The sequence below is a fragment of the Crocuta crocuta genome, unplaced genomic scaffold, assembly GCF_008692635.1.
Source record: "Crocuta crocuta isolate KB4526 unplaced genomic scaffold, BGI_CrCroc_1.0 scaffold48, whole genome shotgun sequence".
In the NCBI taxonomy this organism is placed as follows: Eukaryota; Metazoa; Chordata; class Mammalia; order Carnivora; family Hyaenidae; genus Crocuta; species Crocuta crocuta.
Window position 1 is genome coordinate 3,661,256 of NW_027533089.1, and position 53,263 is coordinate 3,714,518.

The following is a 53,263-nucleotide window of genomic DNA, read 5'->3' on the forward strand; positions in this document are numbered from 1 at the left end:
ATTCGGTTTCTGCCCTGAGAGGAAACAGACTATTCACTGAAGGGCTTGCAGGACCCGGGTAATATGCACTGGTATGATCCAGGGGAAGATGTGTGAGGATGGATTTTGAGAATATTAGATGGAGGGCAGTACAATAATGTAGAGTAGGAGAGAATTGGCTTAGGAGTATTCTTCAAATTAGGATTTAACATCTTGGCAAGAATACTTAGAAATGACATACTGTACACATTCTTATCAAGTTTTAATATTAGGATTCTAACATGTTTACAAGGATTGGTCAAACATTAGACTAGATTTGTATTCTTTGAGAATATGGGAAGTCCTCCATCCAGTAGTCATAGGTCATAATCAGTCATTGCACCATGGAGTTCACACTGAACTAAATGAAAGAAAAGGGAATATTTCAAGAAAAATGAACGTGTCAGTTATCATGTACAAAGTCATGAGCACTATCAAGATGCTACAAATCTAGTCCCAAAATATGAGGATAATTATTGCATGCACCTTTGGGATGGATGCAAAGAGTTTGAAGTCTCTACCAAATCAACAGGTCCTTAGAAGGATGCAGTTGTCTTAATGCCTTGTTGATTTGGGATATCATGTTTACTTGTTAGAGTTGAAGATGAATATTTCTGTGATGAGGTGCAATGGCTTCCTTTCAATTTTTGTATTAGCAGAATTACCATGTCAGTTAAAAGAATATAGTCAGGCTATTTTAAATAACTTTATTCTTAAATTTAACACACTCTTATTAGAAATGCTTTGGTATCAATACAATAAAAATATGCTGGTTTCTCCCCCCCTGCACTGAATTGTGTCAAGTAACTGGAAACGTTAAGCATTTGTTCTCCCTAGCTGTTTTGGAATTTTTCACAAATAATGATTACTGCTTATCCATCCACATGGTTTAATATGGCTATAATTATACTTTTTTTGAGTCTTAGGAAAAAGAAACAAAATATCCAGACAAGAAGTTGGCATATGTTTCATAGGTTCTTCTTCAAAGGATGTTTGGGTAGAGGGTACGCCTTTCAGATAACTTTTTTCCCCAGTTTTGCCATTCTCATCCTTAAAGCTGAAAATGGAAAAAAAAAGAGAGTCATAAAAAAAAAAGCTTTAGTTTTTACTCTAAATGACCATTTCATAGAATGCAGGAAAGTTTGAAACATACCTCAGATGATTTTATCCAATAATGTGAGCATTGTTTTAGTAGCACAAAAAGATAGTAGAAATAATAAGCTATGGTTAACTTAGGACTGAAGCAGGTTCAGAACTAGAAGGAACCTATTTCTATAAAGATTAGAAAAATTAGTAGGGCAAACACAGCATAAATTGAGTAAATATAGGATTAGTGCACAGTTTCACTATTAGCCTTAGATAAATTTCTATATGTCAATGACTATGTTTTGTGCATATTTCTGAGCTATGCACTACTAAAAATAAAAATTCTTTAAAAATAAAAGATAATTCATGGTTGAATTATCTTTTAAGCCATCAAACTTGGTTTTCCCAGGGGGCTCCATCCTTGGATATAGAATGACAAAAACAAATTTCTTGTGAGTGAAAAAATGTGAACCACTAATTAAGAGTTGGAGTAGTTATAAAATTACATCTTTGTCAAGATACGTTATAAGCATGTGTTTGGGGCACCCAGGTGGCTCAGTTGGTTAAGTGTCTGACTTTGGCTTGGTTCATCATCTCACGGTTCATGAGTTGGAGCCCTGCATTGGGTTCTGAGCTGACAGTGCAGAGCCCTCTTGGGATTCTCTCTCTTCCACTCTCTCTGCCCCTCCCCCACTTGCACTCTCTCTCTCTCTCTCTCTCTCTCAAACTAAAAAAAAAGATCTACTTTCAAATGACAATATACTTTTTGAACATATTCTACTGCTAATAAATATGAAGTAGAAAGCATTTTTAAATATAGATTTAGAATTCATAACACTGCTCTCATGTTCTGGGATCATGTCCTTAATATTTAGGACTTTAGAGTATACTGCCTCAGTCATGTTCCAAAAATTGAAAGATGCTTTCAAGGCACTGATCATTATATTCGTGTGTAATATGTCCCATGGGCCAGCTATTTAACTTATTGCAAGATTTCATTTAATGAAAAAACTATAACAGGGAAGACATTCTCTCGTTTTCCGGCCATATATTAGTTGTCTATTAACAAATGAAATGACCCCATCTCTAAGGAGATATTTTTCACAAATATGAAAAGTGATGGGGGATCCATTACTGTAAAAAGACTGATCATTTTTATTGCTATTCTACTTATGTGAAATGTTTTCATTTAAATGAAGTCAAGGAGCATTATTTCCCATGGAACCATAAGGAGAATGACCATTTCTAGTGTCAAGGTCAAGAATATTTCCTTGAATTTAGGACTAGCTGAGAGAACTCCCTTTGCTCTGTAGCCAGGAAGATGGTCTCTATTGCTAGGAGATGTTGAATGGTGAAGCCTAAGGAGAGGCTGTACTTCGACAGCAGGAAGTGAAATGAAGGCAGAAGGCAAGGCTTTATGTTTTCTGCTCTTGGGTTTTATGGCTCTCTACCTTGGCCATACGAAAAAAAGAGAGCAGGAAAAAGTCCATTTTAAGGGAATTTTTAAAGGTATCTTTTCAGGCAGGGACAAAGTCTTTCTTTTTATAATTACTCTTCAACTTGAGATTCAGTAAATCAGGCACAGCCTTTGTGCCATGGACATTCAGTGAAGCTCTTGAAAGATATCCTGGATGTGGACATCCTCAGGAGTGAGGTAATCCAGTAGTTCGCTGTCCCATTTCTTGAGGGAAAAAAATAATTCTAGATTGTTACCATCTGCTATTTTCCCTGTGGCCTATGGCAAGTAGATGGTGTGAGTTTCAAGTGGATGTGTGGGGCCAGAGCATGTTGACAATAGGAAGGTGTAGCAGGTAAAAAAATCTGGATCATCAGCTCTCCTTTTTATTTCTCCTTTCTGCTCTTTTCTGATCTTTACTTCCTCTCCCCACAGCAATTCAGACATGTAGTTTTGACTGGTTGAACTTGGTGGAAGAGAGCTTGCCTCCTTACTCACAGTATTCTTTGGCTCCTAGTGATTCCCGCAGGTTGGCAATTTTGACACCAATAGCATGTGAATCCCTTGAGGCTGAGATCCCCCACCTCTGTCATCCTAAAGTGCTGCTGAGATATCTAAGAGGGGACTAGGCCTAGGAGTACAAGAATAGGTTGGCAAGGACTCTCAAAGAAAGCCAGCTGCCTATTGGGTGGGAATAGTAGGGGAGTCCCATTAAAAGTGTACTGGGGCCACTCATTGGTGGATGTGTCTGGCATTAAGCTCTACTTTAGAGCATGACCGTTTCATATTTACATTAGCCAATGGCCTTTGCTGAATTTTCTTGTCATGACTTCACCTGTTCAAAAGTTTTGACTAAGACATCTGGATCTCCACTTTATGCTCTTTTCCAAATTCAAAATTGCTCTTAGATAAAGCTCTCATAACAACATTTACACTAAAAGAGGCTAATAATTCTTAACTATTATGCCTTCTAAGAATATTTATATTTAGTAGGTGACCTATACCATGAGTAAAGGAATTGACTGAAATGATGGATTTTCAAGTATTTCAGTAAGCATTTTTGCAGTTTTAGGGGAGAAGCTCAATCGATGTGGTGCTTGTGAAATGGAACTGCATAGGTTGCTATATATCCTATGTATAGGGATGCCCCCTGGGGGTGAGAGCATATGTCAATATGATGTGCATCTTTAAAAAAAACCCATTAAGGGGCACCTGGGTGGCTCAGTCAGTTAAGCATCCGACTTTGGCTCAGGTCATGATTTCACGGTTCGTGGGTTCGAGCCATGTGTTGGGCTCTGTCCTGACAGCTAGCTCAGAGCCTGGAGCCTGCTTTGGATTCTGTATCTCCCTCTCTCTCTGACCCTCCCTGCTCACGCTGCCTCTCTCTGTCTCTCAGAAATAAATAAAAAACATTAAAAAAAGTTAAAAAAACTTATTAAAAAGTATATCAGCTCTATAATCCATGCACCGAATTGGAAAACAGGGATGTAAAAACAATATCATGATGGAAGGCAAGGAATTTGGAGCATTCTGTCTGTCGTATGATTTGATTGATGGTACGGAACTTTGTATTGTTACTTTGTCTGGAAAAGGTCTTCCTGTTTTCATTATTTTAGCTCAGTGGCATGATTAGTGTTGTCTGGAAATATTAGTCACTTCCTGTCTTTTTCTATGGGGTAAATGTGTTGACATGGGTAGGGGAGAAGGAATAAGAGCATTCAGGAGAAGGTGGCTAACATCCAAGTGCAAAAATGGAAGGTTTTATAGTGGTGAATGTCACTGCTCTTGACCATAATCAATGTGTTCCTCTTTTCTAAGTCTACTGTGTTAGTGTTTTAAAAATGAATTTAAGATGAAAAATATGGTCAGCAAACAAAACTTACTCTCAAAATGGAAAGAAACTTTTAGTTTTAGCAGGTTTTCACTGTGGGGACATATCACACAACTCTGATTTAGAAAGATAAGCGTACAATTACCAAGAGGTTAGAAATTCTTCAGATAATTAAAATTTCAGTTGGCATGCCTAATTTAACTACTTAAAAGAATGGAAGAGGCCCATTTGCTTGTGTTATTGGCAACCCCAAACTGGGCTTATGGGTTGCAAAAGAACACTTCCTGAATTGTGCAAGTCCTACCACACTTCTATAGAATTATCAAGTTCTGCTTGCTGAATTAGCTGAGGCTTAACATTATTGCTTTTTAATGATAATCCTTCCACTAGAAATATTTAAAATTATCATCTCACTAACACATTCAGAACCTATATGTCTGTGTAATTTGACTTGGGTCTTTTGCCAAGGTTAAGTAGAGCTATTATAATTGATTTTGTCAGATTCTTATTTATTTTTTTTATAAATGAGAAGAATATGATATTCAAATGATAACAAGGAATTTAAAATTGATGAGCTATCACTTTTGTAGAAAAAGTGTAATTTTCCATTTAATGCTAAAAAAGCTATATAGCTATAAAACTTTATAGAGATTGAGAAATGTAAATTATAGAAAATAGAAAAAAAATTTGCTAAGTTAGGGAAGTCTATGGAAAGTTAGATGTTATAGATACTGTAAGGGAAATTGGCATTCTGTTTTAAAATGTAGAAAAATTAAGGAAATAAAGTTAATCTATATAAGTATAGAGAAACAAGATATAGCAAAGTAATAAAATATCACTGAATAAAATTTGTTTCTTATTTTTTCTTGCAAAATTAAGGCAACTTGTTAACTTAAGTAGAAAGTTTAAATAACAGGCACAAACAAGTAGCTGGCATCAGATTCTGGTGGGAAAAGATATGATATAGGCGATCCAATATACTAGTAATCCAAATATATTCACAAGCAGTACCGTACTATGACAGAAGACAGATTTCAAGTTTCTAAAGTCAATCATGCAATATCCAAATAAGGCAACAACTGTTTTTTCATTTTATCTTTTGAAGTGACTTAATCAGATCAGCATTAATTAAAAAACAAAAACAAACAAAAACCAAAAAACCGTAGCGTGTATTCAATGGGGTGGTCAAAAAAGCTGAAAGCAGGAGGGTATGTTAACAACATGAAAGGAAGATTGTCACATGATTAAACAGCAGTGGCAAGCCTTGTTATTTTCATTACCTGTTAAGGACGGGTCCTCAGTCCCATCTCCAGCTATCTGAACGTCAAGTGGAGAATGTTGAACCGGGTTGCCTAAGCTTTCTTCTTGCTCTTTCCGGGATATGGAATTTTTGTGGGGAGATTTGTGGTTTGTGTTCTCATAGGGATTAACTTCTGGTCTCTTTCTAGGAAGTGGTGTTGGTTTGGCAGGCTGGTAAACCTGACTGTAGGGAGCTACTGGATGGTAGGATGGTTTCTCAGCTTCTCCTTCACCTTCCTCTTCCTCATCATCAATCACAACCAGCTCAGCATGGATGATCCCGTCATACCCCGTCAGAAGCTTCTTTTCTTCTTCATTATCTTCTGCCTGCTGATAGCCCATGAAAATCATCGTCACGGGTTCTGTATCAACCATGTCAGAGGGCAGGGAATGAACGATATTATATCTGATATCTTCCTCATCCTCCTGGCAAGGAGAAGAATCCTGGTATTTTGACTTCCCAGCTGGTGCTTCACTGGGACTCAGTCTTGCCTTTGGAGAGGATGCGTATTTGTCCTGCATCGTATTCGATTCTTCCCAAGGAGTCATCAGACTCTTTTGTAGGGTGTTGGGTATCTCCTCAGCTCGTTGAGTCATTGATCGGGGTTGAGGTATTGGCCGAACAGGACTGATATGATTGAAGCTGTTGCCCCTCTCCTCTGAAAGCCCATTGTCCATATTGTGTATGGATTCATTCATCTCATTACCTAGTCCGTTAGCTTTCATCTTTATCCTTTCTTGAAAGTTTGGTCCAGGGGTTACCTTCTCCCTCTGTGGAGTTGTAGGCCTGCAAAATGGATTGGCATATACAGGCTCATGATACTCTGTTGGAGATTTAGAGTTTCTCTCTGAGGCTTGTCTTAAAAGTTCTTCTACCTCAACTGGTGCCAGACCATCAGTGCCATTGTATGCTGCATCATGATTAGAGCTTACTGCATATACTGACTTTTGCCCGTCATCATAAACTTTTATTCCTGTACCTTTAAAGTCATCTGATGGGAGAGGTATAGAAGACAGGACTGTACTTTCTCCAGTTTTCAAGTCTTTTTCAACTTTAATTTCCATGGCATACAAAGCTGTCGAGAGAGAGAAATTTGATCTTCGATTTAGTTAACTTTTTCTCTAATAAAGTAGCCTGCTTTCACAATGTATTTTTATGTTGTGTGCCCTTTGATATTCTTTTATGTGATATTCTTTTATGTTGTCTATTGCTTAAATTTTTGATTTTATTCATTGATTATATAATGGCCAACACTGTAATGACCTAGGTTTTTATGTAAGGATGTATGGAATTACTGAAAAAATGGGACTGAAAAGCTGGTTGGAGGAGAGAGGGCCATGATTTCATTGGGAAACCAAAAAATGTCCTCTTTGTAACTAATCTAACAAGACAGATTACACACTTACATTATTCAGTGGGAGGAGTCAGACCTCTTTTTTAGCTAGAAAGAATAGGTTGCACCAGGCATTACAGCAGGTAGAAGGTCTAGCATAGTGTATTTTATTAAGTCACATCCTTGCTGTGTGGGCCAGCAGGCTTCTGAAATCATAGAGGAGTGTTCTAAAGTTTTCACAGCAGGGACGTTGTTTAAATGTAGAACTGGTATTGAAGAGGGAGGAGGAAGGCAAGATTCACGTGCTTCTCCTTCTACCTTCCTTTTTGGTTTCTTTCACTCCAATTTTCAAGTAGGGAGAAAAATAGACCAATATCAGCTGAACTGTAACAACTGAACTGGAAAGCGCTGTGTAGTTGAGCCCTGCTTCATGGCGCAGGAAAATTCCTCATGGCTGGAGTTTTAAGCGCTAATAGGAATTTGGGCAAAATTACAGTGTGGCAGTGCTTTGGCTTCGGCTCTGACCTCTCACTTTCCTTTTTGGACCCATCTTGATTTCGTACTTCCTCAGTAGCCTGGGGGTTCCTGGCTCTCCCCGGCTCCCCAACTAAAGCTGCAACCCTTCCCACTCCCAGTCTCTGTGTCCCCTGTCTCTGCTCTATTCTTTAGTGTTTTCACAGCCTAATCTGATATTTTTAATTTATTTACTTAATTTTAGGTCTGTTTTCTCCTTTAGAATGTCAGCTTCAAGAAGGCAGAGATTTTTGCCGTTTTAGTCACTACTATATTCCTAGTGCAAGAACTGAGCTTGTCATATAGTATGTGGTCACTAAATATTCGTTGAATATTTAAATGAATGGCTGCTACCTGCATATAGAGTGTAGCTTCCTTTTCTAGTCTGAAATTCAAAGGTTCCCTCTCAGGATCCGTACAAGCCTTCATTTTTTTCTGGAGGCTTTGAAGTATTAATTTTATGAAAATCACTTCACATGGTAACTAATAATACACATAGGTAACTAATGCCTAACCTTCCCAAGAGGCTATTTCTACTTTCATTAAGGATCTTAGTAATCCAAGAGAATGCCTACTAGTTAGAATAATTGGGGAGTGATATTTTTGAGCAGGGGAGCTTTGCTTTTAAGAGTTTGTCTCTTTCAAGCCTTTATCTTCTCTGTCCCTACCTTGTTTGCATAAGTACTATAAACTCCATTATCCCTACCTATGCAAGTGACTCAGATACCTCATGGGACTTTGTAAAATGGACCATTGCTTAACGTGAAGCATCGGATGCCATAGCAAGTTGCTAATCTCTGACATTATAAAATCTGATTTTGAGAACCTGCCTTTGGATACAGAGTTTTCATATACCTTTTCTATTCTGTTCATCGTCTTCTATTCCTTCATTTCTTTCCCTCCTTAATCTGGAAGGCACATAGGATTTTGGAAGATCAGGGATATTAGCATAGATGTCTTCAATTGACTCTGTAAAATTAATATTAATTCAAAATACATTTAGAATATATTTATAATAATGGGAAACATTTCTGTGGGTTTATTAAAAAACATCATAGTTAAACATAGAATAGACTGCTCAAAAACATACCTTCTGCTGTTTCTTCCTTTTCCACCTTCACAGACTATAAGAAAAAAGAGTTCTCCATGATTAATACAGTTTAAAACATGAATTCTAAATGTGGATATAGTTTGAAGAATTATATACTACTTGTAGACTCATTCTGGAAGGGACTCATATGTTAAATGTTAATGCTTACCCTTATTATGTCTTCTGTTGTCCTCTCAATTGATTTTAGTTTCTTTAAAATTGCCTCTTCATTGATCGAGATTTGCAGCTCAGCCTTTTCAAGATCTTGTATCTCTTTCTCAAGTCTGACAACAGAAAGATGCACTTTTCACTGTTTAAGACACTACAGATGTAGAGTTCCCAAATATGTCTTCTCCATACATAAACTTCCCTTGGAATATTGCATGTAAATATCCAGAGACCTTTTAAGAACATAGCATCACACTAACCATCACATTGAGTACATAGAAGGTACCTAACACCTGACTTTGATTTAACAATTTTCAGTTCATGTTAAAACATTTTTTTTTGACAAAGGAAATTCTTAGGTAAACTATTTTAACCTTGTCTCATTTTCTTCATTGCAATTACCAATGTTATTTCCAAATGAAATAGAGAAATTTCTTTTATAAAAGAGACTTAAGTTTGAAGTTGAACCAAAAAGTATGGTTCATCTGTAGTCGTTACGTAGCCCAACAATTTTCTTACCCGAGTCTCCATATTATTTGGTGAAAACATATAATAATTTTTTGTAGCCAGTTAGCACTTTATAATATTATAATAATTAGGCTTAATTTAATAATCAAAACTATCACTTCAAAACCCTGCATATCCTAACATTGAAAATGACACTTCGTTTTAATTTCACAGTTTCCTAATAATTGTGCCATATTATAGTGAGTAGGAGAGATGAGAAACGGACAGAACTTAGTATAATGGCCTCAGACGCTGCTATTTATAGAGACTACATTTTCTGGGGGGAAAAAACGGCACACATGGCCTGATGAAGTGTAAGGGAACTTATAGGGGCAAAGAGAGAGACATTTGAAATCGGACTGTTACAAACATTCTGAGCTGGAATCTTGACCAGAGTGCAGTTGCATGTCAGATTCAAGTTAACATCAGGGTATGATGTCGTGACCTCTTCCTATATAAAAACATACAGCTGCCAGCATTCATGCAGTTTGTAAAGTTGACCCTTGGCTGCCATGGATCACATGTAGTTTCTCAGCCAAATACTCTACACGCTAAAGTCAGCTGCCTCAGAGGATGGCTGATTAGATAGAGCAGCTAGTCCAGGAGGTGACAGCCGTGAATATTAACATCTGCTATGATAATTGTCAGTTTTTGGCTTCCTTCTTTAAGATGGTTATGGATTTGGCAGCTTAAAAATATTGTACTATTGGGGCACCTGGGTGGCTCAGTCAGTTACGCGTCTGACTACAGCTCAGGTCACCATCTCGTGGTTCATGAGTTAGAGCCCTGCATTGAGCTCTGTGCTGACAGCTCAGAGCCTGGAGCCTGCTTGGGATTCTGTGTCTCCCACTCTCTCTTCCCCTCCCACGGTCATGCACATGCTCTGTTTCTCAAAAAATAAATAAGCATTAAAAAATATTGTGTTATTGTCACACCAATAAAAGCCCAAGATATGGTCTGCCTGACCATTCTCCTACTCATTGCTGCAGTTTCAAAGTTCTGACTCTTCTGCTGCTGCTGGCCCTGGGTAGTTGGCCATTTGTAGCTAAAGAAGTCTTCTCACCTATCATAGAATTCCAAGTAAAATATTGTACTTCTGGTTTCTTAGAAGTTCCTGAGGTGTGACTGACATTCTGTTAAGACCAATCTCCATCCATGGTAGCACATCAGCCTATCAGTAGAGTTGGGATATATGTTGGCTGGCAGAATGGAAAGGTCCATACCAAAGCATGATAGATCTGGATTATTCTGTTTCTGCTATTCACTGCTTGTGACAACCAATCCTTTAACCTCCCTGAAACTTGGTTTTGTAACATGTACAATGAGAAAATAGTACCTGCCTTAAATTTTACACAGAAATTTGGTGAAGCTAAGAAGAGATGATGTATATGAGCGCATCGAATATGGTTGATATCAGATATAAGTGTTATTATGGTATAGTTTTAAAGGTCTTCTGCAATACACGATGTCTTTCTCCTTCCACGCCCTGTCTCACGGGATCCTTTACCCAAAAGCATGTTAGAGACAGTCTAATGAGGATCTTTTGAGTAGAAAACAAGGATGATTAGATCATTGCTGCAAGCAGCTCTTGGACTGCAGGATTCAGCTGTGGATCCAGATGGATCTGGGTTTGAATACTGGTTCATCTTCCAACTTCCTGTGTGACTCTAGACAAGTCACCAAACCTTGCTAAGCCGCATTATCTTCATTTACTCATTCATACATCCATTGAAAAATATTTGTTTAGCATCTGTTTTGTACCAGGCACAATTCTATGTGCTAGGTATATGACAGTAAGCCAAACAAATTCCTGGCCCCCAAGAAGTTTGTAACTAGTGGGAGGACACAGACACTATACTAACTGGGGAGTTTGTAACTGTTTTGTATAAAGAGCCAGGTAGTTAATACTTTAGGCTTTGCAGGCTGCACATACAGTTTCTGTTGCTTATTCATCTTTTTTCCCCTTTTATATCCCTTAAATAATAAAAAAACATTCCTAGCTTGTGGCTATATAGAAATAGGCAAGGGCTAAATTTTGTCCTGGATCATAGTTTGCCAACTCCTGCAAATGTATATATGTACATATTTACATACATATATGTAAATACATACACACATTTATTTATGAAGAAAAATACTTCCACAAAAATGTAAGATAAAGTAGGATAAGGGCTATAAAGAGAAGGATAATGGGGTGAAGAGTGCTTGGAGACGGGGCCCTATTTGCACAGTGGGGTCAGGGATGGGCTACTTGACAAAGCATCATTTGAGCAGATATGAAGGAAGCGAGAGAAGGGTACATGAGGGTTTTAGGGGAAGCATTCTTCCAAGAGAGGTAAGAGTGAGCACAAAACTCAGGGTAAGAGCACAGGGAATAAGAAGAGTGGTGAGAAAGTCAGAGAGGTGGCAGGTGACTACATCATTTGGAGCCTAATGCATTGTAAGGCCTTTGGGGAACCACAGGGAGTACTGAGCAGGGGACAAACATGTCATGACCTGAAATTTAAACAATCTCATTAGCTGCTGTGTGGACAATAGGCTGGAGTGGAAAACCACGGAGGTCAGTGGTTGTAATAGTTGACATGAAGACGGCTTAATTCAGCGTGGTTGCCTGTAGAAGGGTGAGAGGCGATTAGAATCTGGAAATATTTTGAAGGAAGTGTTGCCAGGATTTGTTGATAATTACATGTGGGATATGAGAAAAAGAGAGACATCAAGGGTGAGTCATATGTTTGTGAATAATTGGAAAGATGTGAATGCAATTGGTTGGACAGATATCTGGGAGGGAGAAGAAAGAGATTGATGCTGGATGTGGTAACTTCAAGATAGTCAATGGAGACATGGAGAAAACAGACACAAATGTTGGGAGCTCAGAGAAGTCTGGGTTTGAATGTGAATTTGGGAGTTGGTATTTGTAGCCGTAGGTGTGGATAAGATTTCCTAGAAAGTCAGGGCTTCTAAGGACCAAATCCTGGAACAATTTAACATTTAGAGATCCAGGCACTGTTACTACTTCACAGGGTTTAATAAAGAATAAAAGAAATAGCATGCACTCAGCAAATGCTAGTTTCCTCCAGTTTCTTCCCCTTTCTATAGCTGGGGCAGAGAGATAGATTCTTGATCTGTTTGGCCAATTACATCTCAGAGATTTAGAAATGCACTGGTATTTATAGTTGTTTTCCTCTGTAGAGAGGCTCATGGGTAATGTAATGCCATGTGATTCTCATGGATGCCTTTAGACTAATATGGTAAGAATATGAGGTTGAAAGTCTGCTAACCCCATCAAAGTATCTGCTAATGAATGTCTTTGAAGGTTTTCAAGTCACTGGGTGAAAGATGCCTTAATACAAGGTTGCAGTCAAATGATATATCAGGCATGTTTATGAAAACCAAACAGAAACAAACACCCCCTTTCTCTTCTTTATCATTTAGTTACAGCCAACTCTCAGTTACGCAGGATAAGAAGGAAGCCTCTTGGTGCTAATTACTTAGAATCACAAACCTCTATAGGAGATGCTTAGTGATATAGAGCATTTCCTAAAATTCACACTCCAGTGTAAAACTGTATATCCTATTTTCTTATGTTGATTTGATACTTCTATATATTACTTATGGACAATATAAATAAGATCAAAAGATAAATGTTACACATTTGTTGCTCTAGAAAAGCATTCTGACAGATCAGAATGCTAGTGGAAGTGATGATGGGAAGCCCAGGAAAGAGTAACAGTATGGAACTGGCTTTGGCCAGCTTCTCTCACGGAACTCTGAGGGGAAAACACTGTGGAAGAAGAGGAGGCCTGACAACCTCCACACCAGAAAATGTGCCAAATTTTTGAGGATTGCCTGCTCTTAAGGAACATAAAAGAAAAATTGCAAGTGGTATGCAGGCACTATTTTTGTATCTATCGCACCGTGGGTCTTAGCTGGCAGTGATTTCCCCCTGAGGAAATCTGGCAATGCTGGAGATGGTTTCTTTGTCACAACTTGAGGATTGCTACTGGCACCTAGTGGGTGGAGGCTAAACATCCTACAAGGCACAGAACACTTGCCCGCAACAAAGACTTATCTGGTCCAAACTGTGGATTGTGCTGAGGTTGGGAAGCCTAAAACAATGCCCGGTGGGCATAGTAGGTGCTTGATACATGCTTCCTAAGGGATTTTTAAAATATCCACCTCTCTAATATGTTAACTTTTTCTTCATTGTTTTTCTTTTCCATTTAGCTATAATATGGAATCTAAACTATTATTTGTTGAATAGAATTTGATCATCCTTATTTTTATTTAAAATTACCATTTGGGTTAACTTCCTTTTCAAATTTCTCTGTATCTATATTTATGAATTTATTTATTTATTTTTTCTGGCACAGTGACCATTCATAGTTAGGAGGATACTCAGCCCTGCTTTAAAGCTCAAAAAAATTCAGGGCTTAAATTAGGAATTCATATGTAATCCTTTTCCAAAAACTTTGAGTAGAGAGAAAAATTTAGCAAGTATAAATGAAATATTGGGGAACATGTACGTGTGTGTGTGTGTGTATATATATAGGTATATGTATGTATATATATACATATTTGTGCATGTGTATGTATATGTGTATTCATCCATACACACACACACATAAACATACATATGTGTGTTTATATAAAACTTTAGTTTTGTATATATAAAATTCAAAATTTATATATATGTAAAACTTTTTTTTACATGGAAAGCTTTTGGGGAGGTCACTAGGGAATAACTTTCTAACCTTCACCTGCTTATCTTTCAGCTGATGGGTTAGAATTTCCATAAGTGCTGCCATGCCCATCTTTAGAAGGTATTACCTTTCTGAATGGGAATTGAGCTCCCAGAAATGCTGATTCAGTTTGACGAGAAACAGGCAGCAGAGAAAGAGAAATATCCTTGGTGCCTCCTGGGCTGTTAGGCGGGGCCTGGTGGGTGAGTTAGCACCTCTCATGATTTCTGAGAGACGGTGGGCAGGCATCATGTGCCAATTTAGATAAGCAGAGTACATGAAAAAGGATTTGTAATGCTATCCATTATTGGAATCTTTCTTCTCCTTGCCTATTTGCTGGGGAAAAATAGGGTTATTTTCAAGAGCTCCCTAGGTGAAAGCAGGTAGCTTTCATTTCATGCACTGTTCTAGTAATAACCTCCCTTAATCATCACAAGATAATGTCCCCAATCCAATTCCAACATGCAATTTTTTGTCTTAGAAAAAGGATAGCACATAAATGCTGGATGCACCAAGAAGAGGTTATTTCAGAAGGCAATTTTTCCTTTGCTAAGTGTCCATTTATCTCTTTCAGTTTTTGGTGGAGTTAACAAGGACTAACAGTCTAATGGAGTTTACCACTGGGGCCAAAAAGGCCAGGACTCAGAAGAGTTATGTGCTACCTTCCATCATTTTACTTGCTAGCAATTATAGCAACATTTAAAATGTGTTGAGTATCTACACCTTATGAGGCATTGGCCTAATTAGTCCTTCCAACAACCCGCATGAGTACCATTATTAGTTCCATTTGACAGATGAGCAAGCTGGGAACCTTGATAGGCCCCTGGCCTGGAGGCTTACAGGTAGCTTGTGGCAGGACAGAATTTGAAATCAAATCTCTGCTGACAGAGCCTGAGCTTTTAACAACTTCCTAATTAACCACTACGGGAACAAAACTTTAAAAAAATGGATTCTTATGAACCTAGACACATTCATTTTGCTCATCAGTATAAAAGGATTTCTTACTTCCTATCATAATAAAGAAACAGAAGATTGAAATCCTAGCTGGAGTCCACCCACGTGTAAACGTGCTGACCCATTACATATGGAGGTAGTATATCTGTCCTGGTCTTCATGAGGGTCATTTTGTCATACTAGGCGTTTTTCTGCTTAGTGAACAAGTCAGTCTGACCAGGATTAAAGTCAAGGCTTTGTCACTTTTGTTGTGGTTGTTGTTGTTGCTTGAGTTGTTTGGATTTTGGTAGAGGTTCTTAGAACAGTCTTTTTCAGAGTCTGGAATTTCTGTAAGCTATAGCCGCTTTACAGCTATCTTTTCTTTGGGCACAAGCCTGTCGTTCAAATTAATAGAAGTTTTAGATCTTAAATAAAAGCTGGCTGATGTAATTTGATTATAATACTGTAGTTTGAAGGTAATCACCGATGCTATGTTTGAAATTAAGTTTATGACTGGCTTTAGCTGAACACTCTCAAAGAACCGATGAGGTGTTTGCCTCTTGGGAGTCCATGCTCTCTTATTAAAGGCTAGGACTGTGCCCAAGGAGGGCCCGGTGATCCCTTCTCTGGGATGGCCTGTATCAGCAGGACTTGATCTAGGCTGTGCCACCACTGATACACCTCTGAAATCAGCTGATGGAATTTCTAGGACCACCTCACCAACCCCATCCAAGCTAGACAAAGAAGAGTCCAGTTTCTTTTGGGACTCGCAGGCTCTCAGAATGTGTTTGCCTCTAACAGATGTTGAATTTGGTCAGGAGTGGTGAGCAGTTGTAATCTTTGGCTCTTCCTTTGGGTGCAGATTCTCTTTTCCTTTTTTCCCCACTGAATCTTGGGAGAGCAGGAGGTGGCTGGTGGTTTACTACATTTTGTGAGTTTTTGTGCGAAGGTCTACTTTTGTTTGTTTGTTTGTTTTCAACTCTACCCATGGAAACAAGAAAGTGAGCCCATATCAGTGCTAATACATTTGGCATACTTAGCCCAACCAAGCTTCAGTTTTCTTCGTTGGTGGTTAATAATAGTATTGACAAAAGATTGTCTTTTTTTAAAAAAATTTTTTAATGTTTTATTTATTTCTGAGAGAGAGAGAGATAGATAGACAATGTGAGCAGGGGAGGGTCAGAGAGAGAGGGAGACACAGAATCTGAAGCAGGCTCCAGGCTCTGAGCTAGCTGTCAGCATAGAGCCTGACATGGGGCTCGAACCAGCGAATTGTGAGATCATGACCTGAGCTGAAGTCAGACGGTTAACCAACTGAGCCACCCAGGCACCCCGACAAAAGGTTGTCTTAAGGAGGCAAATGAAATGATTTTTGTGAGCCTCTAGCACAGGCTGTGACACAGAGGAATTACTCAATAATGATTAGTTAGCCATTTCTCTTTCTACTCTGCCAGGGAAAGGAGGGCCATCTATGACAACTCCAATAAAAAAGAAAACCTACCAGGTCCGTTTGGGGATTTGATCTTCAACTTTGATATCAATGATTTTGGAGTAAGTGTGGGTGTGAATATAGCTTTAGGAACACACCAGTCTTTAAAATACAGTTCTAGGGGCTCCTGGGTGGCTTAGTCGGTTAAGTGTCCGACTTTCGCTTAGGTCATGATCTCACGGTTCGTGGGTTCGAGCCCCGCGTCGGGCTCTGTGCTGACTGCCAGCTCAGAGCCTGGAGCCTGTTTCAGTCTGTGACTCCCTCTCTCTCTGATCCTCCCCTGCTCATGCTGTCTCTCTCTCTCCTAGAAATAAATAAAACATTAAAAAAAAATAAAAAAAATACAGTTCTAGACAAAAAACAAAACAGCACTCTATCATAATTGGAATTTCCATAATATTTATGGGGATGTTGTCTATTTAACAAATGTTATCTATTTTATAAATGAAATAATATGCTAGTTCATTTTGACAACCTGCTAATCACCCTTCACCCCAATCCATTTCTCATGTTCTTTTTAAGTAATAAAATCTTGAGTTTTATGTGTCTCCCCAGCTACCCTACTATGGGATACATTTCCCAGTCTCCTTTGCATTTAAATGGTGTCTTGTGACTAAATTCTGGCCAACAGGATAGTAGCAGAAGTGATGCCTGCAATTTTCAGGTCATATCTTTAAAAGAGAGCTGTTTGCCCTCCATTTAACCTCCCCTTCCTACACTGGAATGCAGATGTGGTGGTGGTGCGCTGTCTTTGACTACACTACCAGAAGCATCATTTAGGGAGCAGCAAAGCAAAACAGCAAGAAAACAGGGTCTCTTGATCATCTCATGGGATGTTGCTTCTCTCCTTCCCTTGAATCTCTCCCAGCTAGGATTGTTATGGGTGTGAGAGAAATGAATGTTCTCATCTTGTTTAAGCTACTGTTATTGTGAAATCTTTTAAAGCATAAAAATCAGTATGCTAACCATTACATCACCTTATGGGGATGAACCTTTGAATAACCAATTTTATGAGATTTTTCTTCTTTGAATTGCAAAATTACTCATTAGTATCTTGCACTTCAGGTGGCTAGCTAGTAAAAATAGAAAAATAAATCAGCTTTGTGTCCAGTGATTAAAGAATTTACATATTTCTAAATCATCTATCAAATCTGACATAGTTTATATTGATGTTAGCTAGTTAATATTCAATGGCTAAGGTTTACCATGAAAAAAGAAAGATCCTTTAATTTATTTTTTAACCATGACTGATTAAAATGAATGGCTTTGGAATTACAACAGATACTGTTAAGTATATGTAGCTGATGACTTTAATCAGGTAATCTTGACTGCAATGTGTTGGTCATATGTAATGGGCAGATAAGTTATAACTAATGGATCAGAGGTTAAAGATATTTAATCTTTATAGATACTTTGCTTTATGGTAATATCAAACTATATTTTCTCATAAAATTGAGAATATGCAGTCTAGTAGAAGGTGGGCTGATTTGTGTGTTTTGTTTTTAAAACTAGGGATCTGATAAATTTCATCAAACATTTAACACACTTTTTTAAAGCACTTAACATCTGTCAGGCACATTTTACTCACCAAACTGAAATAAAAGTATATCAGAAAAGATGAAGAACACTTCTAGACACAGGCATAGGACAAGAATTGCCTTACCATCAGCTTTGCCAACGGGCATGTGTATAATAAGGAAGATCTAACTCACCAGTGCAAACAATCACATGCTGTGGGTAAGCATGCCAGAGAATTAAAGGGCATTTGGCATACAACAAACACTCAGTTTGTCCTGAGCCAGATCTATTGCCTCTAATCCTGAGCATTTAAAAACAGGAGGAGCAATACAACACAGCAGCTTCAAGATAACAAGAAGCAGAGAGCTAGCCCAGCAGTGACATTGAAACAAGTGTCAGTTGGCTCTGATAATTGGGAACAGAGCAGATGTTTAGAAAAACTGAATAATTTATAGTTATAGGCGAGCAGCTTTTGCATGGGTGAATCTTGTCTCCTAATATAACTCTGTAAATATTAAAAATTATCTTATGGACAGATGATACTATCATGAGTTGAAACTGCCATGTAGGCAGATAATGTTAGAAGATAATTATTTAGTAGAAAAGCAATTCCTCTTAATCAGAATAATATTTTGTAAATGAAGGCTTTCATTTTCCATGAAAAATAAGAAACCAAACTGTTTTTCAGAGAATCAGCCACTTTCATGTGCAGGTTACAAACACAATTTTCAAATGAACGCAAATAAATGCATGCTCTGGAGGTTGGTGTGGTATGGTAGAGTGGTTAGTTATCGGCTTCTTGAATGCTCTGGTAGGACAGAAGCTGGATGTGTCATTTTTAATTAGAGCCTGTAGAGAGCCTTGTCATACATGATAAACATTTAATAAGAGCTAAATAATTCTTTTAAACTTAAAAAAAGTTTTTAAATGTTTCTTTTCTTTTTTGGGGGGGGCGGGGAGCGGCAGAGAGAGAGGGAGACACAGAATAATCCAAGGCAGAATAATCTGCTGGCTCAGAGCCTGAGTGGGACTCAAACTCCCGAACCATGAGATCATGACCTGAGCCGAAGTCAGATGCTTAACTGACTGAGCCACCCAGGCGCCCAAGCTAAATAATTTTAGTATTAATTCAAATCGCCTTCTACATAGGTGTTATGAATTTCCCAAGTGACCTTCAAATATTGCTATAGCCAGGACATGGCAAGTTAGCTGCAAATGTGCTTATCCATGATTTTGAGAAGCTTTTTTCCTTAAAAAAAATGTTGTACAGAAAAATATTTTTAGTGAATAAATTACTTGTAACCATATTATGAAATGGCAAAACATATTTGATGATGTATACAGCCATTGACTCTCTCTGTTCAGAAATAATTACTGGCTCTGTGCCTTGTAACCCTTAACATTTATCTCCAACAGTATTATAGAGCAGCCACTATATTTTAAACTTTTGATCCACTTCATTTTTGCTTTGCTTCTAGTATTAATTGTTCATATTTGATACCAAGAACAGGACTCTATTATTTGAGGGCCAATACATATAAATTCCAGTCTTAATATAACATAGAATAACCAACAAGGACCAGTTAGCCTGGGGTGGTCTAAATGGGCTAAGTGACAGTTGGCTTATGGCAGACACATAATGCATTCCAAGGGGTGTGTGTGGAAATTTTCTGAGCTGATAAATTTAGCCGTAGAGCTGGGATGAGAACAGTCTTGGAAAATGGGGAAGCCTAGGCCCTTTGGTAGCACATTATACAAAGAGTTTCTGCCTTTGAACATTCTTTGTGACAGTGACTCCCCTCCCACTTTCTCCTTTGTTCATTTACTCCTTTGTTCCTTCTTTACCCATGCCAACACAGCCAGAGATTTATGATGTCATGCTCATGGTTTTAAATTTGTATTTCAAGTTACAGAATATTGTTCTAAACAGATAATGTGAAATCACTTTGAAAAGTTAAAGGATGTAAAGAGAGGTAAACATAACTAAAATTTTGCTTTGAGGCCCTTATTATTCTCAATCTCCTCTACTTAAGATAAAGGTGGGTTCGATGTGGTAGGTTCTCCATAAATGTTCATTGAAATGAATCAAGAATGAACAGAGTAAGTCCTGGCACAATGGGTCTGGAGTCAGAAAGATCTATGTGTGACCCATGGCCTGACTCTTACTAGATTTATAGCTTTCTGTGCTTTAGTGTCCTTATATGTAGAATAATACTAATTAGACTTTCCTCAGAGAATTGTTGTTCTCAGAATAATGCTTAGTATAAAATATGTGCTCCATAAAGGGTAGCTGTTATTATTGAATTGCAGTGGAGTGGTGTTATTCTAATCTACATTTTAGCCTATCACAGCACTGGTGGGGAGGGGGTGGTGTTTATTCTGGGTAATCATTTAACCCTATTTTTACTAAGCTATGGATGCAATTGGCAGGTGTAAACCACAGAGAATGCTGGGAAGTGGGGGATAAGGAAATAAAAGAGATAGGAAAGAGGGGAAAGGTGAGGAAGTGAAGTGAGGGTGAGGTGTTACAACATGTCAGCAACAATGGCCTCAAAAATCAGGAGTACCACTGTCATGTGACTTTGCCTTTGACTCAAGATAGTTGGGTCCTTATTCTTTTTGATTTTTTTTTAAAGAATTTCAGGGCTTCCTTTTTAACTTCATTAATGTTCAAGTCATTGTCTAGTCTTTAGCTGGACCCTTTAATAGATGGTATTTTCAAGTCTGAGCACCCATCCATCCATCCATCCATCATCCATTATCTATATTTCCCCCTTCATTCATTATTAAGCTTTGTAGTCACAGGTATTCCTACTATGTGCTAGGCATTATACTAGGCTTTTTTTGATGGGGGTTGGGGGTTAGATTTCTTCCTTCTTTTTTTTTTCTTTTTGCTGGAAATTTGATTCATTTTGCTGTTTTTGTTACATTAAAAAATCTCCTGAATTAAAAATAATCAGAATATCTGGGAAATTAAAAACAACAACAGATGAACTATTGCAAATCTGATAAACCAATTAGTCAAATATGGAAAGCGAAAAACATGCTTGGAATGATTTTGACTCATATAATTGCTTCAGAATAATTTCTTAAGTGTTTCTAGGCAACAGCAAATTTAAGAAGAAGAAACAAATGGTGGGTTTCTCTCTCTCTCTCTCTCTTTCCCTCTCTCTCTTACATGCCTTTTTTCCCCTTTGTCTTCTTTCTCTCACATTGTCACAAAAGAGCAGCTTGTGTATCTCCCCTCATGTGATGTTAGATATGGCTGGTTGGGTCAGAATGTGGTATTTTTTATGCAGCATTCCTCACTGTGTTGGATGAGACATTATTTCATTAAGGTACAGTTGGCGTGCACAGGTACATGACAGCATTAGGTAGGGGTTCAATTTGGATAGAAATCACAGCAAACTGAACTTTGATAAACTATAACCAGCATCAAAATCATTTAGCCTTTATATTCTCCATCAGTCTTTTGGGTTCTGTTTTTGAAACTGAATCTTGCCTGCTATTTTTTGAGTTAACAGAGTAGATTAATGCTTTATATGATCTTGAGCAGAATGCATTTTCTAATACTGCATCTCCATTTGTGGTGGAATTTCCCTTAACTTATATGGGATGGTGGCAGGTGCAGTGATGGCCCACTCCTCAAACTTTCTCATGACATAGAGTCCCACGGAAATCCAATCCTTCCTGCATCTTCCTGTTAGTACCTTATGGGGGAGGCAGTATCTAACCATTTGGAGACAAATAAAAGCTCATTAAAGAAAGGCAGAAGGTCAGAAGGGCACTTTGGAATATTAAAAAAAATCCTTACTAGAGAACATTTAATCATAAGTAGATAATCCTTCTCAAAGGGAAGGCAGTGCATTTACATCATTCTCCCTGGCAGTTAACCTTTTGCATTTTATGCCTGTGACATTTCTGTCAGGCACTCTGTGCTCCAATTAAAGTCAGAGGTCTTTGGACACAATTCAAAAAGTAGCAAGCTTCTGGAGGGCAGCTTGATGCAAGGCATTTTGGCAGAGGGAGGACAGCTGGGCAAAGAGGAATCTAGAATGTGAATGACACAGCTCCTTTGGATGCCTCTGAGGGTGCTTGAAGTGGGTCATGATGGGTGTAGGCTATTGGAAGGAGGAAAGCAACAGACATGACAAAACAGGAATTCTAAGCCAGCCTATAAATTGTACACATGGATGTCTGGACTGAGAGGTCAGTGCCAGGTGCCTACAATCAGGAAGTAAGTGGTTCAGTGGTCACAGTAAGAGCAGGGCTCATTGGGGAGGCAAATTGAAACTCTATTTAACTCTATTTAAGCAAAGTGATTCAGAAGGAGATGTTCAATATCATTTTCCTCCTGGGAACATTTCCTCCTAAGGCATTAATCAGGGCACCAAGCAAAATACTCACTAATATTGTTCCAAAGCTAAGACTTTGTGACTCAGAGACAGAAACCATGGAAACCCACTTATTTTCTGAAACGTTGCTCTTCTGAAAGAAGAGATGAGAGGATGAATAAGCAGACATGTTTTACTTAAAGGTTATGTGTGAGTCAGGGAAGCTCTGAGTGTTTTTAATACGGCAGAGAGTCCTATGAATATCTATATAAAATGATGCATGTAAGAGTGAAATCATTACATGTGTTGGAAATAAAATGTGCTGTAAAAGGGTAGCATTTACAGGATTTAACTTTTGTAAAAATTTTCTGCAGGATCTGAGGCATAATTTATTTTTATGATTAAGACATTTAATTAGATTTTAAATCCTGAGTCTTAACTCTTCAGCTCGATGTGTTGAGGCAAGTTAGCATCTACAAATGTCATTTTTCTTGCCTACTAAGTGTTATCTACTTCATAGGGTAGTTGTGAGAATTCTGTGAGATAATCTCCATGAAATGCTGAACACAGTGCCTGGTCTGTAACACATGCTCTGTAAAAATTAATCACTATTGTTAGCATTTTAGTCTTCAAGCCATGAAGAAAACCCATCCATTATTTCCAAATGGCAAGAATTCTAGTTGCGTGGTAATCTCAGTTTACTCAAAGGAAAAGACTCTTTGTGTGGGCATAAAGAAATGAGAGATCTTGGCCAAAAGGTAAAAATTCCCAGATAAAGTTCAGGCAGTGTCTTTCTTCTAATTATTTTTGACTCCTAATAAGGACTAGGATCTAGTATTTTTTGAGCACCTACCATGTGTTAGGCACTCTCGAAACTGCTTCACTCATAGAGTTCTCTTAAGCTGCTGTAATTGTTCCACTGTTACAGACAAGGAAACTGAGGCCCAAAGAGATGAGAGAACGGGTTCAGGCTTATATGTACTGTGGCTGACAGAGCAGGGATTTGAATGCCAAAGGCCATGCTCTTTCAGTTCACCTCACAAGACTGTGGGAGTAGTAGTAGGAATGAAAATTCATGACTGTCTGGCCCTGCTACAGACTCTGAGCTAATAGCAGCGTTTCTATTTTGATGTTCTCCTTAAAATCTTATCCTCTAGCTGAGAGGCCTGGCAGGTGGCAAATGCCCCCTTGAGCAGGCACCTAAGTCAAGTGATAAACCACCATTCAGGGTTTAGGATGCTTTCCCTGCTTTGAGAAGGAGGATGGCTCTCCCTAGTTCAACTCCATTCTTTGACTTGGTTGTCTCTTGGAGCTAATGGGAAAATGTACTTTCTCTACCTGGTAATAAAAGCTTCTTAAGCACTGTGGGTAGTTGTTTTGGGGGAAAGACTGAATTTAAAAACATGCACCTGATTATTTAGCAGCTGTAGAAATATCTGAGAAGAAAATGTTCAGTTATCAGGTAAATCTGCTTTAGCGACATTGTTTCTTTAATGCCAGGCAGTAGGGGAGGCTGCTTAATACAGACAAGGCACAGATACTATTTTGTCTCCATATGTTGCTTCAGAACATTCTGTTCCCTTCACATTTTGAATGAGATAAACAAGCCTTCTTGGGTCACAAGGATGCAAATTCACAACGATATGAACCCTTTGCAGAAGCATGCTTTTAGGACCATTCCTTAAACAAAGCAATTTGCTCTGAACATTTCCAGAACATTTACACCTACAGCTCTCCTTTAGTTTTATAGCAGGAGAGCACTGAACCGGACTTGCTTTGAGGCCCAAGTTTACCCTTAATGGCTCTGTGACCTTAATGAAGCCCTTTAGCCTCTCTGAGCCTATTTCCTCCTCTCTGCAATGCAGGTGTCAGTGCTTTTCTTCTACGATTGCTGTGAGAATGAAATGACAATGTAAGTGCAAGTGCTTTGTCAATGGCACAAGGCCATTTAAAAACAAATCATTCCTGTTATTTATACTTAGGGGTTAAAATCACTTGGTGCTAATAAAGGAGCACTTATGGTTAATGACATCCTGAAGATTTAAAACAAAGTTGTAGTGAAGTCACAGGGATGAAAAGCACAGTGTAGGGAATCCAGTCAATAATATTGTAGTGACGTTGTACGGAGTCAGGTGGTGACTGTACATATCGTGGTGAGCACTGTGTAATGTATAGAATTGTCGAATCACTACGCTGTATACCTGAAACTAATGTAACATTATATGTCAACGATACTTCAATTAAAACAGAAAATAAAAAAGTAAAGTCATCATAAGATGCCAGAAATTGTGTAATGTGAGAGCGACATGAAAGAAAATCTGGAGTGTGGTAGGAGCTGTTTGGAGAAAGGAGAACTGAAGAATAGAATGTGCTTTAAAGACTTCCTGTAAGAGATAATAGGTTTGTAGACCATAGTGTGTGGTCTAAAATGCTGTGTGGCATCACTTTATAGGTAGCTAGGGTAGTCATGAGTTTCTGATCCACCTCTTCATAATTATGTAAATTCTTTAACCTCTGTGCAAAAAGTGAAGATCATGACACTGCATCACAGGGTTATGAAGATTAGATGGGATGATAATTTGTAGAGTGCCTGGTAGGTAATATGTCTGGTAAATATGGTTTCTCCTCTTCCTCCTCCTCCTCCTCCTCCTCCTCTTCCTCCTCTTCTTCTTCTTCTTCTCTCTCTCTCTCTCTCTCTTTTTGGTCAGATAGGAACTCTAACTAGGCAAGCTATGGTCAATACCACTAGAAGCTTATGTGCTTCTCAGAACATCCAGGCAAGGTCTGAAAGCTATCAGTAGAATACTAGTAAATTCCCTGGGATTACTTACAGTGCTGCCCAAACTTGTTAATGGCTTCTGAGTCTGTTAACTACTTCAGTTATCATCAAGTGCAGAAAAAGTTGTAGGTATTCAGTATGGACAAAGACTCTTACAGAGGGGCCTCTGAAGACAAGCAGCGAGGTGTCTGCAGAGCGCAAGGGTATGCAGGGATTAAATTCAGAACTCCTTCAGAGATAAGGGTTCTGTGTTGAGGATGAGAAAGTAATCATCAGCTAAGCTAGACTTCGGTAAGAAGCTCTTGCTAAGGGACACCTTACAAAGGATCAAGCTTTCCCAACTGTAGAGTTGATCTATTGAGTTATTTTTAAGTATTTGTTATCCATCATTCAGAAGCACTTCACATCTTTGACCAAACAACCAAAGGGCTTATAAATATGCACATTTCAATGATTACAATATAAGTTTTAAAGAAATGTTAATTTAAAAAAAACATCTGAATAAGGATGAGTAGTCAATGATTTTAGCTATTAAATATACAAATGTGTGAAATTAGGCAAGTAACATGAGAAACAATTTAAAAAGGAAGCTTTTTTCCCATGCTGTCAATTTGAAGGCCTCAAGCAATCTGCCCTGTATAGTGTGGTGAGGATGGACAAAATGTGGTCACATAGCTAGTGCATATTTTTACCTTCCAGGTCTTTCCTATAGTTCTCACTAAAGAGAACAAATTCACAGTGAGTGAGATTTTGAAAGCTACCTATATTTATTTCAAAAATCCATAAGCTTTAAATTATTGTCATTATTATACCACAAGAAATTCCATCTTTTTTTCTACGTGTAGGTTAGAAAATGATTCTGACACTTCCCACGTCTCTTTCTTCCATGCTATCTATATTTTGTGAAAATACTAATAACCCCATCTTCCACTTGAGCTTTTCAATTGTTTTTCATGTCCATCACCTCATTTTAAGCCAAGGCAATTTTAAAACTTTACTCGTTATATCACAGGTTGCTGACTTGGTACTGATTGTATGTGATGGGCAGGGAAGGACGTTGAGAAGTGAGGTCAACACCTGGGACCAAATAATTAGTAAGGTAGAAGAGAGAAAATGCTAGTGAAGTATTCCTACGGTGTCTTCTCTTCCGAAATACGGTTGTGACTGGGGAGAGCCTGGGAGAAGCATGATGGATACACAGTGTAAACACATCCATAGAGCTGTCACCTGTCCTAAGGTGAGAGTGGGGGTTGGGGCTGTGAATAAGCACTGTGTTTTGATTACCTCTTATGTGCCATTTGGTGCTAGTAGCTTACTTAGTCCATATATTTTTAATTTGGTCAATAGCTGTAAAAGATAGATATTATTACTACCATTTTGTAGATGAGGAAATAGGCTTGGAGAGCTTTGGATAAGTCACCAATATGTATTTAAGAACTAAATCTTGTATGGCTATGCGTAGATGACATTTACAGTGAAATTTCTATTGTCTTCTAGTGTTGTCTTAGTCTTTATTAGAAATCCAAATGGAAGATCTGATTATGCCCCTAAAAATAAGAATGGCTCTTATACATGCAACACGGGACAGGGAGTTATGGAATATCTCGGTGAGGGCTGTACCTGAGGATGCTTTGTTCTAGAACCTGGATCTGGTGCTGGTCTTGTTGATTCTGCTTCTTCATCTCTTCCTGTTCTTTTCCGCTGCTGACTCCATCTAGAAGCCATTTCTCCCTTAAGGCCTTTTTCTGATATCAGGAAACATAAAGGTGTTCTCATATCAGTCGATAATTTCCCAAGTCTCTGACTACTTTGAAATCTTGTGAATATTAATAGTGAACATAGTAAAGAGAAATGTTTTTTCTCACTGCCTTACCTGAATAAATCTGGTATTTTCCGTCACTATACTCTTTGTAACCCTTTTCCAAAGCCAGTTTTATGTACCTAAATCCTGCTTATGCTACAAGTTCTAGTTTAGGTCCCTCCTTCTCTGTGAAAATCTTTGTCCTTCCCTCATGTCTTTCACAGTCCCATCCTCACCCCCAGAGAACTCTCTTTCTTTAGAATCATGCAGCACACTCTGCTTACTTACACTGTATGTCTAGCAGTTGTACAGAGACCTTATCATGTGATGCCTCACTATTACTTATTTGATTAATGGGTGCACATCTTTTGTCTTTGAAGTAAAAGTCTCCTTGAAGCCATTTTTTAAATCCATCCCAATGACAGTGTTCAGCGAATGCTCCAAAAAATTTTTTTTGTAGGATTAATTGAAATGATGGGCAAAACAAGAGATTGCTGTTGTATCTTAAACTAACTCAATGTTAGTCTTAAGTGGGTGGTCAGCACTTATTGCTTTGCCTACCCAGTACCTTTTCTTTCTTCTGAGAACCTCCTTAGTTCCAGATACATAAGTTTAGCACAAAATTACTTGTTCCAATAATACAACGCACAAAATTCATTGATCTGTCTAAATACTGAATTTTTGTCAACTTTAACAAAATGATAAATATTTATGTTTTATCATATGGAAAAAAAAAATCTCCTTGAATTTGCAGGAAAGAATTATAATCCTGGTCCCGGAGCCTGAGAAAACTTATAGCAAACGAGAGATGTGTAAATTTTTTAGAGGACTTAGCTAGCATCCCGTCCATGTCTTATGTAGGAAGTGTTAGATATTATTTACAAAGAGTTGAGTTTCTGCTTTTCTTCCTGAAGAAAACTGTTCTCCATATATATCTAATCTACCTGTGTAAATCATTTGTTCAATAATTACTTATTGGGGATTTGTGCCTAAAATGGTGAGAAGAATAGAAACTTTGTCTTGTCTGAGACTTCTTTCTCTTCCATCACAATTAAAATGAGAGCAAGTAAAAAGAGCTTTGTCTTTTTTAAAAGGATCTTAGAACTAATACTACTGGAATCTAAATATCTTCTAATTTTGAACAAAATTTAAATAAGGTTCTTTGTGCTAGGTAATTATCACATGATGGTTATTTTAAGTTAGGCAATGGTCTCCAAACCAATATGAAACATACTGATTACAAATATACATTATATGGAATTATACTTTATAGGACTGATAAAACCTGGACTGCTCTAGCCGAAGCAGGGAGGGGACCCAGAAACCTGTGGGTACCCAGAATGCCCAGTTTGAAAACCACTAGGTTGAGTAACAGCCTTATCCCAGATGATCATGTTCATTTTGGCCTTTTCAGAGTTTCAAGCGACTGCATGTGGACAACACTCCCAATAAGAGTAGTTTGTATTATTCCGGTTTGTAGCCAGAGATTCTTTGCCCCAGTGTTATCTCAACCCTTAATTATGGCTGTTCAGCTGTTTGCAGAAATGTTCTCCAACAGTCACAGTTAAATGTTATTAATAAAGGTCAAGATTTATCTCTTGAGGTCAGAGGTGCCAAGAAAATCTTAGTATACTCATTTGAAGAATTTACTTTGACTTTAATTTATTTTTATTTGATGGAATGTGATGATAGTCAATGCAGAGTAAGGAAGACAGATGACACCTACCAAAGTAAATTATAGTCCTTAGAAACCACCTACCAGGACAGTTTCAGTCATTTACATCCGTATCACTATAAGAAGCACTCAGATGGGATGGTCTTAGGATGCTGAGTTATAGAGAACAGAATAATTCTTGTGATGTGATTATATGAACTTGGAGCTACGTTCTTGGTTCTTAGTCTGGTTAGGAATAAGAATAATTTAAATTTTAGCTTTATAAAACTTTGTTCATAATTCACAAATTGTCATTTACCTCTGGCAACAAGCTCTTTGCCTCTGAATATAAAATACATAATTTGGATGTGCAATTAAAATGATATGGTACAATTACATATTATGACAAACTGAACATAGTTATTTTGCTTTTATGTCACAGTTTAGACTTGTGCTTTCATCTAGAGGTTAATGAAAATCTATTTCACATCAGTGACATTCAGAATCAAAAGCCATGTTAACTAGATGAAAATATAAGAGACATGTGGGTAATGGATCTTTGGGCAGTATTATTATTATTATTTTTTTTTATAGGGAAAGGTTTTCCTGAAGCACATTGCATTCTGTACAGCAGTTACAGTAGACTTTAGGAATAAACTCTTTATACTGTGGATCAAATGGACTTCCAGAAAAGAAGAGTTTTCTAAGTTGAGTGTATTTTGTGTGTCTTGGCGGCAGATTGGGATCATGTTACTAGGCAAGGGGACCCATAGTGTACAAATCTCAGAAATGTTTGAAAGTCAGAATGCTTCTAATATTCCCAGGAACTCCCTTTCTAGCATGCCACTGGTATGATTGGTAGGTTCCAGAGCTAAAGAATATCAGAGTGAGTTACTACAATTATTTGGAAATGTATGTGCTGATGATACAAAAGGAGCTCTTTGTAAATGTCTATGCTTGTGAAGTGTAATGAAATAGTTTGCAATCAGGAAAGTGCTGCGGACAGGTGGATGAAGAAGAAAATAGAAGAAAGGCTGGTAACTATAGAGGCCAATAGAGCCTTTTTGATGTGATGAACATATTTTAGAATCAATTTTAAAAATACTTCTGCACATTTCTGAACCCCATTTTGGAAGGGTGCCTAGTTGCTGTTTGGTGTGGCCAACCATTTTCTGTAAAACTTAGACGAATGTAACACTGTCCAAACCACCACTCTTTCCTCTGTGTTCCCGTTGCAGTTTTTGCCTTGCATATAGTGTTCATCACAGTATATATGTCGTTATAAGTCTCTGTGCCAGTTATCGTTTTAAGGATACAGGTCAAACTTTATTTTGGATTCTTGGTGTCCTGCTTAGTACCTTACACATAATGGGTCCTTAATACATGTTTATTGACTAAAAGGCCCTGTGTGCCCCTATGTAAATCCTACTTATCAGTTAAGATTCAGCTTAGATTCCACACCTTTAAAAGACTTCTTTTGGGGCTCCTGGGTGGCTTAGTCGGTTAAGCGTCCGACTTTCGCTTAGGTCATGATCTCGCGGTTCGTGGGTTCGAGCCCCGCGTCGGGCTCTGTGCTGACTGCCAGCTCAGAGCCTGGAGACTGTTTCAGAGTCTGTGTCTCCCTCTCTCTCTGACCCTCCCCTGCTCACACTGTCTCTCTCTCTCTCTCTCTCTCTCTCTCTCTCTCCTGGAAATAAATAAAAACATTAAAAAAAAAAAAAGACTTCTTTTGACCACCCCAGATTAAAGAATTACTGTTTATACCGTTACTTAATTTAAAAAATAATCTTTTAACCTGTCCTAGTTATTTATTGAATCTTGGGGTTCCCACTATAGGCAGAAGAGCTACAGCCCTTCATGGCCACTGCTAGTCTCCATGGCATTAATACAAAAATCAGGAAAAAATTGCTGTTTCTCACCCTCACCCCTTTGGGTCAGTGCACAGCTTGGGAATGTGGATAGCAGCTTTGTTCAGAGAAAAACTAACTTCGTCCTTTAGACAGAAGCAGACTGATGCCGCAGTGCCCAGTTGCAAGGGAGCATGGGCAGGGTTTTAGCACTCCTTTCTCGGGTATCTTTGTGCAGTACACAATCTGCACAACTGTGTACAGCAATCCAAAGCATGATAATGTTTTGATTGGATTGGATTAGAAGAGGACTCCTGGGTTGCAGAGAGTAAACCTCTAAGGAAGATCATGTATTATTTTTTGGTATATTGGTTTTGGCAAGTATTGAAAAGAAGTGTCACCTCAGAAATGGAACATTCAGTGAGTTACAGTTTTCTTTTCTTTTATCTTTTGTTTTTATTTTTGAGAGACAGCAAGAGCAGGAGAGAGGGTCAGAGGGAGAGAAAGAGAGAATCCCAGGCATGCTCCATGCTCAGTGTGGAGCCCAGGCTGGAGCTAGATCCCAAGACCCTCATATCATGACCTGAGCTTGGACGCTCAAGCTCAACCGACTGAGCCACCCAGGTGCCCTGGAGTCAGTTTTCTTATGTGAAACTTGTTTCCTAGAATGAACTGAGGGGATACTGAACCCTTTCTCTTACTGTGAGCTCTACTGTTGCTTGGCTACCTACCCTACAAGGATGGCAGTTGCTGACTGCTAGACAGCTATCCATTTACTCAGAAGCAATCATTACTTTATTGTGAGACTCAAATTGTGTGTAAAGTGTGTGTGTGTGTGTGTGTGTGTGAGAGAGAGAGAGAGAGAGAGAGAGAGAGAGCGAGGAAGCACTGGTTAACAGTGAGAAATGGCTTAGCTCTTGGGGCGCCTGGGTGGCTCAGTCCGTTGAGCCTCCGACTTCAGCTCAGGTTCGTGGGTTTGAGCCCCATGTCAGGCTCTCTGCTGACAGCTAGCTCAGAGCCTGGAGCCTGTTTCGGATTCTGTGTCTCCCTCTCTCTCTGACCCTTCCCTGCTCACGTTCTCTCTCTCTCAGAAATAAATTAAAAAAAAAAAATTTCAAAAAATTAAAAAAAAGAAATGGCTTAGCTCAAAAATCATTGTGGATTTGATTTTTGGTTTGAGTTTCATCAAAGTAACTTGGTAGAATTTGCTTTTGTTTCATTGATTTTTCTAGTTATACACACCACATTTCTTGGCTCTATCTATACTCACTCATGTAAATTCAGTGTGGCACACTGCAAGGATAGCAGGCTAACTATACTTTGAAATTATCCATCAAACTTTGGAAATGTCAATTTGTATAGGAATAAAGGAGCAAACAGAATCCAGAGAACTGAGGCTAATTAGAATCTTAAATTATGTTTCTTTCAGAGGTGATTACTTGATCCATCAGAAAGATGGAGTTAGCTGAGTTCGGCAAGTTTACCTGAAGTGTGTGTAGACTCCACAAGTGTGTGGCATTGTTTCATTTAGGGATTCATTAAACCTATTGATGGCAGCCCTGCCAGGGACGTAGCTTCCTTCTTGGACCTGTTCACAAGGAGCTCATGTTTGTCATTTGGTTGCATCCTGTGACTAAGCTACGTAATAAATGTTGAAACTCAATGTGCTTTAATTACAAAATGACCGCACCCATGGGAAGATGTAAAGTCTGATTTTAAAAATGGAGGTTTATTTCTGGGGATGATCTCATGTTTTGTCAAAACAAAACAAAACAAAATAAAACAAAACCCTGAAGCCATACTTAAACAATATTGGATTCATTGCACTGAGCTTTTAACTACAAGCATCCTTGACCATGCCAGACAGTGTCTGTTGTGTACCCCCCAGGGAAAGGCTGGCCTTTCATGGATTTCAAAAGGGACTTCCTAGCTGGGTCTGTCCCTAGGGATGTTAAACAAGACTGTGTTCAAGGCCAAATTATTAAGGCTGAATTCTCAAGGTTACCCAAGAAAATGAGGAAATTCAGTAATAAAGGATAAAGTAATAAAAGCATGCCTTCAACTTTCCACAAGTTTCCAGAAGGTATTAATCTCATATGCAGATTTTCTAGTTTCTTGGCCTGCCCTATGGTTATTAGGGTGTGATAGAACTGTGCTGATTTTTTTCCTTCCTAGAGCATCTTTACTATAGAAATTTGAGTGCCATAGAATATTTGAATACAAAATAATTGCAATGAAATTAAAATAATAAATTACCTTTAAATGCTGGTGCTTTAGTTTTTCTTCTTCTATTTTCAGACGCTTCTGTGAGATTTCTTCTTGTATTTTTCTTTTATCCTGAAATAAAAGAAGTTCCAGCATAACCTTTTTTTTCCAGTTTGCTTAAATATGTTTCTTTGGGGTTGTCATCATTACGAATGGCTGGCCAGGCATATGCTCTTGGCATTGGTAGGAAGCCACTTTGGAAACTCATATTTCAAAGCAAAGGAGGGCAAAGTGAGACATTCAAAGTATTTTGTTGATGGAAAACGATATAAGCTGCTTACATATAAAAAAAGAGAACTTGAAAATATTTTAATGTCTTTCCCTCCCCACTGCCCTCCCATCCCCTTAAAAAAGATCTTCCCCATTAATCTAGCAAGATTGAGCTCCTAAGTGATACAATGGAAAAAGTGAATTTTAAGGAGGGAGTTTTGAAATAGGCATGAGGAAATTCTGTGAGGAGAGAGAGAGTGTTCCTGGCACAGAACTGAAGAAAGTGCTGGGCAAAAGGTTTGCTTCTGTGGGAAAACAGGATAGCTAGCCTACAGAGCATTAGAAAACTAGGAAACTAGAAAGTGGAGTGTTTCCTCCCTGTATAATTTGCTATGTGAAGATAGAGACAAAAGGGTTCAGATAATGCTTGTTAACAGTAAGAGGGCTTTTAGCTGAGGTACACAAAATTCATGGGGAGATACAGTATCTTTCACCAAGTTTAAATTGCATTACCTCAAAAAACCCAGTAAGCATAACTGTTAATGCCCAGAGGTACTTTTTAGAAAATACAGCATATATACTAAATAGCCTGTGCTTGATTTCTGGCTCTGTTGTTTACTAGCTCTGTGTCCTTGGACAAAATCCTTAACTCCTCTGTGCCTCGATTACCTAATCTGAAAAAGGGGCATAATAAGAGAATCTCCCTCATAAGATAGGACCATTAAAGGTATGTAAAAGTTCCTAGGGCGGTGCTTGACACATAGTAGTCTGTAAGTATTTGTTTTAAAAAATTTAAGTAAATACCACTTAACCTGTTAATCACAGAAAGTAGCACACTAGTTTTCATAATGCTTCCATTAGCCTGAAATGTTTTCGAGATTCCCTCTCTGGAATCGTTTGAGGCATTTTATTTTATTTTTTTTTATTTTTATGTTTTATTTTTTTTTTAATGTTTTATTTATTTCTAGGAGAGAGAGAGAGACCGCGTGAGCAGGGGAGGGTCAGAGAGAGAGGGAGTCACAGACTGAAACAGGCTCCAGGCTCTGAGCTGGCAGTCAGCACAGAGCCCAACGCGGGGCTTGAACCCACGAACCGCGAGATCATGACCCAAGTGAAAGTCGGACGCTTAACCGACTAAGCCACCCAGGCGCCCCCGTTTGAGGCATTTTATAAGCGATGCAAAAAGGCACTTATTTCCCTATTTTTTTTGAACAGAGGTGATATTATCCTCCATCTATTTTATAAGAGTGGGTTTTAAATCTACTTTCAAAACTGAAAACTCCCAAAGGATAAAAATTTGTTGCCAATGAAGACAACTAGAAGAATGTGAAGCAGGCTCAGAAGGTAATTTAGAAGGAAGAGTTCCAAAAATCCTTGGCAGCATTGTTGAAATAAGTACATGGCTTCCTGATGTGACTCCTTTGAAGATAAAAACTCTTTTTTTGATGTATAAGTTCAGGTACATTCGTTGAGGAAAAACGACATGTTGCTCTCCAACTTTGGGTCATGTTTATCTCTGTGTGTTAGAAGAATATATGACTTCATTAGTATCACTTTGTAAACTTCATAAGAAGCTCTTTTGAAAAAAAATTAGCTAGGCAACAAGTGTCCGTCTCTAGCATCACTTCTTTGGATCAAATCTGGTCTTTAGGAACAAAACCTCTGATAGCCTGTGTCAGTTCACTATATCCAGAGGCTGTAATTGAGCAAAGATTAGTAATGTTTCACATGTATTATGCCAAACATTTTGGTGAGTATTTTACAGGAACTATTTCATCAAATCATCATAATAACAAAGATATTGTGATGCTTTTCATTTTAGAAGGGGAAATGTATATTTAACTAATTAATTTACTAATCTGAGCTCAATGAACTTATAAGCGGAGGAACCAGGATTTGAACCCCTGCAGTTTGAGTTCAGCCTCCACACTCTTAGCCAATTCACGACGCCATTTTCCTGAACGAGAAATGAGTCCAGCTTCTCACAACTTCCCTCATTGCCCCCATACCATGAAGAACCATGGCCTGGAGGCAGTGCCAGCAGATCCAGCAACAGGAGTGGGGCCTCTTCTTAGCAGGGAGCACAGTTTTGGTACCATTTTTAGTGTGAGTGTGTAATCATCCACCTCTCACCACCGGTGGCCCATGGAGAAGAATGCCTTATGTGTAAGAGCAGTGACTGCTGAACCTGGCAAGTCTTCCCCACCCTGTAGATAGCCAGTTTGGGCTGGTTTCATCTCGGGGTTAGTAATAAGGGAAAGCTGTGGGTAGAGAGAGGGAGGGCATCTGAAGTGTTTTGGAAACACAAGGCTTATAGAGGGTTGCTAAGGAATACCAATGTTTTGTCTCTCAGAGGTAATGTGATGCCTCCCTTATGTCAGTCTAGATAATTACGAAGATAAGTTTATAATGTTATAGGCATGATTCTCTTTTAAGACAGAAGCAATTTTTCGTCGTAAGGTATTCAACCGCAAGTTCTTCTTTGGCAATATTTAATTGGGACCTATGGGAATTACTGACAAATAAGATGGCGGTAAGTTAGTTTTATAAAGGCAAAATAAACTAGTAGTCAATGCTAAGTTGTATACCCAGCTCTATTGCTAGTGTACCGAAAGTTACCAGAACCTGTGAATTCCTTCCCTAATTATCATGGAGCAAATAGATGTGAAATGCCATCTGCTTCTAAAAATTTTCCCGGTAGCTTGGGCATCTCTCTAGACACCTTTTGCTACTTGGCACATCAGATACTTAATAATGTTAACTCTTATGAATAACTTATATTGATGTTTACTTCTTCAGTGTTCAACTAAGGAGGACTTCTGTTTAATGAACAGTTGTGTGGATTTTAGCTGGCTGACTTAGAATATTTTAGCAGTTGACACCCACAAATTCTAATTCTGTATAAGTCTACCTCTTGATTATTTTGCAAATTAATTTATTTACCTTGTGCAACTAGAAAGCTATCATGACCATCTATGATCCAATGATAGTACTGTATTCACAATAAGCATAAAACTCAGGAGTGTATTTTAGAGATGTTATTGATTAACAAAGAGCTAATATTTTAAAATGCCTGAATCTGTAAAGAAGGCATGATTGATCCTGAGTTATTTAGTGGTTAATTTATCTAATACTGCACTACTAATGTACAAATGCTGTCTTCAAGGTGACGTTAGAAGTTGTGCAATATTTAAAAATTATTCAGAAGTAGATACCTTCATCAAGAAACTTGCATTCTCATAAATAAAGAAAATCATTTATTCAAGTGACTATATAGTCTGAGAAATAAAGTGATAAGTGTCATTCCTGAAGCATAAAGAAGGTTCTATGGGAGTTGAGGGGAGACAGGGAACAATTGCTTCTAGCCGATGTGGTTGAGAGAGGCTCTGATGTAGCATTTGAGTAGAGTATGTTGGATAGTTGGTGTTGGCGGGGACCAGGGGAGTGGGGAGAAAAGGGATTCAGGTCAAGGGCTTAATATGAGCAAAGGCCTAGAAGTAGAAAATTGGAACATTATATAGAACAGCAATTCTGGAATCTATGTTGCCCTATGAGTTAGTGGGAAATAAAATATTGGTAACTGGGTGAGGATAAGTCCTCAGCATAAAACTGAACGGCCGGACAAGGGATTTGGGATTTACTTATGTATTGAGATAAAAAGCAATGAAAGTGTTCAGAGGGAGAAGATTAATACAGTTAAAACCATGGTTTAAGAAGTTTAATACAGCCTAATTGTATAGTAGATGTTGAAGGTGGAGCACCTGAATGGGGATGGTCAGTTAGGCTATGACTCATACATAAGACCAGGAAAGCTTGAGCAAGAGGTAGCAGAAGGTGTGGATGTCAGACATACCCAGGAGTTCAAGTTGGCATGAGTTGGAAACTGGTGACATGGATGCAGGAGAGGAAGGGGTCAAATGTGAGTATAAGGCTTTTATGCCTAGGTAGAGCAGGATTACCAATAGACACAAGAAATTCAGAAGAAGGAAGAAGGAGTTTTGTAGGAAGGATGGTAGATTCACACCAAGTTTGAGGTATCTTGGGGTGCCTGGGTAGCCCTTTCGGTTAAGTGTCTGATTCTTGATTTTGGCTCAGGTCATGATCTCACAGTTCATGAGACTGAGCCCCATGTTGGGCTCTGCACTTACAGAATGGAGCCTGCTTGGGTTTTTCTCTCTCTCTGCCACCCCTTCTCCCCACCCCACTCATGCACATACACGCGTGTGCTCTCTCTCTCTCAAAATAAATAAGTAAATAACTTAAAAAACATTTGAGGTGTCTTTAGGACAACCAGGTAGAGTTGTCTGGTGGGCAGTTGAAACATTGGTTGGAGAGAGATGATGGGTCAGAGCTAAAGATACGGGAGTTTTGGAAAGAATAGCTGAAGTCCTGAGACTGTCAGCATGACAGGAGATACATTTATGAAAAGAGAAGGAGAGTTAAGGACAGATACTTCATGAAGCGTTCACGTTTAAGGAAATAAACCCAGATGGAATTTTATTTTGTGGTCAATCAGATATTATTTGTAATAGAAGTTGATGAATTGGGCCAATTCAATTAGTTAGGTGGCTTGAGATTCATTCTGCTAGGTTCTGATTATCTTATAATTTCATGACTAGCATTGTTGACATTTTAATTGTGTAAGGTCTCAAAATAAGAATAATAGAAGCTGCTTATTTGGATTTAACTACTTGGAACAGTGCAGAACTTCTTGGTCATGTGCAAATAATGGTAACCTTGAAAGAAAGGGATGTGCTAGCACAATATTCCTAGAGAATAATCCTGAGCATAGGGAGAGGTTTCCAAGATTTGAGTGAAACTAGATTTTTAAAATTCTTTAAAAATTCTTAAAAGAAATTCTTGAAAAAGGTGCACACATTTCAAGAGGGAAGACAGATCATGAAGCCTGGGCAATTTATATGTGGAAACATGGCTACACAATTACAAATGATCTCAAGTAGGAAAAAAAAGAACGTTCTATAACCAAAACCAAACCAAATGGTTTGATATCACTGGGAGCTCTCCATGAGCTCATGAAACTGAGAACGAAGGTAAGCCTTGGTACCTCTTTGTAATAGTGTAAATAAGGTGAAAAAAAAAATCTAAGGTGATGTGAAGATGAGAAGCATGTGAAAAACATTGAGCACACAGAAAGCATGGGTGTATAAATAATTATATATATTTAAGTTATGTTCAGAGCAAAAAGGTAAAGTCAGTCATTGGACAGCTGCTGAGATACACAGTGTAATAGTAACATGAGGTAAATGGAACCATTCCATTTCAATTTTGCTTCCACATTTTTCTTTAAGGAGAATAATATTAACCCTGGAAAGGATAGAACAAATAAGCTTAAAGGAAAATTGAAGCACAAGAGGGAATAGAGCACCGAAGACAGAGCTGCTCAGACTCTGATGGGTTCCATTTCAGGAAGGAGAAAACTTTATAGGCATGACAAAAGAACGTTGTGAGGCAATCTTGGAGTCTCAAGTGAAGAGGTACCTGAAGACTGAAAGCGGCAAGTCCCCGAATTTTTTGAAGAGGGACAAAGGGGAATTATGAATATTTAAAGACTGGTGAACTTACTGGTTAATCCCTGGCAAAGTTGTAGAATGAATTATTAAACAGTGTTGTATTTAGACAAGCAATGTATGAGAGATAACATTTGATTACTAAAACCAAAGCATTTAAAACTAACTTTTTTTCTTTTGCTTAATTTTTCAAGATCTGCAGATGATGAAGATTGTGGTAGTGGTAACAATAGCTAACATTTACTAATGCCTTTATATGTGTCAGGAACTACTTTAAGCACTTAAAAGTATCTATTTAGTCTTCTCCCAAATTTCTTTGAAGTAGGGACCGTGTTTATCCCGATTAGGTAGGTGAAGAAATTGAGGAATGAGGATATCTAGATCATGGGAATTCAGTATATCTGGGTTTTAGCATAGCTTTGGACAAGGTTTCTTATTTTATTCTATTTTTTTTAAATGTTACTTATTTATGTATGAGAGAGAGCAAGCAGGGGAAGGGTGGAGAGAGAGGGAGAGACAGAATCCCAAGCAGGCCTTGCACTATCAGTGCAGAGCCTGACTGGGTACTTGATCCTATGAGTGATATTATGACCTGAGTTGAAATCAAGAGTTGGTAGCTTTACTGACTGAGGCAGCCAGGCTCACGTTTCTTATTTTGTTCTTTTGGAAATTTTTGTAAATGCAAACAGAAAAAAATATATAGCTGAAAGTGATTGTCTCAACATTAAAAACAACAACAATGACTTATAATGAGAGAGCCCCCCTCCCCACGAATAATCAAAGGGTAATGGTAAACTTGGTTGTTGTATTCAGTGAAAAAACAGTTTTTCAACTTGATGGCATTCATTCATTCATTTACTCATTCATGATGATTGTTTGTTTTGCTCCAGTTAGTGCTGAGCGCAGTGCTGTGCTGGAGATCTGTATGAGATGCAGTGATGTCCCTACCTTAAGAAATCCTGGCTGGAGAGGTGTCTGGGTGGCTCAGTTGGTTAAGCATCTGCCTCTTGATTTTAGCTCCGGTTGAGATCTCATGGTAGTGAGATGGAGCCTGGCATTGGGCATCCAGGCTCCATGCTGAGCCTGGAGCTTGCCTGAGATTCTCTCTCTTTCACTGCCATGACCCCTACCCCTCACCACTCACACTTTCTGTCAAAATAAATAAGCATTTAAAAAATGTTTCTTAAACAAATCCTGGCTGGGGGCACCTGGGTGGCTCAGTTGGTTAAACGTCTGACCAGTTCAGGTCATGATCTTGTGGTCCATGGGTTCCAGCCCTGCATCAGGCTCTGTGCTGACAGCTCAGAGTCTGGAACCTGCTTTAGATTCTGTGTCTCCCTCTCTCCACCCCTCCCCCACTCATGCTCAGTCTCGGTTTCTCAAAAATGAATAAATGTTAAAAAAAAATTAAAAAAATAATCCTGGCTGGAGGGAAGAGACCATGTAATGGAAGTGGGCTGGGGAGAAGATAACAAAGGTTTAGAATGTGGGATGCTCTGGGAAATGATGCTGTCCCAGCCCTGTTGAACCAATTACAAATGTTTCTGAAATGGCATCACATTCTTTCTTTTCTCACCTGTGCTCCCGGTAGACTGGGGAAAGCAGGTGAGACTGTGGGAGCTGAAGGATTGCTAAGGATTAGAAATGTGGTTAAGTGGAGCAGAATCTCCATAGATTCTTCTCTTTGCTCACCTCTTCAAACTCTACTGAGAGGGAACCACAGAGGAAGTTCTCAATGGGGTGAGGTTTGTGGTTTTGATGTTTCTTAGAATTAATTGTGATGTTGTGGTCAGAGAGTCTGACAAACAGAAGAATGGACTCAAGTTGTGCTATTTCACTAATCCCTTAACTTTTCATGGTCTTTCGTTTTCCTCCTACAAAATGGAGATGATGACACTGGCTTTTGCAAATACTCCTAGGGTCTTTGGACAAATGAGATACAGATGTGAAAGTTTTGTTTTTATTTCTTGTGAAGCCTTAGCACTGTGTAAGAATAGGTGCTGTTATTATTGTCACTGATCTTGAAATTCTTTTACTTATGAGATGTCCTTTATGTTCTAGATATGTGAGTGTAGGTTGATTTTGAATTGCAGTTGTAGCTCATTTTATTTATTTATTTATCAATTTATTTATTTATTTATTTTTAAAAATATTTTTATTTATTTCTAGGAGAGAGAGAGTGTGAGCAGGGGAGGGTCAGAGAGAGAGGGAGATACAGACTCTGAAACAGGCTCCAGGCTCTGTGCTGTCAGTTCGACGCGGGGCTCGAACCCACGAACCGCGAGATCATGAACTAAGCAAAAGTCGGACGCTTAACCGACTAAGCCACCCAGGCACCCCTATTTATTTATTTTTTAAAAGTTTTTATTTATTTGGAAGTGGGGGTGAAGGGCAGAAAGAGAGAGAGAAAGATTCCCAAGCAGGCTCCACAGTGTCCGTGCAGAGCCTGACAAGAGGCTTGATCTCAGGAACTGTGGGATCATGGCCTGTGAATAGCAGTTGTAGCTCATTTTAATATGTTGCATCCCCTGTGTCAATCATAGATGCAACTATATTTTTGAAAACTTGGTGCTTAGGACAGGAACCAGTTTTGATTTCCATTCAGAGCTTCAGAGAATAACCTGGTTCCATGTCTTTAGTGGTTTGACTGAATCCACTCAGTCATTGGAGTTTTATGAAAAAACTGTGAAGTATAAATATTACTTAACCCTGCTCCTGGGGTGTCTTAGGAAGGTAGACATCCCACAGGGTTCCTGATGAGGGAACTTGTTGAGGCAGTAAATTTTCAGGGACTCTCTTCCCCAGAGGCACCAGTGTCATTGAAATAAGTGAAAATATTTGGATTTTACTTTAAGAGAAGCTAGGTAGTTTAAGCCTGAAGATTAGAAAGTAGAAGCCCTGTTTGACTTTCAGCCAGAACTATGCTGCACTTGTTTACAGTCTAGTTAGACTTCAGTGCTTAGCCTCTGATTTTTATTGATCAGAGTTTTCTAAAGAAGCAGCTTTTCTTTTTTACCATACAGTAATGTTAAGAAAGTTCCTGGGGATCCTTGTCAGGGTAGGTCTTTGCAAAGTAGCATTATCATTCTGTAGCACACTGGAAAAACCTCGCCCTGTTATCAAAAAGCAGTTTCCTTAATAACTATCAAAATTATTATACCTCATCACATGTCCTCCTTTGTGGGTGGGCTATTATGTTTGGCAAAGAAATGTGGCACAGCACATTTTGTTTGAAGAAACCTTTCCCTCTCTGGAAGAAACATGCAATCCCAGTATGGCACTGTGGAAAATTGTGCACAGGTTTTTTTTGTTGTTGTTGTTGAGTATTCTAGCACATTCCTCCATTTTCATGTACCATTTTCATGTACCATTGTTAGGTGAATGTTTCTAGATGTTCATGACAAATGAGAAGTTCTTCCTGTAACTTTGTTTTAACCATGAGTTACTTTGGCACCATGTATTTCACCCATTATTATTTTAGGAAGTCCTGAGAACTCTAAATAATTCAATGATCCAAACACACACGAAGGTATACCTTCAGCAAAGATCTGGACTGTTTGCTCTCCTTTACACTCTCCCTGACAGAATGAAGAGGGAAAAGATGGATATGGTTGGCCCAGGAGGCTGGTTGCTGGGCAAGTGACCTGTTAAGACATACTTGGCACCATGCTGGGAAGGGCCCAGAACTTCATTTAACGCTGTGCTGCCGCCATATGGATATTTTGAATGCTTTTTGCACAAGGGTCCCCAGATTTTCTTTGTATACTGGCTGCACAAATTGTGTAGCAGGTCCTGCGTTGAGGCCATTAACTGTCTTATTAACTGCTCAAAGGTCCCAGATATTGACAAAAAGCAAATGAGATGAAGGGCACTGTCCATTGGCAAGCCACAAATGCTAAAGAAATAACTAGAACCTGCCAGGACCTGTGTTTGTTATTGTTTTAATATTGGTCTGTGTATCAGGTAGATTTCTGTTTTATGCAAAGAATTCTCTGCCTCCCAAATTCCTATGTTTACAAGTCTAGAAAAAATGCTTTGGGAGTGGAAAGAAATAGGGAGTGGACCTGGGGAAATGTGAGAGCTCCTTATTATTTTGCGTCACGAGCAGCTTTGGCCGGCAAATCTGGCGCTGCTGCTCAAATTCCAGTGTCAGGACTTTACATGGCTCCCTTCCAAATGGAGTCAATCCTAGGCAGGTGCTTGTTGTGATTATTCCTGTTGTCTAAATTTTGACAGAGCTCACCTCCTTCACACCTGTGCTTAAATGTCACCCTCTACACAAGGCACACTGTGCCAACGCCACTGTGATCTGCAACCCACTCCTAGTTTCCTTTATTTCACTTCCTTTCATTTAAATGCATAAGGTTTGGCACACAGTGGGTGCTCAATAACCATTAATTGAATAAAGGAATGAGAGCATGAGCTGATCGCCCACATTCCTAGCAGTTAAAGATAAGCCTTGATGAGAATAAAAGTGTGAGCTTCATTCTTATCCCCTTTCTCCCCAGCTGGGTCTGTTCTCCAAAAGATTGATTGATTCTAGTTCTCCAAATTCTTCTGAGGTCAACCCCCAAACAGTGCTATTTTTATGATCTCCAGCCAGTTTAAGATCTAGGAGTTTTCCAGTCTTAGTGTCCCATGTTATTAAGGAACAGCATTTTCTGAGGTCATAGTAGGAATGGAGATAAGATAATGTGTTCCTTACAGAGGAGGATGTCAAGAGCATATGGAATATTACTAATCGTAAGCGGATCTTTCTATTTCTGTGGGGAATTCACCTGGGTCTTTTCACTGTTTTCACATGGGCCAAGTTTCCTCTCAGAGAGGAGCCGTGTAGGGGATTACAGTCAGTCTGCATTCCCTTCTTCCTGAGAATGCTGGAGATATTGGTGTCGTCCATTCCAGCAATATTTTTTTAACTTTTAATTTTTTACTTTTTAAGAGGGGGGGCAGGGAGGCGCAGAGGGAGAGAGAGAATCCCAAGTGGAGCCCAAGCAGGGCTTGATCCCACAACCTTGGGATCTGGGATCATGACCTGAGTGGAAATTAAGAGTCGGATACNCAACTTTTAATTTTTTACTTTTTAAGAGGGGGGGCAGGGAGGTGCAGAGGAGAGAGAGAATCCCAAGTGGAGCCCAAGCAGGGCTTGATCCCACAACCTTGGGATCTGGGATCATGACCTGAGTGGAAATTAAGAGTCGGATACTCAACTGACTGAGCCACTCAGATGCCCCCATTCGAGCAATATTAAAAGTGAATTTCAAATTACTAGTCTATTTCAATAGCTTTGTTTGTATAAAAATCAGCTAGTTGTTAAAATATGTACTAACTTGAAAGAGCCTCAAGAGACTTTTCAGAGTAATACCTAATCAATTTGAAATAACCCTATTTTTGAGCTGTAGCTGAAAAATGGACTCTTTGGTGAAGAGATACTTCTATCTAAGTTAATAAAGTAAAGGAAGAGTTGGCACATGGATAAAGTAATGAAAGAAAAATGTGACAGTAAGTGTGCAAAATAGAATACATATTTAGTATACCCGAACTGATATACTGTCTTTTAAACAATCATTTATGTGTACTTTCATAATTTTTTCTTTATTCTCTTTAAGTCTTTGAGAAGACTTCTGACAATCTAAAATTCAGTTTACCAATATGAGAAATGAATGACACTATTATAGTAATTTAGCTTTCAGTTTGAGGGCCAACATGCCACATTCTGTCTACCTACTGTGTTTAATCTATTTTTCTTAGAGGAACCAGAAGACTGGCTCTTGGTTCTGTCAAGTTATAGGCATATACATTTGTTTTTTCCAACTCCTTGGAGTAGAAATAATGACTTCTTGGACATCCCAAACCAGGTGGAATAAATAAAACAACAAAGATCATCTCATTTCATAGCCAGGAAATGGAGGAACAAATTTTAATATAAAAACCAAATAGCATATAGGAGGATTAGGAGGAACTTAACGGAGGAACAAGGGGGAAAAGAACAGGGGAAATGGTGGGGAAAGGTAGAGAGGCAAACCATGAGAGACTCTTGAATGCTGACAAAAACTGAGGATGGATGGATGTGGGGGGGAGGGGGGNTTCGGCTCAGGTCATGATCTCATGGTTCATGGGTTCGAGCCCCACTTCAAGCTCTGTGCTAATGGTCTGGAAGCCTAGAGCCTGCTTCAGATTCTGTCTCCTTCTGTCTCTGCCCTTCCCCTGTGCACGTGCTGTCTTTCTGTCTCTCTCTCTCAAAAATAAATGTTAAAAAATTTAAGTCTTTTTCTTTTCTAATAAAGTCTATGAGGTGCACTGGGATAGTCTTAAGGTTTTGTTCCTGAAGTATACAAATTTATTTCAGTGTAAGGAAATAGGAGGGAAACGGTTAAAATGAGAAGATTGTGTTTGAGTTTTAGTTTAGGTCAGAGATTTGCAAGATTTTAAATACTTCCAAAAGTGAAACAGTCCCAGCAACGTTTCTGGATACTGAATGTTTTCATTTTCCTGGGGGGATGGGGGTGGGGGGCTCTGAGGTGGCTTCCTTGTAAGGCCAGGGTGGAGAAAGCTGGCATCTCCCAGGGCTTCTAGGAGGCAGATGAGGGGATGTGTTGTTTCCATGGACATGCCACTGCTCCATTTTTCCCTCCAGGTTGTGACAAATGTGACTGTGCTTAGCCTGGTGAGGTGCAGGCTAGTGTGAATTTATTCCCATGAACTCCCCCCGCCCCCAATTTTACCCCCTACAACCTTCATATAAACATATTACTTCCAAGACAGAATTACTTTGTGATCTTGGGGCATCTGGGTGGCTCTGTTTTTGGCTCAGGTCATGATCTTTCATGGGATCTTTGTGGGTTTGAACCCTATGTTGGGCTCTGCAGAGCTGGCTTGGGATTCTCTCTATACCCCTCTCTCTACCTCTCCCTAACTTGTGTGCTCTGTGGCTCTCTCTCAAAATAAATAAACTTAAGAAGAAAGAATTACTTTGTGATCTTACTTTGGAGATTTGCTTAATTCCTTATAATGGGATATATTCAGGGCAAATGGAGTAATTAAAAAGTAGGAGTTTGAGCGCGCGCGCGCGTGTGTGTGTGTGTGTGTGTGTGTGAGAGAGAGAGAGAGAGAGAGAGAGAAAGAGAGAGAGTTNAGGCAAATGGAGTAATTAAAAAGTAGGAGTTTGAGCGCGCGCGCGTGTGTGTGTGTGTATGTGTGTGAGAGAGAGAGAGAGAGAGAGAATGAAAGAGAGAGAGTTTTAATCATCCGAGAAAGGACACACTGATATATTCAGGAACCTACTTACTCTCCTGTCTGCTTGTAAGGCATTATGCCTCTATTTGCATTCAGAGCCCTCAGTACAAATTCCTAGTCTTCCTGAATAACTATATGCAGTCATATCTTTAAAACATGTGCTGCTTCAGTGGGAGTTATAAGGGGCTGGAGGTAATAAGGGCTAAAAGAAGGGTGTGCTATGATTCAAAAAAGAAAATGGGGAACAGGGGGCTACTTGTGTGTTTCACTGGCTACATGACATAGTTTAGTAAATTAGGAGGTAGAAGCAAAGGCTGAGCCTGTGCCCACACAACTCACACAGTGTAATAAAGTAACCTTTAGACAACAGCTGTAATGCACAAAGCCCATGCCAAAAACAACAGAGCAGGGCCCAGTTCCTGTCCCTTAAAGCCTGACAGCTGAAACAGTGGCTGAGTTTAACGACAAANAAAAAAAAAAAAAGAACAAAACAAACAATGATCCAAACCAAAGTTTTCTGAAGAAAGGAAAATGTACTAATTAGAAGTTAGACCTTTCAAAAGCATTGTCTTATGGAAAAGTGCCAGCCTTACTGGTGGACTTCTGGACTTCTGGTTCCTTACTATTGGCTGAGAAAATGTTTCAATGTATTGAATCCTTTTTGGGTTCTGAGACATTGTATCCATTTAATAAAAATTCTAAATTTGGATTATCATTATTATTTATGTTCTGGGAATTGGAAGAGCAAAGAATAATATCCTCCCACCTATCCTGATTTAGCATCTTTTTTTAAAAAAATATAATTTATTGTTAAATTGGCTTAAGTATTCATTTCTTCCCGACAGCTAACTTCAGTGGAAGAAAATGCTTAGAGATTGGGATGTGGATTTCCAAGTTGTTAAAAAATTCTATCACAAATTGTAGCTAATCACAAATGACTGTGCTACAGATTTACAGGTTACTGCCAAATATAGGATTTTATAAAATTAAAAAAAAAAAAGCTGGGTCATTTAAGGAAAGTAGTTTATTTCTTGCTTTGATTCTTTCCCAGAACAGACATAAGAAATGCACTATTTTCCTTCCCGGTATTAATGAGATATTTTCCAAATCCATTGCCTTGCATGCAACTGCATTCCTTCATCAGGATCTTATTCAGTTTGTGACTCTGCTGAAAACTGATATCAAAGAATTAATCTGATACGTGCTTTTACCTACTTTTCTCTTGTTTAATGCTTAGTTTAAGTACAGCCACATTCGTTTTCATTCTGTTAGGCTTTCTGTAACATACTACCGCACTACAAATAAAAAGTTTCTAGTTGTTGGTTTCATTTCTTTCTCTCTCCCCCTTACAAAAGAGAAACTTTTTGGTGTATTCACTGTTTAAAAAAGTTGCTAAGTTGGGGACCTGCTTTTTGATCTGGCAAACACCAACTGAAGGAAAACCTGCATTTTTAAGGCACATAGAAGGTGAATGTCAACCAGACTGCCTCCTTAGCTTCTGACTGCTCCTAAAAACATAGGCACGGTTTTTGCGACAATAAAGAACATTGCCCTGCACTCAGGTTCCGAAGCCCAAGAATTACAGAGGGTCACAGGGGTTAAGAGAGCGACAGAGTCGCGTCCATGAAGGATGACAGTTCTGTTTTTCCACTTACAGGGGCTCAGCAGCAGGGGCACTAGCAACGTGTCTGCCGTTCCCCTAAGCAACCACCTCCGTGAGTTATAAGTGTACGCAGACTTACTGTGATGGCCTGAAGTCTTTCCTTCACCAGCTCAGCTTCTTCCATTCTAGAAGTGAAGGGCAGGCAGACGGTGCAGGAAGTCCAAAGCTACCATAAAGCAGGAGCCTCCTTGGGGAGAGGAGAGGGGTGACAGAGGAGAAGCTCTTTGCACCAGTGGAGGAAGGCAGAAATCCCCGGCTCGGCAGGAGCGTCTCTGAGCAGATGTACAGATCAGGCCAGACAGACACATGTAATGAGAGTGTGCTGGGGAGGCAGACCCTGAGGCTGCTGGCGAGAGCTGACTGACAAGTTTGAACGGCAGCCGCACCAGCCCTTTTCCTTCAGGAGCTGCCAGCTCTTTGTTGTAATGTGCACAGTTAGCAAGTCACATTTTCTTATTAACTGTTCCTTACCCAACTCATTATTTTCCAGGAGTGGCACGGGAAAGCCCATGAGCTGAGCGTTTAATCAGCCTCTGCTCTAACAACACACAGCCATCCCTGTATGTGTGGTTCCTTGTGTGTTGGTACAGAGTTTACCTGCACCCTCCTCCAGAGTTTCCAAAAATGGGGACTCACCTTGACTGGCCTAAGCCACTTGCTTGCCTTTCTTCTTCTGATTGGCTTCAGATAATACTACTAATAAATTCTACAGTTATTTTAGAACTTAACATAGTGGTAAATTGACATCACATCGCCCTTCCCTCTCTCTCCTGCTCCTGCTTTAGCAGTTTGTTTCAAACGTTGGAATCTTTAGGTCATGGAGAAATCGAAGGTGTTAACATGACTATTGGCCCACCAGCCGTGTTCAGTGAGGTTTAAATGTCAAGACAGCCCTTGGTTATTTCTTGTCCTGGATTTCCATGGGATGCTGTTCTTTCTTGGACCTTATTCAGAAATGACACTCTCGGGTTTCAGGAAGGTGCCCATTTTGACCTCACCAGTTGTGTAAGAGAAAGGAGTGAGCCCTTCAAAGTGTGACCAGACATTCTGTAACTCATGCAGCCTGACATTGTGTGGGTGTTCCCTTGCCCTTTAGAAAAAGAACGTCAAGCCCAGTAAAACTCTTAGCAGAGGCTGGAAGTTTTACAATTGACTTTGTTTTCTTTCCCCTATGATTCCTTTGATTAAATTTTGATGTAGCAAACCCTAATTACCATCTACCTCATTGTTACGTGTTTGGATGCTATCAAGTACCTTCATATCAACATTCAGCTGAAGAGGTTAAAAAGACATGCCAAATAGCAAACCTGTGGTTTAATGTCCTTTGCATTGTTGATTGTAATAACAATACCTAATATTTATTGAGTACTCTCTATAAACAAATGCTTCACATACCATATGTCTTACAAGGTGCTGGAAGAGAATGCTATTATCTCCATTTTAAAAATGAGGAACCTGTGGCTCAGAGGTGTAATTTGCCACACAGCTAAGAATGGCAAAACTAGGATGGTCTGACTGATTTTATAATAGCCATTCACTAGGGCCTACTCAAGGAAACGGGCAAGGTGAGACCCAGGCTGAAGGTTATTATCGGTCTTTATGAGCCAGAGTTGGAGCTCCAGCCTCCTCCTCCATCTGGCTCCCAGAACACTTACAGCTGGATACAGCCCCCTTCGGCACAACTCCGTGGGAATAACGAAGTAACTTAGTGGCCCTAGAGAGAAAAGATTTTTCCGTATTGTCATTTGGACAACCCAACCACAGAGCCCTAGGTGAAACTCACCAATTTGAAGAGTCTGAAATCATGCTTGAGAATAGTGTGTCCTTGTTTATACATACTCAAGAGAGACATTTCAGAAAACTAGAGAATTGGAAAATTGGTTAGGCATGGACCAACTTTGGTTATTATTGGATGGATATTCAAGTTAAAAAAAATCAAACCTTCAAAACTTTTGCTTTTGTTTATATGTAGGTCCTTGCTGAAATTAAATACAAGAGAACAGTAGTGATAAATATCTCAGTCAAAATTGCATGTTTGCTGCCCAGAATGGATGGGCGGTCATCCAATTATTAGTCTGGATCTTTTCCTAAAAACAATTTACCGTTCAAATCTCATTTTTGCTCTGGGAAAACCCAAAGGTTTTCTAGTGTAAGGGAGGATTCAATAAAATAAGACTAAGGAATTTAGGAGGGAGCAGAATTGTGGCAATTGATTGCTATCATGATGTGTTTATTCATTTATTTAGCTGATAATTACTAATATTTTTAGAACATTTGTTATTCATTCTGCACGTATTTATTGAGCACCTATGATGAGTCAGGCGCTGTGCTAGGTGTTCGGGGTACAAAGGTGAGCAAAATTCCTGCTCTCTGGAACTTCTATTCTGGTAGGCAATGAAAGAGAAACATAATAAGCAAGCAAAATAGAGTAAGTGAGAAGGTGATTACGTTAGTTGGATTCCTTGAGAAACATTTGGCAAGATGGGTTAAAAGTAATGGATTTTAGGGGCGCCTGGGTGGCTTAGTCGGTTAAGCCCTCGACTTTCGCTTGGGTCATGATCTCGCGGTTCGTGGGTTCAGTCCCCGCGTCGGGCTCTGTGCTGGCTGCCAGCTCAGAGCCTGGAGCCTGTTTCAGTCTATGACTCCCTCTCTCTCTGACCCTCCCCTGCTCACGCTGTCTCTCTCTCTCTCTCCTAGAAATAAATAAAAACATTAAAAAAAAAAGTAATGGATTTTATTAGGAGAATGGCTGTATGAGAGAAGATGGAGGTAGGCAGAGAGGGCGGGAGATGGCAAAGCCTGGGAGAGTGGTCAGACCGGGATGCAAGTCTGGCTCCAGTGAGGGAGAGACAAAGAGAAAGTTGAGTGGAAACAGCCTGATCTGCAGTGCAGCCTAAATCAGACCAAAAGGCCATCTGAAAGTCCTGGAGCCAAAGTCAGCTACCAGAGAGGGCTTGCATCTCCCAGGGATGAGCCTGTTTTAGCATTCCTGCCCTACTCAGCCATTGGCTGGGAATAGCCCCTGAGAGGCATGGTCTTGAGGCAGATGCAGGGCTGGATTTCAGGGTGAAACAGCTGGGACCCTTTATCAGTTATGCTCCTTTATTTGGATGTTTGGGAGACACATTTTTATGACAGACATGGTGATAAGTGCAATGGAAAGAAAATTGAGCAAGGAAGGAGAATAAAGTTTGCTAATGAGTAGAAGGTTGCAATTTGGAATTTAGAATGAGAAGGGAGCATTTGAAGAAGGCCTTGAAGGAGGGGTGGGGGTCAGCCATGAGGTTGCTGGTGGGAAGAATGTATCCAGGGAAGTCTGTGCAAAGGCTCTAAGGTGAACTACGCCTGGCATAACTATACCTTTTAGGAGACCACAGGGCCACTGTGGTTTGTGGTTGGAAATATATCAGGCTTCAACCCATGTAGGGTCTCATAGAACACTGTGAGGACTTTGCTTTTATTCTGTGTGAGATGAGAAGCCAGTGAGATATTTTGAACTGAAAAGTGACGTGACCTAGCATGTTTTATAAGGATGGAAGGAGTGAGACTATGTAGGATACTATTGCTGTAATCCAGTTGAGAAATGATGGCCACTTGAGCCAAGGTGATAGCAATGAGCGTATGGGGAATTGGTTGAACTGTAGAACTACGAGGATTTCCTGATATTGGATATAGACTTTGAGAGAAAGAGAAGATTCATGATAACTCTATGACTTTTGGACTGAACCAATGGAATTTGCCATCAATTGAGATAGGTTGGTGAAATAGTTCTGGTTTTACAGACAGGGGAGTACCAAGAGCTTAGTTTTGGACAAGTCAATTAGTTATCACATGGAGATGTTGAGGAGAAATTGGATACATGAGTTTGGCATTCTGGAAAGAAGCCTCAGCTGGCTTTATAAAATATATTGTATCTCAGAAAGTAAGCAGGATCACAAAATATTTAGAACTGTAGTCCCCAAAGCAGCATAATCTAGTGAACTAGTATTCATTAAATGTTAACCAGATATTCATAACCAAATTCAGTCTTTATAAAACAGATATATGATAGAACTTATATGCTTCCAGATATCTTGTTAAAGCAATTTTAGTGAAGACTATATTGTTTGCCAACCAATATAAATGAGTATGGCAAGAGTTAGGAGGCACAAATCAATTACCCGAGCTTACATTACATTAGGAGTTAAGGGATATAAGCGGTTCTGAGACGGTGTCCTTTCTTAAAATGAATTCGCTATCTGGTTGGGGAGGTAAGACATATACTAGAAACAGGGGACAAAGAATAGTAAACCAGCTGTCATCATACTGTGATAAAACAAAGTGCTAACTATTGCACTATTTGGGACCAGGATAGTATATAGCACAGGGAAAAAGGGTATTGTGTAGCACAAGCAGTAGGTGTGAAATGAAGAATAAAGATTAGTACGAGTTGCAGAAAAGCCACTGCAGGGAGAGAGCAGAACTTAAAAGCCGAGAAGTCATTTCTAAGTGTGAGAGGGAGGGAAACATAATGTGATAGAGGATGAGAAAGGGGATGGTCCTACCTGGGTTAGAGAGGACAAATTAAATAGAAAGACTGGTAGAAATATACATTCATGCATAGAATTTGATGTTTAGAGAAAATGGACTAGGGGAGTGGGAGATGAAAGATCAAATTCATATTTTAGGAGAAAAAAACTGTTGGCTTCAGGACATACAGAAAGAGGAAAAGGTTAGGAAGGAAGGTAGGAGATATGAAATGTGAGTGCCTGTGGAAAGAGTTTCTGGGCACCTGAGTGGCTCAGTTGGTTGAGCATCTGGCTTTGATTTTGTCTTAGGTCATGATCTTGAGATCCGTGGGATTGAGCCCCATCTCTGGCTCTGTGTTGACAGTGTGGAGCCTGCTTGGGATTCTCTCTCTCTCTCTCTCTCTCTCTCTCTCTCTCCCTCTCCCTCTCCCTCTCCCTCTCTCTCTCTCTCTGCCCCCTGCTCTACTGGCTCTCTTTGTCTCTCTGTTTCTCTCTCTTTCTCAAAACAAATAAATAAATAACAAAAAATAAAAGGGTTTAAAAATTTGCCAATGTTCTGAAGCGGGAAAGTCCCCAGGCTTCTTCCTGTCTTTCAGAAGGTCTGAATCCAGAGGTCAAGAAATAGGACAAAGTAAGTGGAATAGTACTTAAGGTGCTAATTTAAATATTATATAACCCCAAAGTAATGGCAGTGGGAATGGTTTATAAGGGTGGAAGCCAAAAAATGTTTCAGCGTTAAATTGGAGAGAAGAATGAAAATTTGTAGGTTCCAAATTGAGTCCAAAAGGGAAGCTTAGATTAGAGATTTTGCATTGAAAACACAGAGAATTAAATTCAAATAAAATAGTGGCAGGAAGAAAATTGAAGGAAACCAAAGGCAGGAAGTAAATATTTCTTGGATATATATGCGAAAAGAGTATATTAGAGCTCTTTTGAACCCAGATCCTGTTAAAAAAAAGTGAATGTTCACTCTCCCTTTGACTCTTTTCTCTCTATCATTCAATGTCCTTCTTTCTTTATGACTTCACATATTTCTGAAGGCCAGAAATGGTGTCAGCCTAAAGACAGGGAATTTCCTTTTTCATAATATGTCTCTGAAAGAATTGTTAAAAAAAAATCCAGACCCTCAGATTTATTACATACTAACCAGACCATCTCAATTCTGCTTACCTCTGACTCTTATTCTCCCACATCACTGGGAAATACGGGCTTTTTTGCATCCTTTCCTTTTCTAGTAAACTCCAGGATGGGGTGGGATTTAATTGTTATGCACAAGTAACAAACAGGTATGTGAATAGGGAAGCGTCATAAATTACAAGAGATTCCTGATAATGATTTATTTTCATCTCAAGAGTATTCTCTATAATTGGGATGGCAATATATTCATGTCTTTGATAGTTAATTTGAGCTTTATGGTTTAGAGGGTAAGTGGGGAAGATGCAATAGGCTTCAAGACA

At 39.1% G+C, this 53,263-nt stretch overlaps 1 protein-coding gene across 1 annotated transcript; it reads right to left on the minus strand.

Annotated features, from left to right (window-relative positions):
- Positions 1-711: 711 nt before the first annotated feature.
- On the minus strand, positions 712-47,649 carry PALMD (palmdelphin). Its single transcript, XM_077746101.1, has 8 exons — positions 47,378-47,649; positions 32,653-32,733; positions 26,715-26,839; positions 8,797-8,911; positions 8,628-8,661; positions 8,393-8,506; positions 5,672-6,766; positions 712-1,075 (listed from the first exon to the last, which is right to left on the minus strand). The coding sequence occupies exons 1-8, from the start codon at positions 47,420-47,422 to the stop codon at positions 1,032-1,034; spliced, it is 1,653 nt and encodes a 550-aa protein (XP_077602227.1). The 5' UTR covers positions 47,423-47,649; the 3' UTR covers positions 712-1,031.
- Positions 47,650-53,263: the final 5,614 nt, after the last annotated feature.

Excerpts from the sequence above, each read along its gene's own strand:
- PALMD (XM_077746101.1), bottom strand. The coding sequence starts at position 47,422 with ATGGAAGAAGCTGAGCTGGTGAAGGAAAGACTTCAGGCCATCACA. Across the intron at positions 8,912-26,714 it reads CTAGAACAAAGCATCCTCAG|ACTTGAGAAAGAGATACAAG; the intron begins GTACAGCCCTCA and ends TTCTGTTGTCAG. Across the intron at positions 6,767-8,392 it reads CGATGAACAGAATAGAAAAG|CTTTGTATGCCATGGAAATT; the intron begins GTATATGAAAAC and ends CTCTCTCGACAG.